Here is a 72089-nt window from a genome sequence, read left to right as displayed (position 1 = left end):
AAAGCCACACCTGCATCTCCAACCTCCTCTGGATTTGTCATTCATCATATGTGGTACCTCATGCAAATCTGTGCCTGAATGTTCTAGAATCCTGAGAAGATAGCATGTGCACAGCAGACCTTGTCCTCCAGCCCCTTGTATTCCTTGTGTAGTTATGAGAACTCATTCAGTTGCCCCCAGCAACCTGTGAATCCTCTCAGAGCCTTTTTGACCTTACTCCTCACATGCAATTTTTATGAGTTAAATTGGATCCTTGAAGACTCAGGTACTGACATCATGAGATCCACGGGAAATGGCCATAAGGGAGAAAGGGAGGGAGAGGGAGCAGGAGTAGACAGGAAGTATTCCAGAGGGTGATGCAGCTCTGGCATCTGTGGAGGTCAGGGGAGATGCTGAAGTCCCCTGGCTGCTCTAACAGGACATATAGACTGGCATCTATGAAAACAGACCTTCTCTTCTCAGTGTCTTGGAGGCTAGGAAATCCAAAGTCAAGGTGCCTGCAGATGGCTTCTCTGGGGTCATGGATGAATAACCATCTTCTTTCCATGTCCTCACATGGCCAAAGGGGCAAGAGATCTTTCTGAAGTCTCTTCTGAGGACTCTATCCTCATGGGCTAACCACCTTCCAAAGGGCCCAAGTAAATGCCCTCATATTGGGGTTTGGGATGTCAAAATATGGATTTGAGGAGGAGCATGAGCATTTCATCTCTTCTGATCCTTCTGAAAGAAGGAACAAGGATTGGGTAGGTAGACAAGAAAGTTTCACACAGGCAAATGGGGAGTTGAAGCCGAGTCTCTGGTTATAGGAGTCCTGTGCCCCATGGGAGTCGGGCATCCTGTAAGAATGGCTGGCTCAGTTCCCACCAGGATCCTCTGCTGACTGAACAGCCCATCAGAGGCATGACCCCATCATGAGTGAAATGATGGAGGCGGAGGAACAGAAACTGCACCCCTGGTCAGATGTGTTCCCCCTCCTGGGGACCTGAAGGCTGTGTTGGGAAACCCTATTGAACCTCTCTACTGGCCAGTGGGACCTTCTTTCTGACCCATGTCCTAAGCTGGACTGGCATCTCTTCTCTGGAACATTAACTGTTCCCCCTGCCCTTGGCTTTGTCTGCCTCTCACTTCAGTTCATTTCCAAATTGTTGCCAAAAAATGTTCCTTTTCACATGCAAATCCAATCCAGTAACTCCCCAGCAACCAGATTCCAGTCTTTCACTGGGGACCCTCAGGATCCAAGCCAAGCTTCTCAGGGTGGCAAGAGTACTAGCCAAATATTCCACTGGGCGGGTCTGTCCCCATGTTCCCCATCCCTCTCCAGAAATGTGTGGAGTTGCCCATCAACTTCAGATACTTCTTCCTTCATCTCATACCTGGTCCTTTGCTCATAATGTCCACACTGTAACTGTCCCCTCCGGCCCCATCATCCAATAACTGCTACACAGACAATGGGATATTTTTTCTAAGTCAGTGGTTTTCATACTGATTGTGCAGGGCTGGGGAGATTAAAAAACAAAACATGGATGCTTGGGTCCTGTGCCCAAAGGTTCAGACTGAGCTAGCCTGGGGTTTGGCAGGACATTAGGATTTCTTAAGGGACTTTACTGTGCATCCACAGCACAACTGAGAAACGCTGATTTCTAGATATTTTTCACCCAGGATCGTCCAACTCCTAGGGAGAGTTTGGAACTCCTGCTCTCAGCAGCGTCTGGCACCCTCTGCCTATGCAAGTATAGGCTCTGAGTGGCCTGGTGCAGACTGGCCTCACCTCGTTGGCAAACAAGAACAATTCCCTTCACCATAGCAAAGAAACAATGCCACGAAAAAAAGAAGGAAAAAGACTCCACACACGAGATTCTTGTGTTAAAAAGACAAACTGCTTCGATCAAATATCCCATCATATAACAGATGCAACCATGCTACTTTTGCCTTGTTTTCCAAGCCTATAAATTTATTCCTTTACTTTTGTTCAAAGTCCTATGATAAAGAAAGACAAAAACAAACTGGGAGATTGTGTGATGTTAAAAAAACAATTGCTTTTTGTCAATATTCCAGGCAAAAATGTGTTAGATCTGCAATTAAAGTCTTTTTTAAAGCAAGATAAATAAATAAAAGCAATTTTCTTGTTTATTATTATATTATTATTTTCAAATCTGACTTGGAAGTCTATCTAGGAAGGAGAAATCAAATACCAGTTATTGTTAGAAGTCTATTCTCATTGCCCCCACTCCAGATCTGGATAACTATAGAAGAGGATTGATAGAATTTGAATAGAAGAATTTGAGGTTTGGGGGCCCTGTGCTCAAAACCTGGTGAAGATGAACAGAACTTTTCAAGTAGGGAGGGAAAATTATTTTCCAATTTTTCAGGAATGAGGAACAAAATAGAAATTAACATTGCAATGTACTGTCCTACCGTGTTTTTATCATTCTATTTACTGGGTTGAGGAATGCAAGGCCGGAGAACTCAGGTTCTAGTGCTGGGTATTTCTGCTCCACCATCCCAAGGGCAGGCACATAGCAGCCTCAGTAAATTGTTCTTTACTGTCCTTTATTTTCCACTCATCATGTTTTTGACATTAATCAACTTTCATTTTCTTTACATTCACAAATAGATTTTATTCTGAATCAGTTAAATTATCACCTTTGCTACTTAGAAATAATTGCAAAAGTCTACAAATCCTATTGTGAAACACAAAGTTGAGTAGCTATGTAATAGCTGTGTTTATGTGACAAATCTGTAAAGTCAAGTGCTCATAATATAACCAATCTAGAAATCATCAACAAGCAAGGGAGAATAAACATTAGGTATAAATTCTTCACTCTTTTGGGGCCATAAGTATTTGCTAGATTAAAAGTTTATTTTCCTAATGAGAATTATCTATGTAGTGTTTTTATTGAAAAAAAAATTATATATACTTTACACTTTGCCTTTATATTTATATCTTTCTTCAGAAACCAGAATGGCAATGTCATGAAGAAAATTATTTCATCCATTTTTTCTATTTGTTTATTCATCTCCTAGGAAAGTGCATAGTAAATAGTAGGTGCTGAATGTTTGCTGAAGAAAGACATATTTTTAAGCAGTGAGACACATTAATAAGTAACATGGCAGACATGGGAATTAATCAAGAAAATGGAAATCAGAATTCTGAACCTAAAGACTTACATGCACTCAATAGAATAAAACAAATTACTTCCATTTTTATTTTTAGAAATCTGATTGTTAAAAACACTAATTTGCAATGTATGATTGTAAAATTTAAGCAAATTATAAATTTAAAATTATAATTTTAAATTATCAATGTAGTTTGAACTCATTTAAGTACACATCTGCACACATATATAACCACATTAAAATTGGACTTAACTAACATATTAACTTATATGAAGTATCATTGGCTGATTAAAATAACACCTTTGATAGTAAGAACCTTTGTCTATAAGTCCAAATTGTGGAAAAAACAAAGTAGTCTTTAATCATGGACTGACAGTACCTAAAGAGATGTTTCTATAGTTTTTTCTATAATTTTGTTTCTATAATTGATGAGAATATATTGAGGTAGGGTAGTTTCTATAGTACTATTACTTAATACTCTATGTTTAAACCATTTGTAAAACAAACAACTGATGAACAAAATTGACAAAACTTGAGCTAGAGTAACTAAGAAATAAGAGAGAAGGCTCAAATCTGAAAGAAAGGGAAGACATTGCAATTGATACCATAGAAATGAAAGAGATTCTAAGAGACGACTATGAACAATTATGTGCCAACAAATTGGATCACCTATAGTAAGTAAATTTCTAGACACATACACACTGCCAACTGAATTGGAAGGATTAGGGGATTGAATCTGTACAAAGCCCAGGGCCTGACGGCTTCACTGCTAACTTCCACCAACATTTAAAGAAGAACCAAGGCCAGTCCTTCTCAAATTCTCTCAAAAAACTTAAGAAGCAGGACCACTTACAAACTTATTTTATGAGGCCACCATTACTCTGACACCAAGCCAGACAAGGACACAAGAAAAAAGAATTACAAGCCAAAATTCCTAATGAACACAGATGCGAAAATCCTCAACAAAATATTAGTGAACCAGATTCAACATCGTACTGAAGGGATCATTCTCTGTGATCAAGGGAGACCACCCCAGGAATGCAAGGTTGTCTCAACACATCAAATCCACAAGAGCCATAAACAGCATCCACAGAACCAAGAGTGAAACCATGGGATCATCAAGAAAGAAAAAGTTAAACATTAGTGAAGATGAGTTGTCTGAACAGGCTGGTGCTGTTTAGTAAGTGAATAAACTTAGTTGTTTGAATTCACCTGATTATTTTAAACAACCGATTATCTTTCTGAACTTTTCAAAAATTTGGACATTTTTGTGAAAAGATATCATGTACACAAAACAACAAAACTTAGTTGTTTGAATTCACCTGATTATTTTAAACAACCAATTATCTTTCTGAACTTTTCAAAAATTTGGACATTTTTGTGAAAAGATATCATGTACACAAAACAACAAAAAGCTCTAAAATATTTTCTATACAACATATAGTATATTACATGTGTTGTATATAATGCAAGTATGCATAATATGAATAATATATTATAACTAATGATGATATATCAATAAAATTGATAATTAATGATGGTCTATTAATAAAATGTGCATAATATGAATAATATATTAATAATTAATGAGGGTCTATTGATAAAATTATAATATATTAATAATTAATGATGGTCTATTAATAAAATTAATGATGGCCTTTTGAAGCACTAAATTCTGGATAGGAAAAATCTGAGGTGGTAAACTTAGTTTTGGACACTAGGAAACCAAGATGAACCCCAACATAATGGGTAAGTGCCACAGTCTAGCTGGGCACAAATCACTGAGCCGCCACAAAGCACTTGTATCTACAAACAGAAAACTTTCTTGCCTGAACTCCAACAGCATTCCATGCACACTCCCCGGGAACTCTCCCGAATGCCACGCCGCTCCTCCCGGAACCGCCAACTGGAAAATCCCTCCTCTGGGACTTCCCCAACCAATGCGAACTCTTCAGGAATCCCCGAGAGACTCAAAAGTAGCACCAGAACTCCAAAGTAGAGGGCCTAGGCGGACACTAAAGGTCTAATATACAATTGAAACAATTCAGCATCATCTTAATGGTTCGCCTCTCAACCACTACTATTGGCAAAATGCCAGGGGCCATTCCGACTCAGCTGTGGCTCTCGGCAGGCAGGCCACCTCAAGCCTAGGTCAGCATGACCCCGTCGGAGAGGAAGAAGGCAGATGGGAGTTTGTGGGTGATCAGAGTGGGAGTCCTCGGAGTGGAGGAGCAAGTCCCGGGTACAGCTTTAAGCCCTTCGTAGACAGTTACTGTCCGTGTGGTAAACTGGAAGGGCTGGACACTGGAAGCTGCTCCTGAGTAGGAAACCAAAACAGCTGACAGAACAACAGGACTGGGAATCATGAGCAAGGGCTGCCTTCAGGATGGAGCAAGAGCACGGCTGGTTTCTTCAGTGACCATTAAAACCTCAGGAAACCTTCTGAGGAATAAAGGGAAACAGTCTTAAAAGCACACAGACATAAAAAACAAGACACCCCTGAAAGAAAAGAAGTTAACTTGGCCTGAGAAATCTACACTAGCAGGAAATAAAGCAGCATCTTTATCATCAGGAAGGAAGGTGGCCGCGCCTGGAACATGGGCTTTTATATATGGTATGAAAAGATACTTTCAAATCTGCAGAGTTTCCAAAAACAGTCTAGTCACTCGCACTAATTAAAAGATAGAAACAAAAACACCAAAGCCAAACTGCTTGATATGTGTAGCCAATTAAAGGGTGAGTAAATCTAAGAATGTGGGAAAGTGAAATATAAAAGATTGCTGGTAAACATCAATGTTAATTAAATATAGAACTAGGCCAACAGAGAGGGGGCCACACAGGAAAAGATAATTTATGCAGATTTCTTTCTGTCTCTATAGTGAGAACAAAACAAAACAAATAGGCATGCATAAAGAGACTCCCTGCAAAGTGTCAGATGTCTGTAAGGATTTGTATGTGTCCTCTAATCTCTTTTTCTAGGCTAAAAAAACCCATCTGAGATATCCATCAGGAGATTCTTCACATCTTCCTCATTATAGTAAAAATCTCAACCTAAATATTAAACAGTTGCAGAATGAAATGAAAGCCCCCTGACATGGTGGACTTTTGTACCATTATTAAGAATATTATTTTAAAAATTTAATGAAAAGTAAGATGTGAGATATCCTGAATAGTGAGAAAACAATGTAGTATATGCACGGGTCTAACACTGAACATTAAGCAGATAACCCAAACTCTTGCACACTAACAAAATTCCATTAGGGATTTAGATAATTTTCATTTTACTCTTTATATTCTGGATCACTTATATTTCCAATAAGGAATGTACATGACTTTTTTAAAACATTTTTTTTAGTTAGTTAGACACAATACCTTTGTTTATTTATTTTTATGTGGTGATGAGGATTGAACTCCGCACCTCACATGTGCTAGGCGAGTGCTCTACCGCTGAGCCCCAACCCCAGCCCCAAGAATGTGCATGATTTTATGAAGAGGAAAATATTAAATTTTAAAATACTGAATGAGATTTTGTTTATTTGCTAAAGTGGATAAATATATAGACCATGTGGTTTATTCCACAAGTTATTTTAACGGAAGATAGATTTTTTTTTTCTTTTTGGAAACAATGCAAAGTTTCATAGAAACTCTAGTACAAATTACAGAAATGCCAAAGAGTAAAGACATTAATATAAATTTCTTGGATTTAAATCTTAATTGTACCTTTAAGCAACTGTTGAATCCCCCACAAAATTAAATTACATCTGCTGACTCAGATTCCTCTGTAATTCAGAAGTCATGAGACCTGCCCTGTAGGTTGTCGAGGACTGAATCATACATGACCTGAGGAGTGCACCTAACTGAAGTGATTTGCTTATAATTTGATTCACAATAACTATTAGCTCCCAGTAAAGATAAACTCTCAGGAGCAGAGAACCTTGGAGCTTTGAGCAGCTTGCCTACACTTAGGTCTAAATAATAGTAACACTACTACTGATAATTACAAAACTAACATTCAATGTTTTATATGCTATCAGGTCCTTATATATTAAGAGATGCATGTGAACTTAAGAATCTTCATTGCAATATTGTTAGGTACTATCAAAACTACTCTTTTTCTATTGAAAACCGAGGCACAGTCCCTTAAATAGGCAAGTGTAAATGGTTCAAACAGGATTTGCACCAGGATGTCTGTATATAGACTGCAATTTGGTATTTATTTATTTGTTTGTTTATTTATTCATTTATTGTTTTAAAAATATTTTATTGCTGCATTTTAATAGTACATGATGGTGGAATTTGTTGTCATGTATTTATTCTTGCACACAACACAATGATGTAATTTGGCCAATATCATTCCCCAGTATTTACCCTTTCCTTCCCCTCCTCCCTCCTTCTGTTCTCTTTTCTCTATTTCACCGATTTCCCTTCAATTTTCATGAGATCCACTCCCACCTTTCTTTTCCTTTTTTCTTCTTTATCTTCCACATGAGAAAACATACAACCCTTGAGATTCAGAGATTAACTTATTTTGTTTAACATAATAATCAGAACTTCCATCCATTTTCTTGCAAATGCTATAATTTCATTTTTCTTTATGGCTGAATAAAACTCCATTGTGCATATACATCACATTTTCTTTGTGCGTTCATCTGCTGACAGACCTGGGCTGGTCCTGACGGGGCTCTCTGTGTGCTTCTCTTTATCTTTTCTGAAGAATAGTCAAGAAAAGAGAAGGGGCTCAGCCAGACAAGGCTGTGGCCACTCCTTGGATTTTACAAAAATACTCACCCCCTCCACTCCCCTGGCATTGGGGATTGAACCCAGGGGCTCTTTACCACTGGCTACATCCCTAACCCTATTTATGTTTTAATTTTGAGACAGGTGTCCCTAAGTGTCTGAGGGTCTCACTGAGTATGCCAGACTAGTGTTGAACTTGTCGTCCTGCCTCAGCCTCCCAAATTGCTGGGATTACAGGCAGGTGCTACCATGCCATGGGGGGTGTTACAAAATCTACTGATTTATACAAAAGTTTATTAAAATCTACACAGTTTAAAGATTCACTTAGCAATACTAACTAATTCTGATAATTTAAAACCCAGATGTCATATTAAAACTTTTGCTTGACATCTCAATTTATTTTATATAATTCTAATTAATAGATTAGAGAGTTTAGAAAAGAAATTGAATTCATCCAGCGATGCTTTGTCTATACTCCTATTCATATTCATAGTATTTCAATAATTCAACTTTATGGCTTTAAGCATAAAACATGATTTTATATCATCATTTTTATACTTGGAATGGAACTACCATTTGACCCAGTTATCCCACTCCTTGGTTTATACCCAAAGGACTTAAAATCAGAACCCAAATTTTTCAACACCATTTATTCCTGTATTATTTTATTGAGTAATGCAAGCTATGAAACGATACAGTTAAATTGTCTTAAGGACCAAGAAGGGAATATTTCAATCAGGAAACCTGGTGGAGACATCCAAGTACATCTAGTTGACCTGGACACTACAGGATGGAGAGAATGTGAAGGATGAAAACAGGATCTAGACCTGTACCTTCCAGTAGCCATCAGCCCCATGTGAAAATTTAGATTAATTAAAATTAAATAAAATAAAGAAGTGAGTTCCTCTGTTGCGCTGGTCACATGTCGATGATCTGACAACGGCATGTGGTTTCTGGCTACCATATTGGTCAGTGCACAACTGTAGAACATTTCCACTTCACAAAGTTCTCCTGGAGAGTGCTCTTCTGGACATCTACAGTGAGAAGACAATGAAGACAGCAAGGGGGTAAAGCAAGGGGGTAAAGTTCAAGTCTGTTCAGAGAAGATTGTGGTGTTTAGCTTGTGAGAGTTTGGGGTCAATGCGCAGTTTTAAAAGAATAACTTCATTGGTTTCACATCATTTCTCAAGAAGGCTACTACCGAAAAAGTCTATAACAGGAAAAAACCTCAGATTGTTGCATAATTTTTTTTTTTGATATTTATGAGAGGCCGACAATACCCTTGGGAGTATGTAGAAAGAGTAATCAGAAACTTTAAGTTAGGATTCCCTTAAGAGTCACTCTACAGTTTTATACATGATCCAAACTGTTGGTAGAAATGATCAGCCCAGCAGGGCATGACGAGCAACCACCAGATATATTCTGAATAGCCTTCAATACCACCAAGCCGAGTTATGTTAACTTGGTCAGCAACGAGAACCATGAATGACTTCTTGTCTGGGAAGTGATGTTATTTGAAATGACTTAGGAAGTGGTTCACAGAGATAGAGTTCATGGTTGAGAAACCGTTATGAGACCTAGAGCTTGGAATTGAAAAATCTGAGAAGTGAGAGTTTTGAAATGGAGCCCACAGGCCTTGACATCATTTAAAGAAAGGGGAAGAGAAGTCTGAGGAAGAGGATTAGTGGTCGTGGCGTGGTCAGAAATGCAGAAGTCCGAGAAGGATGTTTCTTCTGTGGAAGGAAAGAAAGCTCCGTTTTGGACAGATTGATCTTCACGTTTCTTGAAATATTTATCTGAAGATGTCCATGAAGCATGAGGGAAAGTTTCAAAGTCCTCTCCTGTTTTCCCCCAAAATGTCAACTGCTGGCCTGTGAGCCTGGGATTCACTGAGATTAAGGGAGTGGTCACTGGTAGAGGGACCAATATATAAAGGGTGACTGTGCCCAAGTCAGGAGTGACAGCAGCAGATACTAAAATTAATGTGAAAAGCCAAGAGTTGGGGCTCAGGCTGAAACCATGTTATTTATAGCTTACAGCTTTGGGATATTGCGCAGTTTTAAAAGAATAACTTCATTGGTTTCACATCATTTCTCAAGAAGGCTACTACCGAAAAAGTCTATAACAGGAAAAAACCTCAGATTGTTGCATAATTTTTTTTTTGATATTTATGAGAGGCCGACAATACCCTTGGGAGTATGTAGAAAGAGTAATCAGAAACTTTAAGTTAGGATTCCCTTAAGAGTCACTCTACAGTTTTATACATGATCCAAACTGTTGGTAGAAATGATCAGCCCAGCAGGTTCAACCATCGCAGAGAATCACAGTGCTCCTTTACCTGTGGTATCCAAGAAAATTCCAAGATCCCTGAAGTCATTCTCTTTTATGCATTTTTTTTCTCCTGTTCTCCTCCAGTGTCATTGGTAGAGGAGGCACAGAACCAGCAGTGTCATTTAAAAGATAAAGCGAACCCAGATGGTAAGATAGAGTTCTGTGTTTTGGCCTAACTTCATGAGAGGAGACAGGAAAAAACAAAGATTCTATCTTGCAAGAGATATGCTAGTCTTTGACACAAATTAAGACAAGGTACCAGTAGGTCTTCCAGAGAACAAAACAAAGTAAGATGAAAAGATTGGTGCTAACTCAAAATTTTGCGATTTGATACAGAGGTAACCTGAATGTGCAGAAGTACTTCCACCAGGACTCATCCTATATTGAGGAACTACAAATGCTGCTTTTGTGCAGTGATTTAGTTCTTTGAAAGGGTTAAATGTTCGTAATTTATACACTTACCAAGCCTGAAATTACTAAAACCCCTTGAAATGTATTCAGTTCAAGAATTTCTCATGAGTCCATTCAGAAGCCGCCTATAAGATGTCTTAAATTCAAAGGAAACAAAACAGCACAGGGAACAATCCACAGTAGAATCAGGATTGAAATCCACACCTCTCCAATCTCAGTGGCAGTTCACATTACCCACAGAGAACAGGGTGGACTTGACAGAGAATTGATAAACATCCATGCCAAGGGGTGGAGAAGGTGGCCAAAGGCTCCGGCAAATGACCACCACTGCCAGAACTTATATTTGCACAAGCTACCATTACTTAGTAAGAGGTGCTTGCTTGTCTCCAGCAGTTGTGGTGATGTGTCAGGAAAGCCACAGGTCAGCTAAGATACAGGGAAAGTGCGTCGTCCTCTGGCCTCCTGTGCCCCAGGGCACAAGCCTCCCACCACAGTCTCCGCTGGTGCCAACAGCTGCCATTCCACCCCAACATCCCAAGGAAAGTGACGTGGTACACTCTCCTCCACGGGTTTCCAGCCTGGTGTGGAATACCTGGTGCCCAAATGGGTGGTCCCTTTTTCACTTATATGTGGAAACTGGAATTCCTCTCACTGTAAGATCTGTGCCTGAGGAAGGACTTTCCTTTTCTTCCTTTAATTCTGGGAACACAGTTAAGACTGGAAACTAAAGTTTGCAGAATCACTGTGCGGTGAACTGTGCTTTGCCCCTGGCACAGGCTGTAATTGAAAGGTTGTAGTCTTTAAAAAGTTTTATTGGTGCCTCATAATTATACAGAATTGTGGGTGTCGTTGTGGCATATTCACACATGCACAAAACAAAATTCAACCCACCTCCTGCCCTTCCTGACCTCCTTCCTAAACCCTGATGTTTTCCTCCCATTTTCATAAGATCCCAAATGTTGTATTCTTAACTATGAACTCATCATTATATAAATAATAGACAATTATGAATATGTTACAAAAGTAGACCTATATAATTACAATAATAAGGGAACTTTAGTTGAGGGTTGAGAGTTCATGGCATGATAATTCTTACAGGTAATATGTTCTAAGCATTTTATAGAAAAAATAGAAACAATTCTACATTTCATAATTTATTTTATCAGCTATAGGTGAGTAAATGCAATAATTGATACATCTTGAGGTTCTTCTGTTTTTGTCTACTTCAATTAAAGATAATCAGATAATCTACCTTTGAGTTTCTCCAATATATGATTTCAGCTATGTTGACAAATGAAAATTTATTAGGAATTTGGATAAGTTGTTTATTGTGATATCAGATGTAACTACCTGTGTAAGCTGTTGTAATAATGGTCTTGACTTTATAAAAGGATGTTTTTGTGTAGAGGTGGAAAGAGCATTATTGAGAAGGCGGCCTGGTTTGAATTCCGGTCCCTTATCTACTAGAAGTGAAACCATAGACAGGTCACTTAACATTGCATCTGCTTTTCTACTCATAAAATGAGAAAAACTCATAAAGTTTTTGTAGCAGATTATTTAATATTTTTAAAGTCCTTAGGCTGATGCTTATCATAATAACAATAAAAGTCTTATTTTATTATGGGTCTTATATCATTTATAACTAGACTATGTGGGCATCAAATGCAGGAGAAATATTGTGAGAGGTTAAACTTTGAAAATAAAATAATTCCATTAACCATGCATTTTTAAAATATTAACACTTTAAGAATACTCTCCTCTTTTAAAAGGAGCACCATAGCTAATCATTCAAATAACTTATTAAGAAACCAACTCCTTTCTTTAAATGCCTGTTAATTATGCAGCTTTTCTTGTTGTGTTAGAAATTTTCACATTTAAAACCTATGGAGACTAAGCTGACTTACTTGGGAACTTCTCTGATATTATAAAGTCAGTCAAATGAATTATGTAAAAGACTTCTGTAAATAAAGTCCTGAATAATATCCAAACTTTTAATTAGCTGTGAAAATTGGGAAAATGTGCTCTGGATAATTAGTGTTCACAGAAAATAGTGAAAGCTCATTTTATTTAAGTCTCTTCATTTTCGAGTTTTTAATTTATTTTTGGTTGGAACTCCAAACTTAAAAACGAAGAGATTTCTCTGTTAGGCACTTTTCTATATTTCCTTTTCAATGAACACAGAAACAGACAAACTCAGGAAGTAAAGCTACACGAGGTTTCAGTGGTTTATCGCAACAGAATGATCTGCGAAGAGTTCCAGGTTGGTTTCTGAGAACACAAAACACAGGCTGCTACATACTTCAGACTGAGGCTTAGCTATGGCAGCTACCAGCTAGTCCTTTTAAAAAGGTAAATACTTTAAGCCTTAGTTTCCTACAATGTCTAATAAAATTAATACTATTTACTTATTATGATATTTGAAATTTAAATTAGATAATTCATAAAATATCTGGCATGGTTCTTGGAATATAACATTTATTAAATAAATGTGGGAAGCTCTAGTGAGTTGAGATGGTGATGGTGATGATGATGATGGTCATGGTGATAGTGATGATGGTGATACAATGGTGGTGGTGATGGTGATGCTGATGATGGTGTTGATAATGGTTGTGGTGGTGAATAATGATTGTCATGATGGTGTTGATAATGGTTGTGGTGTTGATGATGATGATGGTGATGGTGTTAATAATGGTGGTTCTAGTGATGATGATGGTGGTGATGATGTTGGTATCTATTGGTTTTACCCCATTCATCTTTGTCTTTAATCACTGATAATTTAACCTATTCCAATGTTCTGTGTCTATAGTTCTTTTCTCCCACACAGGGATGCTTTACTGTGCTTTCCAAGTGAATGTTCCTCAAGGATCTAACTGGTTTCAATTTGACTTCTCATATGACTATGTCTCCTAATCTTCACTTCTGTACATTTGACTAGTCCTTGTAACTCACGGTAATAAGGCACTATCTCTGATTCCAAAGTGTCTCCTGACTCCCTGGTATATTGACAAACTTCTCAGAAATGACCCACCCATCTCCTCAACCAGCGATGTACTGGTAATTCTGATAGTGTCCATTCTCTCACTGTGGTCTGTCCCAACCTGACCTCACTGCATGCAGAATTGGGTGGCCATCACACATGCTGATCTGAGCATACTGCTGAACTTCCCACAACTCATAGTGCCCCAAGCAAAACCTCATTATCTTTGCTGCCTTACTAGTTAAGGAGACATTGTTGCCGTATTTCTCCAGGCTAGAAGCATCTCAGTAGTCCTGATGGCCTTGGAGGACTGTTCAAGTGGCCCTTCCCCCATGCCTGTGCCTTGGCTTCGCCAGCTGCTTCTGCCCAGGGGGTCTCCCCCGCATCCTTGCTGTGGGGGTCCCTCAAGCTTCAGCTCCAATGTCGAATCCTTTGATGTGCCCTCCTCGCTCTGCTCTCCAATTAGAAGTAATCACTTTGTACTCGAGCTAGGCATTTGTCTAAAAATAGAAGCATCTGCAGTTGCTACATCAAAAGTAAACCCAGCTTTCTCAAGGTGAGGAGAGAAGGGAAAGTTCCACTGGGGTGTGAACATGGACTGGACAGTTCTGAGGTCTGACCTGCAGTCGCTCTCCCTCCTCTCATGAGCATCTCTTGTGGGTTGCAACCAACAGTATGGGGACCTCGGAGGGACCTTCTCCCTTTGATCTTGTGGTCTGAGGGTGGATTTTTCAAGTCTCCACTAATTCTGGCAACAGTTCAATAAAGGCTGAGATTGTAAAATAAAGCATTCAAAGAAACTCAAGAAAAACAGGAAGGAAATAACAAAGAAGTGCAAACTGATAATGTGAATCACTCTCATATAAGGGTTTAAGTTTGTTATTTACTTTATTTTTATTAAGACCATTGCACATCATAAAATTTACAAAATCAAAAGAGTATCCAATATACTTTCAGGTAGATATCATTCACACCAAGCAAATAAGCATGTATTCTTATTTCTCCTTGTTTAAGACTTTGTTTTTAGAACAGCTCAGGTTCATAGCAACATGGTTAGACAGAGAATTTCCCATATACCTCCAGCTCCTGAACATACCCAGCCTCTCCAGTTATCAGCCTCCTTCAGCAGAGGGGTGCATTTGTCACGGTTGATGAACATACATTGTCAGATCAGAAGCACCCAAAGTCTATCATTAGGGTTCACTCATGTACGCTTTAGGAATGTGGACGAATGTTTAATGACGTGTGATACACAACCCACCATTATGGTCGCATTGTCCTGAAGATCTTCTGTCCCCTACTTATTTTTTCTAACCCACAATGTTTGGCAACCCCGAGTAGAAATTACCTATTTGAGTCCTTGTTGTGCTGTGTTCCTTACCCAAGATTCGAAGCTCCTTGTGTGCAGGGACAGAGTTCTACTGACCTCTAGATTACCCTTTCTGACTGGCACTGTGTCATGTGTTCAGCAAAATTCAACCATCTGTGAACAGAATTATTGACATGAGAACTTTGGCTCCAAGGTTTAGCTTTAGAAGATTATAACAGGCTGCACAATAGTTAAAAAACCATCATAAACATTACAGTGGTTGTGTCACTGTAGTATGCTTATTTTAGGTCTTTTGGATAAATCCTCAAGTGTGGGATATCTGGGTCAAATGGAGATTCCATTCCTAGACTTTTGAGGAATCTCCATACTGCTTTCCTGAGTGGTTGTACAAATTTGTGATCCAACCAACAATGTATGAGTGTTCCTTTTTCCCTGCTAATAAAATAAACATACAGATATTGACATAGAGATCATCATATGTCACCATCACCATATGTGTTCTTTTATATGTGAATCCTTGTGACTTCATTTGACCTTAAATATCACATAATAAATAATGACTTCCTCTTTCTTTCTATATCTCTTCTAAGACAAGAGAAAAGTGCATTATCTGAATCCTGCAGTGCTTCATTACTTGGAGACGTCTTTTAGCTTTTCTTTGTTCTTTAGAAAGAGTAATGGAGAATGGTGCCTTCACAGGCAGTTACTTCTGAAGAGTCCAGCCTCAGAATGACTTTAGAATTGTGGAAGGAATGTCTTATTTCAAAGCATTTGACGGTGCCAGTGGTGTTTGATTTCTTCTTAGTTGTGGAACTTTGAACTTTTGGTAAAAAGAGGAAGAGAGATTGTGGCAAGGACTGTGAGTAAACTTGACCTAGAAGACAACTAGCCAGGCCGGGGTGGATGCGCTCAGCGTGAGCCCTGTTCAGGCTTGCTGGGCATTGCACAATGTTCCCATTCTGGCCACCAGACCTCCATTTCCCTTTGTGGAGTTCAGTGAATCACAAACCTTGAGTCAGCCACCATGATCTTTACACTCTCTTCTGCTTTGTCTTTGATTTCCTTATCCTTGTCCCCTGCTGGTTTTCTCCCAACTCATGTCATCATCTACCAGGTATCTGGATAGGAAAATACATCTTAAAGGAGATTTCAAAGGAAGAGTTATTTTGGAAATAAGTGGGCTAGATTTCAGGAGATCTGGTTGCTTTTAGCTAGCTCTCTGTCCTTGAAAGAATCTCATTAGGATTCCAGACAGCATTTACAAAATTATGAATTGGAATGAATAGCATTCATGACAATTTACTATGCTCATACTTGATGATTCTGTATAGGGGTGCTTATATTTACTGGAAGATAAGCTTTACTAAATATATACAGAATGTACTAAGTCCAGAGTAGGTGTGCAAGGACAATAACGTGACAGTACAGTTCCAAGGAAGTAACAACATCCAAACAACTAATAGGAAAAGAGAAAAACAGGAAAGAAGATACAAATCTGAGTATAGTAATGGGTGGCCTTGACCTCCAGACTCATAATGCAAAATTTATATGGTACAAATTTTAAAGGACAGAATTATTATAATGGGCAATTATTGTGTTGCTTAATCATAGATACTGATTATTATTTTACACTGACAATATCTGCATGGATGTTTTACTAGTTTACTGTTTACTTATGATTTGTTTCTTTATAACTGGAAATTTTTAAAACTTAAAATAAAAAGAATCCAACAATCACATTCATTGCCCAGAATCATTTTAGCACCTTTTAGAAGTTACATTCTTTATTTTCATGTTTGCATTATTTGTACATGTTGTGCATATTGGTTTGAGTTCTTCCAAAAGTTGTTTCTAAGATGAGGGTTTCAATGCAAACAGGTTATTTCAGATGAGTGGGGGACAGAAAGCAGGGTGGTTGGATAAGGGGGCTGGGAAGGAAAGGAATCACAGTATTTAGCCCATTTCTGTAGTGGCTAACTGGAGCTAACATCATGGAGAAAGTCTGGGATGGTACAGAACACAGAATGATCTCACCTGGATTTCCAGGTGAGGGGGTTTGTGTTTCATGCGTCTGAAGGTGGATGTCCATTTCTCATACTCCTGGACAACTTTCAGCATGCAGGGACACAGCAAGCCCCCATGGACAACTGTCAGCATGCAGGGACATAGAAAGCCCCCATGGCCTGGCAAGGAGAGCCCTGGGCAATGTGGTGGGTCAGATGTGAGGTGTTCCTCAGAAGCTGGTGTGGGAGACAATGTGAGGACATTCAGAGGTGAGGTCAGTGGGTTATGAGAGCTGTGACCTGATCTGTGGCTCCATCCTCTGATACAGATTAACTGGGTAGTTACTGTAGGTGGGTAGGATGTGGCTGAGGAGGTGGGACACTGGGGCTGCCTTTGGGGTTCATGTTTTGTCCCCACTGTGTGGAGCCCTCTCTGCCTTGGTGGCACATACTGAGTGCCTTCCTCCACCTCAACCTTCCACCATGGTGCCTCACGCTGGCCCAGGGCCATGGAGTTGGCCGCCCCTGAACCGAGACCTCCAAAACCCTGAGTCAAGTAAACTCTTCCTCCTCTAATTGTTCTTGTTGGGTCTTTTGGTCACAGAGATGGAAAAGCTGACCAAAGAGGTGGACTCTGAACACTGGCTGTCAGGAGTCACATGGAGGCCACAGAGAGGCTGGGGGGGAGGTGGTGGACAGACAATGTCCACTTTAATATTCCACATAGATTTTAGGAAAATCAGTCTTTCTCTTGTAAAACAGAACATGTTTGCCATAAACATTTAAATGTGAGAAAAGTAAATAATGACATCAGTGTGAAAATCCCCCCATATTTGGCCAGGTGGTAGCTGTAAGGGCTTCCTTCAGGGGAACGCCAGTCCCTCGTGTGCATGTCAGCTTTTAGTGGTCTCCTTGATACTTTCCCTTTTAAAATTTATTTCTGCAATTATGTTTATAGCATTATTTTGCTCTCTTCTATCTATAAATGCCCTAGTTTCTTATATTTTTATTGTTTATCGCATTATCGTTGAGCTTGAATGTGTGTGCTTATTAAAGCTCCCTAGGGTACCATGGTGACAAATAGCCTTGCCCTTCCAGAATGCTTTCCTCTCCATTGGGGTCTTCATCTTCCCTCTGATGGGCCATTCTTTCTGGTTTTCTTCCTCTTCCTTAATATTTTGCTTTTAGCCTTTCTCCCTTGCTTTCTTCCTCTTCTTCCCTTCACATCCTGTTTTATTGTTGGGATAGATTTACACATTTCCCATGGAATTCCCACCCATGTTGCTTGTAATTGAAGAGTTCTATCCATTCTTTTTTGATGACATAGTGTGAATACATTCATGAATCTTTCCAGGAAAACATAAGAATAAATTTTGTCTTGGCGTTCTCGTTACTATTAGAGAGATGCTTTGCTTTCTGTCCATTTCCAGTAGATAGAAAGAATGGAAAGGGCCGGATGAGATGCTGTGCACTCTTTGGGTCTATCATCTGAGATTTTGCAAATATCCTATGGAAGAAGTCAGACCCCTTAGTTCAGTGTGTTACATTATCATGGGGCTTTACTTGGGTTTCATCCTATTTCCTCCGTTCGGTATGTTGGCCTTACTTTTGTGGTGTAATAATAACTCAGCTTCCTGTCTTCAAAACAAAAGTAGTCAGTTGTCTACTTTACTATTCCTTAAAACCAAAAAAGACTGTCACTGAAGTTTTCCAAGCTGAATACCCAAGAGTCTGCTGTGATCATCAACTCAGAACAAGGTGAGATTCCAGATATGTGACTTAGGACGACAGATCTTTATTTGTATCTAGCCTTATGATTGAGGAGCACTAATAAATTATATAACTATGGTTTTAAACATCTCTTGCAACTCACAGAAAAGAATTCCCATATTGGAGCAGAAGCTAAGCAACCTAGATATTTTGGTGATTTCCAGTTAATTTTTCTTATATTAAGTCGCTATATTATATACCTAAATAGCTATATATACCTATATAGCTATATTATATCTTATAAATCTTATATACCTAAATAGCTATATTATAATCTTATAAATGTAACTTGGAGGCAGGAAAAATTCAGAGGACCATTGAAAGTACTAACAAATTAGCAAAGCATGTAAGTGAATTGAAGGCATCTGGATTGGTCAGAACCCAAGACAGAAAAACTGTTTCGCGTAGTATTAAATAAAAAGGCCAGGGAGTCAGCCAGGGATTGGGAAGCACCCTGACTCAGGGACGGATACATATGACAGTGTTAGCATCCTGAACCTGGAAGGCAAAGGAGAAAGCAGGCTGCAGAATCAGGAAAGAGCTTCTCCTGAGAGGGGTCACGTCCACGGCCCACAGGAAGGGCAAGAACAAGGCAAGAAGACTGGAGTCCCTTCTCCCCCAGCCTCCTGTCCTCCAGTAGTGCATCCCACAGGCCAAACCCAGCTGAAGCAGAAGGCAAGAGATGCTGTGCAAAGAGCAAGGTCAATGTTCTGGGGCATAGAAGACACGGAAGAGCGGAGAGTGAACCTGGAGGAACAAACGGAGGCCGGCCAGTCCTGCCTCTTACCCAACATTCCTTTCTCATATTATTTCCCCAGCCATTGAGCAAAGTTCAGGGATGAACTCTTTACAGAAATAAAGGGAATATTTTTCTGCATTTAAATAAACTTAGGAGATCAATTATGAATCAAGTGTGTCACAAAGTCACTCTGTGCCCATCACCAACACAAGAGCACCCCATTCACAATAGCCTCAAAAAAAATGCTTGGGAATCAATTCAACAAAAGAGGTGAAAGACGTCTACAATGAAAACTGCAGAACATAAAGAAAGGAATTGAAGAAGACCTTAGAAGAGGAAAGATCTCCCATGTTCTGGTAGGCAGAATTAATATTGTCAAAATGGCCATATTACCCAAAGCGTTATACAGATTTAATGCAGTTCCTATTCAAATCCCAACATCATTCCTTATAGAAATAGAAAAAGCAATTGCGAAATTCATTTGGAAAAATGAGAGACTGAGAATAGCCAAAACAATCCTTATGAAGAAGAATGAAGCAGGTGGCATCACAATACCAGACCTTAAACTATACTATAAAGCTATAGGGACAAAAATGGCATGGTATTGGCAGCAAAATAGACATGTAGATAAATGGTACAGAATAGGAGACACAGAGACAAACCCACATAAATAGTTATCTCATACTAGACAAAGACACCAAAAACACACATTGGAGAAAAGATATCTTCTTCAACAAATGGTGCTGGGAAAACTGGAAATCCATATGCAGCAAAATGAAATTAAACCCCTATCTCTCACCTTACACAAAACTCAACTCAAAGTAGATCAAGGACCAGAGACCTTACACCTAATAGAAGAAAAAGTAGACCCAAATCTCCATCATGTCGGATTAGGCCCCGACTTCCTTAACAAGACCTCTAAAGCACAATAAATAAAATGAATAATTAATAAATGGGATGAATTCAAACTAAAAAGCTTCTTCACAGCAAAAGAAACAATCAGTGAAGTGAAGAGAGAGCCTACAGAATGAGAGCAAATTTTCGCCACATGCACATCAGATAGAGCACTAACCTTCAGGATATATAAAGAAGTAAAAAAATTTAACACCAAAAAAAAAACCAAAACAAACAAACAAAAAACAACCCAATCAATAAATGGGTTAAGGAGCTAAACAGACACTTCTCAGAAAAAGATATATAATCAATCAATTACATGAAAAAATGTTCAACATCTATAGTAATTACAGAAATGCAAATTAAAAGTACTCTAAGATTTCATCTCACTCCAATCAGAATGCCAATTATCAAGAAAACAAACAACAATAAGTATTGGCAAGGATGTGGGAAAAAGGTACACTCATACATTGCTGGTGGGACTGCAAATTGGTGCAGCCAATATGGAAAGAAGTATGGAGATTCCTCAGAAAACTTGGAATGGAATCACCATTTGACCCAGCTGTCCCTCTCCTTGGTCTATACCAAAAGGACTTAAAATCAGCATACTACAGGGACACAGCCATATCAATGTTCATAGCAGCTCAATTCACAATAGCCAAACTGTGGAACCAACCTAGATGCCTTTCAATAGATGAATGGATAAAGAAACTGTGGTATATATATATACAAAGGTGTATTATTCTGTAACAAAAGAGAATAAAATTTTGGCATTTGCAGATAAATGGATGGAGTCAGAGAATATCATGCTAAGTTATGTAAGCGAATCCCCAAAAAATCAAAGGCCAAATGTTTTCTCTGGTAAGTGGGTGCTAATCCATAATAGAAGGGGTGCATGCGATGAGTGGAGGAACTTTGGATGGGGCAAATGGGAGGTGGAGAAGGGTCAAGAGGGTAAGAAAGATGGTTAAATGAGATGAGCATCATTACCCTAGGTACATGTATGATTGCACAAATGTGGGACCCTACTTTGGGTACAACCAGAAAAGCCAAAAATTGTAGTCCACTTGTGTATAATGAATGGAAGAGCATTCTGCTGTCATGTATAACTGATAAGAACACAAAAATAAATTAAAATTAAAAAATAAAAAGAGGCAGAGCTAAGATTCTGGATTCAGTGTCTTGCTGCACAGCATCTACCCCTAGGTTGTCCCATATGAAGTCAAAACTACTAAATACAGGTGTTTCCAGTTGCTTGATTTTGGAGTCCTGCGAATTTCTAGTGCCTCTTTTATTATACCTGAGTGATTATTACCCAATAGGAAAATAAACAAGGTCTTAAACAGAGGAGCCACTTGCAAATTCTGCACATCTGAGAATCATCATCCAAGAGGCCGGGTGCTGGGACCTGGCCAAGTGTCTCTCCAGTTGTAAGTGGGCCAGTCGCACCCCTCTGTAACCTCATTAGCATCTTGCTGATTCACTCACCAGATCAGACGGAACTGTTTTGTAACCTTTAAAACCATCCTTCTGGAATGCAGCACAGCTCCTTGGTTCACCATCTCCCTGCAAAGATATTTTGCGTCAGGTATGATTCTAATAGGAATTTATGGTAGTTCTCTCAAGAGGGAAAAAAAATCTAAGTTTCTTCTTATGCCACAAAACAAACATATTGAGATTTTTGTAACAGAAGTCATGATTTCAGTAGATTTTGAGAATAACACTAGGAAATAAGCACAGTATTATAGAATTGATCTCTAATTTAGTTGAAGATCGATTTGTAAAAGTACTTTTTCCTCTTGACTATTCTGAATTTTAGTATATCCAAGAGCAATTTTATCACCACCATTTAGTGTCTAAAATTAAACCCAAGGATGTTACAAATGTTATGCCCATTCTGTAAACCAAAGTACATGTTAATTTTATAGAATGGGCATAACATTTGTTAGCTATCTTATCATGTCTAAGACAGATTGGAAATGATGCTGTAAGGACAATCAGTGTTTCTCCTAACTGTTGCCCCTTCTGCAGTTGATGCAAATCCAGATGTCTATGGTAACTGAGGTGGTAGAGAGAGGCCAAGGGTATCTTGGGTCTCTTGCTTTGGGGCCTCTGTGCTGTTGGCTGAGGATAGCGAGTCAAGGAGTGACTGACTGAGTGCACTAGTGTCCTCAGCAAGGTACAGAGTCGGGGAGTCCAATCCATTCATGATGCCCACCACCCTCACAGGAGTCACCTACATCACCCCCTGTCCAGGCTTGTGAGGTCCTCTGCTACTTCTTGCCACTCTGAGTTTCTTTGTGGATAAGTTTTTAAGGAGATTTCTCAGAAGCGCTGACGTCTGGGTGGGGAAAGTCATGCTGGTTGAAGGGGACAGGGTTGCTTGGGCCCCAGGAGTTCTTAAGGCAGCTTACCCCCCTAAGATGGCCGGCTGGCAAAGACACTTAGCAGCATGGACAGAGTGCATTTCTACTAGTCAGTGTGCCTTTCACTTATATCTTGTATGATTTTTTTCTAATTCATTAGATTTCAGTGAACTTATTTGTAAAATGATAATATTATCTAATGCAAAATATTGTGTTACATTGTCACAAATATGTGTGTATGCATGACTGCATCTCTCTATAGAAAGAAGTCCTTTTACAGGTGACTACTTAATAAATATTATTATAATAATGTCATTATTAATAATATTAATATTATTATTACCTCCAATTTGAAGTTTCAAATTCCTGTTTAAACATACTTGAATAGGTATTTTCATCAATGGCCCACAGTAGTCAAAGTTCTTTGTATTTTTAAAAGAGCAACACCAAGAAAATATTTGATGGTATAGCAGAAATAGCAAAATTGACTTATATAATTGGATCAGACAGTAAATTTTTCCAGGTTGATATGTGTATGTTTGTGTATACATATGTGTGTGTCTTATCTAACTTCTTTAATGAGAAAAAAATGACTATTTTTTGAACCATGAGAACACATCTGTTATTCTGCTGCTATCTAAAAAAAAATCAAATGATTTGGATTTCAATATTGTAAATACATTCATAAGAATAAAATGGGTAGCATATGTCTATAATCCCCGCAGCTTGGGAGACTAAGGCAGGATTATGAGTTCAAAGCCAGCCTCAGCAAAGTCGAGGTGCTAAGCAACTCAGTGAGACCCTGTCTCAAAAAAGGGGGCTGGGGATGTGGCTCCGTGCTCATGCTCCTGAATTCAATCCCCAGTAGCTCCCCCCCCCCACCAAAAAAAGAACAAAATGGGTCATCCTGTCTCCTGTTTCACATAGCTCCAGGTCACTCTTCTTCACCTGGAGGAAGCTGTGCATTTGAATACTAATGAGACCCCAGTGGCAGCTTGTGCTGTCACCATTTGTCAGTGGATTGGACAATCTGCTTCACAGTGCTACTTGAATCATCTAATTTGACCATGTGACTATCAAAATGACATTTGCAGTAACAGTGCACACGATTGATACTGCAAGATTGTCATTCATTATAAGAACAGATTCAAAATTACAATTTTTAAAACAATTGCAAACAGAAAATTAGGAAGTGATTGAATAATAAACTTCTTTTTTCTGAACCTTACACCAGAATACTGAGGAGTGTATTTCTTACAAACAAGGATATTTTTCTATGCAAGCACAATATAATCATTGAAACCAAGAAATTACAACAAACATGCTACTAACATTTAATCTTCAGAACTATTAAGTTTTCACCAGTTGTTCTAATAATGACCTTGCAACAGAGGACCCTATTGGCCTCTATTCATGGAGCTGTCAGACCTCCTGGGTCTCCTGGGACTGTAAGTCTCCTCAGTCTTTCTTTGACTGCCATGATCTTGGCACCTCAGGAATTTAAAGACCAGCTATTTGGAAGAAAGCTCTGACCTGTGTTTGCCTGACTTCTTTGTGGTTGTGTCTGGGTTGTGCATCTTTGGTCAGCTCTGGAATTGAGGCTGTGTGGCACATCCCCGGCCCCCCATGGTGATAGTCCCATGGCTGAAGAAGCCCATTGGGATCACTGACTAATGCAAAGTCTATGGAACCTCTCAGCTGTAGGGGGAGTTCCCCTTTTCCTTATCAATAAGAACTTGTGGACCTACAGAAAGCTATGTTCCTATCCCAGTTCTCTTCAAACTTTCAATAAATTCATTTAATTGTATCTGAAAGGACCTGTGGTTTCCATGTGACTAAGTGGACCTCAGTTCTTCACCGTCTTATTGCCTATTTGAAGGTCTGTATTGTCCCTGACTGTGTCATATGGGAAGATACCCCTTGGACACTCTTCTTGTCCTGGTCAGGCTCTGACACCCATGCTGCATTGCCCTGGCAGATGCCTCTCAGCTCACCAGGGCTCTGACACCCTGTAGAGGCCACCAAAGCTCCCCAGGCCCACACTGAGGCCTACCTGGACCTGCTCCTCCTGATGGCTTTAGGACTAGAATATTCAGAAAGGGGAAGGGAAAGGGAGGAGTAGATAAAAGAGTGAAGAGAAGGAAAACGACAGGGAAAGGAAGAGAGACATGGAGAGAGAAGAAAAAAGACCCCAATTAGTAAAATATAATGTTGAAATTCTGCAACTTAAAAGATCATTTTTTTCCCATATTTTCTCAATTTCATCTAAGAAAGCCATCCAGGCATTCTTAGGCCACTCACAGCTCTTACAAATCCTTTTCAAATGTTTAGAACGTAAACGGTCTTCATGGTTGCCCGAGTGCCTTCCTCGTCCACAGCACAAAAGCTGAGGGAGGGCCTAGTCATGCCGAGAGAGAACTGGTGATGGATTTCTGAAAGGATTCTTTCAGAAGCCTTACAAGTATGCAATTTCAAATGTCTGCTCACTAAAGATAAAATAATAGAGTATGGAATAAATCAAAGTTCTTTTTTATTATGGAGGAAAAAAAAACATTGCCTTTTAAGGTTATAAAACAAAACTGGTAAAATTGGCTTGGGACTTCTGTATCTTCTACTCTTGGAATATAAACTTTAACCTTGATCTGACCTCAGTGAGCTGCATGCTGTTGAAGAAACCTGTCTGCACTCTTCTTGAAAATGTGCAGACAGGAGGGAGACCATGAAATGAACTCAGCCCCGAGGCTTCAGTGCACGGGATGAACTGCGGTATTCCCCAGCATTCAGACCCCCCACCTTGGACTGCCTTGAGACAGCTCTTCTACCACTACCTATATCAATCCTCGGGTTGGAAACATTTTATGACTCTACTTTGCTTCATTAGCTAGGTTGTAAACAATTGGGTTATCCAGACCAACCTTTTGATGGTGATTTTGCTGTCTTCTTCTTGCTATCATCCCGAATGGCAATAATCACCAAATTGTCAAATGGTTAGATGGATGGGTGGATTAATCAATGAACCAATCAATTATTTCAAGAACCTGGCATTAACCATGCTTTAAAACTCTCTTTCAACCCTAAAACCCTTTGGATTGGCTTTCCAGGAGAGAGAGAGAAAAACAACAACAAAACAAAATTTAAAAAAACTCTTGCTTTTAATGATCACAGTTGTACTTAAGATTCTGTGACTTAAAAAAAAAGAAAAAAAGACCTGTCATATTTATATTGTAATGTAAGAAAACTGTGGGATTCTTAGGCAATTCCTACTTCTATGTACACACACTGTAACTTGCTGGAGCAGATGAGCGATTACTCCTTATTTATAAAAGTCAAGGAATGATTTTAAAATCTAATATTTATGCCCTGCCCCAAAGAAAATGCTTCAGCATCATCAGCAATTTTTCACCATTACTGGGAAATCTTCATTGATGTCTTGAGGCAAATCCACAGCTTCACCAATCATACAATTTTCTGGGCTTCTCCCTTGTTTTAGCTCTCCTAGTTATCTCTCTAACTAGGAGTATAACAAATCTTTACCTGTTGGTACAGAGGTGACACATAAACATCTCTTCAGAACATGAGTTACAAGACAGCATCCAGAGTCAGTTATGCCATTTTGAGACAGTGCTACCTTCTTTCTGAAGGCCAGGTCTTGACACCCTGAGAAAACGCTAATGACACACAGTAGAAAAAATTCTCCAACTTAGAAACAGCCTGATGGTGAGACAGTTACACAAAGCATTGGAAATATAATTGCAAATATTTTGCCCTATTCTTTCTTTCTGAATTACTGTTTTTCTACCCCTGACTACTTACTAATAATAGCAATTGTACCTGAAGATGACTTGTGGGTTTAACATAGGAAGCAGAACACCTCTCCCCTCAGCCCTCTGTCTAGACCCCTTCCCCTCCCGCTGTGCACAGTGGCTGTAGCATCCTGTCCATGGCTCATATCTTACTGAACCCTCCATCTCTTGGTGTCCAGCCACTATGACCTTCTGGCTTCCCCTGCAAGAGCCAAGCCAGTTCCTGACTTTGTGTCTTTGTTTCTGTTATTCTCCCCACCTGAGGGACTGGCAGTCCAATGACATGTGGCTTGGTGGATAAGGGGCTGCACTCGGCCACCATTTTGTATCTGCCTTTCTCACCTCAAGTAAATATACAGTGTAAGTCAACAGAGTATGTTTTCTATGTAAATGTTCACCAAATAAAGCACCCCCAACTTCCTCCCACCAGACTGCTATCCTACACAGGAAGTCTGGGGTCCACTGTCTGAAGGTCTCCCTCAGATCTCCACATGGTATTCTCCTCCTTCTGCAAGACTCCACCCACAGGCCGGCCCTTTGGATGGGTGGAGTGTCACAGGGTTCTCACTTTCTTGGATTAGTTTATCTTCATCATTTACACTCTTTTCACCATTCATATTCCCCCAGGAGATTGTAAGCACTTTGAGAAAAGGAACTGTGTCTGTCTTGACTCCAACTGTACCCCAACTTTTGACCCCCACCATATCCCAAGTCTATCTGTCAGGTACATAAAATAGGATTTCTTTGCTTAACAAAATTGGATATGTGGCCCAATTTTAAAACACATGACTTCAGAAATCATATTTAGCCGTCTTAAGATGATTTTGGCTGCCCTCTAAAAACAGTATTTCTTCAGTATATTTAAATGCTGCTCTTCATACATGTTGGCATTTCTAAATATAAGCAAATGAAATAGGTCAAAAATACAAAATTATATTATTAGAGCTCCAATATGAGGCCCAATGAAGCAAAAGAGAAAGTCATGAATTCTCCCATTTTCCCAGACCTAGCAAATGGACCCACCAGTCACCCGGTCCATTGCTCAAGCAGGAATGTGGAAATTGTTGGAGACTGGACGGCTCCCTCTACCTTGTCCCCTCCCCATTCAATGAATCCAATTGACCTTGTTCCCTACGTATCTTTAATTGGCATTCACAATGGTGCTAATTCAAATTTCCATCCCATTAGGTCTCAACTAACATGCACAAAATACATTTTGTTAGGTTTGGACTATTCCCTATATTTTCTTTAAAAATCAAAATTTTCTTACTTTGACATGTAACTTAAATCTCTCATTTTTTTTCAATATTTTAAAGAAAGAACCTTTTTAAAAAAATCACAAATATTCTAGATGTCATTGTTGAAAATGTCCAGGTCTTTAGGCAAATAGATGTCAAGTGTAATTTTCGATTTTTTAGGGAATATATTTTATTTTTCCTCAAGGTCAATGGGATCTTTGAGATACATTAATGTTCAGACCATTTGATGGAATTTTTCTAACTAGTGTCAAATATAATTGTGATAAAATTAAAAATATAACTTGAGCTTTCTTATTTGTTATAGATTTGGAAACTGAAGTTGTTTCCTTGATTGATACAGTTTGTTCTGAAGAAAATGTTCTGGTGCTGTTGGGTTGCAATGTAATATTTTAAGGATAATTTTTCTTTATAAAACAATTTAAGAGAGAAAATTACATGAGAGTACTTTTCATGACAAGGGCAGACTAAATTTTAAACAACATTAAAAGACAAAGTAGCAGTAATTTTGAGTTAAATGTATTGTGAGAAACTCATTATTCAAATGGCATAATAAGGCATTTTAATAGTGCTCTCCCTTGTATACAATTGTGACCAACTGAAGTTTTACCCCAAATTATTTATTTTCATGCAAAGAAAGCAGTTTTGTGACTTCTGGATATTTGTTGAATTACAATTATTATCATTTTTTATTTATTTGCACTTTTGGCAGATCCCAAAAAGGGCTTGATATTTCCATTGTGACTATATAGCAAGGAACAGATTATCTAATAAACTTCATAAATTTACTTTCAAAGAAGTCGAACAACCCATTATTATTTCAGTTGCTTGTGAAGCATGGAAGAAAGGTTTTGAAATAATTAAACATCCAGGGAAGTGATAATATTTTCATTATATTAAAAAAAAAACTCTTAATCTAAGTGTAAAAAAAAAAAAGTTGGTTTCCAGCAGTTGATTTTAAAACCAAGTTGAGATGAAAAGAAACTCTAGAGTCCTGAAGTGAAGATTTGTTGTGCCACATAATGGGATTTGACAAGGCTGAGAAGGCTTGAGTCCTAATGAGCGCTGTGGAGGCTAACAGGAATACCGTGGGGACGGCCGCGCAGGCCAGAATTGGATTTGGAAGCAGCAGGAGGGATACATCCTGGCAACCAGGGGCTGCTTGTTCTCTCGGAGTTGGAGACTTCAACAACAACGACGACGACATAAACACAGGCGCACACGTCAGCATGCTTTAGAGTCAACGCATGTTGTCACCGCAGAACAGCCAGTTCCTTCCATCTGGCCTGAGAAAAAAGGGCTCCCTTCTCCTTCACTCCATCTCGCTGAGCGCAGGGTGACAGGTCACAGGCTCATTGTCTTGCCTCATTTGGTTCTGCCCAGCACTGACCACTACTCCTTCTGGAGTTCTGACACTGCCCATGTTCCTTCATCCTTCTTTGTTTTCCTGGTCATTCTGTCCTGGTTTCCTCAGCTGAGACTTTACTTTGACTCCAACCCTCTTAAATTTCCTGCTTCCTCTAGTTGATGCCACTGACCTCCCTCAACAGCTGCCCGACCCCTCGTTTTGGCCTCCCACACTGGCGTTCACCCTCAACAACCTCCTTTAATTGAGCACTAGTTAGTGCCAGGAAGTTTATAAAGAGCGTCACTTAAGTCCTCTCATTTACACCTCATGAGGACCTCATGGGGCAGGGATTGTTGAGCCCAGTTTTGAGGACTGAGAAAACTGCAGCCCAGAAAGGTCAGCTGTCTTTCCTAATTTCTCCTGGGTTTGAATCCAGCTCATCGGAGTCTTGAACACTGCAGAATGTTACCCTTCCGCTCTGCTATGCCACATGACAAGACCCACTCTGACCTTGTAGTAGGATTCTCTGTTTCCGCTCCCTTCACAGACGGTCTCCATTTAGTGCTGCCCATTTGGGGCCGGGCGCTCTGTCTGAGTTCACATGTGGTCATGCACTGACTCCTCTTCCTATTGGCATAGTAGAGGGAGATCAGGGCAAGTCAGGCAGGAGAAGAATAGCAAATTCTCATCTTTGTTTGCAATTATAAGAAAGACTACAGAGAGCTCCTATGCACCTTTTATTCTGTTTTGCCTAATAACAGCTTGTAAAACTATAATACAACATGACAAACAGGATTCCCCACATTGATAGAGTCAAGGTAGTCTCCTGACTCTCATCACAAGATTCCCTGAGGTTGTCCTTGCTTAGATATATCCACCTCCCACCCTCCTGCACCACCCCCAATGCCTAGCTGGTCCACTCACCTGGTATTCATTTCTGTGATGTGCTCATGGCTAGAGCATCATGTGAGAGGATGCTAGAGTGGCTGCGTCCTTTGGGATCTCCCTTACCCCAACTTAGCATGGTCCTCTGGAGATTTGTCCAGGTTATTGGCTGTATCAATAGTGTGTTTCTTTTTATTGCTGAGTATTATTCCATGATATAATTGCACCACTTATTGAACCAACCTTCTACTGGCAGATATCTGGGTTACTTCCAATTTTTGCCCATTACAACTAAAGATTGGAAACATTTTGCACAGGTTTTATGTGAATACAGATTTTCATTTCTCTGTAATAAGTGTTCAGAGCACAATTTATGGGCCGTATTGTAGTTGCATGCTTAAAGGGAAGAAAAAAAAAAAAAAACCTGCCAAACTGTTTTCCAGAGTAACTGTGCCATTTTACATTCCTACCATCAATGTCATGAGCCAATGTGATGATCCAGTTTCCCATCCCATCACTAGTATTTGGTCTTGTGACTATTTTTGTTTTAGCTATTTTGATGGGTGTGTAGTAATGTCTCATGGGAACTTGCAGTTCCTTAGCTGATGATGCTGAACATCTTTGTTTTTTGCCACCTATATACACCCATGCCTTGCGCCCACTGTCAACATGGACTATTTGTGATTTTACTAATGAATTTTGAGAGTTTTTAATATATTCTAAATATAAGTCCTTTTTCAGATATGACATTTGTAAATATTTTCTTCCAAACTACAGCATATCTTTTCCTCCTCTTAGCAGGATCTTTCCCAGAGAAAATATTTTAACATTAGTGAAATCCAATTTGTCAATTTTCCTTTTGGATGACATGCTTTTGGTATTTCCTAGAAGTTTCTCCTGGTCCTACATTCTGAATATAACCTGTGATTTTTCTATGGTTCTGTGGTTTTACATTTAAGTGCATGCTTCATTGTTAATTAAATTTTTCCATAACGTATGAGGTTTAGATCAATGATTTTAGAGTTTGTTTTGTGGTTTGTTTAAGGATATTTAATTGCTTTGGCACCGCTTGTTGAAAAGGCTCTCTTCTGTTTAATTGCTTTTGTACCTTTGTCAAAAATCAGTTGGGTATTTTTCTGTAGGTCTAGTTCAGGGTTCTCTAATATGCCGCATCCATATATGTGTATATTCCCCTGTCAATATCACACAATCTTGGTTACTATAGCTACATAATTGAGCAGTTTTGATTACTTTCAAAACTGTTTAGTTATTTTAGCTTTTGCTTTTATTTGTAAATTTTAGAATAATCATATTTATATCTACAAAAAATCTTACAGGAATTTTAATAGTTACAATAAATCTATGTATCAATTTGGGAAACATTAGCACCTTTTCTGGGGTGGGGGGGCTGCCAGGGATTGAACTCATGGGCACATCCCCAGCCCTATTTTGTATCTTTATTTATGGACAAGATCTCGCTGAGTTACTTAGTGCCTCACCATTGCTGAAGCTGGCTTTGAATTCACAATCCTCCTGCCTCAGCCTCCTGAGCCACTGGGATTACAGGTGAAAAATTAGAATCTGTATTTTATTGAGTCTTCTAATCCACTAATATGGTATGCCTAACCAGCTTGATTTATTTCATCAGCATTATATAATTTAAACCTATAAGTCCTGTATGTGTCCTGATAGATTTACAACTAATTACTATACTTCATTTTAGAGTTTATGTAAATGGTGTTGCATTTTTGATTTCAGCATCCATGTGTTCATTGTTAGTGTATAAAAAATCCAGTTGATACTTGTATGTTTAACTTGTATCCTGTGACCTTGTTGAACTCAGTAGTTTTAGAACTTTTATTTTGATGATTCCTTGGGATTTTTTCCTACCAGCACTATTACTCTTTAAATGACCTGCTTAGAGTCACAATGTCCGGTCAGGTCTCACTGCCCAGGCTCCCACCAAATCCCATATAATGCTCTTTCCTGATTTGAACTTTCCGTGGCTCTCTGCTGCCTACTGCAATGAGCACAAGCCTCTTTGCTTGTTCCTTAGAGTGTGTTTTTATTCTGCCCAAATTACTTTCTTTCACACACTAAGCTGCAGTGAATCTATTTTCTTCCTTCTTCTATACAAGTCCATTCTCTTTCCATTAATTTGCTCTTTATTTCTTCTCTTAGCCAAATAAAAAGAAAGGCTATAGTGCCTTTCATTCTTATCCCCCAATATTAAATCCTGTCTTACCTTTACAGCCAACTGAATAACAATTCCCTCCATGGATACACTTTCACAGTCTATTCAAGTCCAACCAAAATCACCTCCTCTGTGGAATTCTTTTGCCATTACATATTGATACAGTTCACTCTGAACTTTTCTACATTTTTGAATAACTTTGTACTAATTGAAATGCCTACTACATCTCTGGCACTCTTGAAGGCAGGGGTTATAATTGAAATATTTAGCAATGGTTAGGCGCTACCTTTAATCAATCTGTATATAGTTGAATGTTAGCCCTGGTTGGGGACTTAGACTATATAGTTCTTAACTCAACCCCATCCTTGGCGTCAGCCTTACCCCCTCACATCTGCATGAGAACAAAAGAAAGCAATAACATTGACAGTATCACCATATCTTCAGCCTCAATTACAGTCTGCTTAGGCTGCTCCAGTTGTTTATCGTCCTGTAATAAACTACCCCAAAACTCAGTGGCATGAAATAGCCACAATGTTATTTTTCTCATAGGTTTCTTGGGTTTGACATTTACACAAATCTCTGCAAGGCGGGTTTGTCTTTGTTCCATGGTTTGTAAGGCTCAGCTGAGAAGACTCATGCAGCTGTGGGTGACAAGTCTGGATCACTTTTCTTCACTCATGTCTGATGCCTGGCTGGTATGATCTGAATGATCCTTGGTATTCTCTCCCCCCTCCCCCTCTCTCTCCCTTTCCTTCTTCCTCTCCCCCTCCCTCTCCCTCTCCCTCTCTCATGCACACAGGTTTCCAGGCCCTCTATAGATAATTCATCTCTCTCTGTGACTTTTGCAGCATGTAGGATCAGAGTGGTCAGCTTCTTGTGTGGTAGTTCAGGGCTCCAAAGACAAAATTCCAAACAAGCTAGGCTGCATGACCTTTGACGACTTAGTCTCATAGTCACAATACACCCCTTCTGCCACAATCTGTTATTCAATTTAGTCACAGGCCCTCTCAGATTCAAGAGGAGGTAACATAGTCTCCAAGTCTTCCTGGGGAGAAGGCCAGTGAATTTAAAGTCATGTCTTAGAACTACTGCAAAAGCCTCAAGCCCTGCCTGAGGATGATCGTTCCTATCCCTGACTCCATCCATCAGAAGGCACCATCTGCCTGCATTAGGGGAAGTCTTAATTCCAAAGTTCTTGTGAAATATCAATGATTTCCGCCCTGGGATCTTTCTAAACCTGCCTCTTTTCTCCCCGTGATTTAGTGAGGCATTCTTGCTACAAGTTTGCTTCTAACCAGCTATCGCTTCTTCTCTGTCCAGTCCATTTCTTCTCTTCCGACTTCCTGATTTGTATCTGTCTCCTGACAGCATGTCTTGCCCTTTCTTTATATATGTTCTGGAGACATAACTCCCCAAAGGAGATTTCTGTTTTCTTCACTTCTTCTTCTTTTTTTTTTTTAAAAAAAAAAACCCAAAACCTGCCCAAAATGCCCCAGTGAAGTGTTCCCCTCCCTGTTTTTCCCAGAAAACAGCACTTTGCTATCTGGTAACCCAGGCTTGCCAGGAAAGGGATAGCCATCCCGGCTCTCCACTACTCCTTGTAATTCTCCACCCACCAACTGTCCCTTTACTCAGTGTTCTCAGTCACCAAACTTGAAATCAATCTTCTCATACAACTTCCATGATCTTCCTGCCTCAAAGCAATACCCTAGACTCACAGTGGTTGGCCCTCCTCTGCTCGGTGGCCTTTCCTGCCCTTCATCCTCAATAGCCACAGTTGTCCTAGATGAGCCCTTCCCCTATGTCCTGGTGGTACCCTCCACCCACCTGCTTTCACCTGGAGCTTGATTCCTCTAGCGTCTTTAAGAAATCCCTCTGTTTACCACCTCTTCTCTTTCTGATGTCTTTGCTTCAAGCTGTAAGTGATACAGAATTACCTCTTGGTCAAAATTCTCTTCTAAAGCTAATGTCCTCATGGGCTGCCTTAGAACTTCTGTAACTCCATTACCCCCCACACCCACCTCCAGTGTCCTCCTCTGTCCATCTTTGCTAGTGATGCTCCCCTCCTCCCCTGCTGCCTCTCTGCTCCTGTCTGCATATACTCCCTGGTGACTCCACCTACTTGATTGGTTACAGCTACCGTTCCCACCTAGATAACTCTCACATCTCTTGCTATGACCCTGCCATAAACTCTGGAGTGGCATTTGCAATGACAGATTGCACCTTTGCAACCAGATGTCCCATATGTATCTCCAGCCTCAGGAGCACCGCAGCCCTTCCTATCATCCCCCTCCTCCCATCCTCCCCAGGTAGAGCACATTTTTAAAACTTAGCTTCCATGCCAAGAAGTAATGATGGTGATAACTAATTTTTAAAAAATAATCAAATGTGAAATTTCACTCCATGTGCTGCTTAGCTGTCTGCAGCAGGCAGAGTGCAGGACACACTGATGGTCAAGTAAAGACAGATGCTGATTAGCATAACCAGTATCTCAGGGATGGGCAATTCTTTTAGCTGTCCTTACTGGAAATGCTTTTCAAGAATATCTCCAATTTTGTTCTTATTTTAAGCTCTGCAGGCATCTTTCTGATAACATAATTAGATCTACCTTGAACAAAAGGCAGATGTCTGTTATTGTGACTGGGATATAGCCACTGTATACTTGAAATTGGCAATCTAGCTGGTAAATGATTCTCTTGTCAGTTTGCTTGGTGTGAGTCAGTCCCTCAGCATTGGTGAACTCTAGATGAACTGTTGAGATCAAGTTTCTGGATCTGCAAAACCAGAGACCAGACTGTGGGACTGAAAATAAACCATGAACCTGAGAGGTGAGGCCCAGCAAAGGAGGTCGGCAAAAACTTCTTGTTCATATAGTTTAGCTGGATTCACTTTGTCTCCTGCATCTTTGTTCCCCTGGGCATGTGCCCTAGTGCAAATCAACAAAAAGTCGAACGCTTGACTATGTGAAGTTCAGTGGGGCACCCCAAGGAATAATATTAAATGCACCCAAGAGACCACTTAGTTCCACAACATGAATCTCTAGGAGACCAGCAAAGCCTCCACAGCATGAAAGAAGATGACAGAAGTCTAGAACAAGCACAAATAGCACAAGAAGTGGCAGAATTCTCAGTGGCCACAAAAAGTGCATGCCTGCCCCTCCTGAGTGGGAGCTGCACAGAGTACCATGTGCTCTATTTCACTTAACTCCTCCAACACCCTGTGTGTGGTGTACCCTTGTGCCCATTTTGTAGCAGGGGAACTCACAGCCAAGAGGGTTTAAATAATTTCCCAGGGCACACAAGTTGCAAGTGGTAAAGTGGGTTCAAGCCCAAGGATTCTTATCGTAAAGCTGATGTTATTAAGCCCAAGTGGAGATTTACTGTGTTGCTGTTAATTGTTCAAACATACTAAGAAACAGTATGAAGTGGTAAGTCATCGGCATTTACATAAATCCGAATTTCAATTAAAACATCTTTTAACTGCCAACAACCATCCTGAAAGGTAGGCTATGCTGCTTCAATAATTTCTGTGGGAATTCTAAATGGAACGTTTAGAAGCAAATGGCACTAAAAGAAAGAATGGGACAAGTACATGTACAAAATTAGCAATTACCATTGTACTTACTTAAGAACAGTTTTGAAAAACAACTTCTCTTCTCCTATTCCTTTAACTTCATGCCACCTGTTACTAAATGAGTAATGGAGAATTTTCAAAATTTTTTTAACCATGATAAGATAAAAAATAAAGTGTCCACTGAAACCTAGGACACAAGTGTGTGTATATAGATTTATATGCATATATATGTATATGTATCTGTAAAGTTGTGTGTCTGTCTGAAATTAAAATGGCAAAGCATTTCCAGGTTACAGCCTCTGGACTATTCCATTTTGTTTTGGTTAGGAGCATTAATCACAACCCAATGCACTGATAGACATTCTTTGCTAGATCCACCTTTGAATGAAAGCTTTGTTCTATCTGCAAACCAAGGTGACAGAATTAACTGGATCATTTCCAAGGTCTCTATTGCTTTAGTCCATCATCAAGGACTTCCCACCTCCACAGAGGTGATTTTCTCTCCCCACAGGTCATCTAGAAACACAGTGCTTTTCTATCTTTGCAGTGCCAATGACCCCCATGAGCCTCTCTTGCCACTGCCCCTACCCAGTTCTCCCAGCTGCTCAGACCGGGGGCCTGGCTCCATCCACAGCTGCTGTTCTGGACTGTCCATCCCAGTGGCCATGCTGGCTGGAGATGGCAGTCCCTAGGGGCCAGCCCAAAGCGTTCTAACCCTGCAGGCTTCAGCAAGCATGGCATTAACATTAGCATGGACTTCCAGTGACATCCGCTGTGTCTATAATGCCCCATCCCATCCGATCTCTGGACCATAAGACTCTACTTTGAATTTAGGAAAAGCATTTTACATCTGGCAATGGAAGCTCTGGTCATATTGGGGGCAAAATTCTAAATCTCCCAAAAAGAATCTAAACTCTCCAGTTCTTTATGGCAAGAGAGGGGGAATCAAAAGCACATTGACTTCTGGAGAGACAGAGCTCTCCAACTCTAGCCCCAAAGTGATTTAGAAGATCAAAAGTTGTTCAAAGCTTTAGAGTAAATTCTTCTTCAATCAGAAAGATAATTGCATAATTTCTATTTATGTACCACACACACACTACTACCCTCACACACTACACTTGATGTTAATAAGTAAGGCTTCCCAAATAGTGAACTCTGGACAGCACATCTAATGGAGGAGCTGGCAGCGACTGACATGCATCCTAAGGGCGGCAAGGGTGCTAGGTTTTCCACACACAGGCTTTTGTTACAGGGCCCCCTATTTCAGCAGACACCAGGAAACCTAACGCAGGACCATCGTTCACCTACCTTCTCCACTGAGATAGAAAGAGGGGATGTTTTAAGATGCTTCATTCCATCATCTGCATTACCTCTGCAGCACAGTGAACACATCTGCGAGATGCAAGCAAAGTAGGTGAACAGACAGCAACCACAATGGACTATCATTAGCATGATGACGTCCATGGATCACAAGTCAGATGCAGGAAGATGAGAGTCAGTGCTTTAAACCCACATGGGAAGTACGTATTAGGGCAATGCTGTCTTTTGCTTTAAATAATTAAATCACACCCTTGTTGACAATGAAAGATCCAATAATGATGATATTAGGAATCACCTTGCATCTGGATGCTTCCCTTAGCATGTAGTTTCACAGCCCAGTTTTCACCTTGAGAAATACCCAAGTTAGTTCAACACACCCACAGGACTTGTCTGTATGTAGTGTATCAATTCAGGAAAACTTGTGCATGATAATACTGTAATAACATAGAAGCCAGAAGCCACGTTTTATGGTTTTATTGAGTCTTTTTCAGTTTTAATTGTCTATGGTGAGTACAATTCTAGTGACTCTCATTATGAACCTCTGCTGCTGCTATAAATAGTGGGTACAAAGTTGGCTGTCATGCCTTAGCCACACACACACACACACACACACACACACACAGATTCTGCATACTCCTGCATGCAACAGTACTATGCTATTATAGGAAATATATACTCCTTTTATTAAAAACACAATTATACACAATTAGTCTGGATATCGTTAAGCTACCGCCTATTGAGATAAACCTGAGAAGGCTCAAAATGTCAAGTAACACTGTTTCATACCACCCATTCAATGGCACTATTAATCACAAAGAAATCTTGTTCAATTCTCTATATTAAAATCACAGATAATATAAAAATAAACATTTTTGCAAAAACACTAAAACATAATTCAAATTCACAAAGCTTGATATGTAACATATATTCACCTTCATGTTAATGTGTGATGTGTACACGACAAGGTACATGAGAATTTGAAACTGTCACAGAAATCAGCAGCCCAATAAGAGAATGAGTCTCCAAATCCTGCTGTTAAAGCTACCCACCGAACAATGAAGACATTAAAATCAATAGCAATGTTGAACTTGCTGATAGTGTTACTTAAAAATTCCATCTCAAAGAAATTAAGATTATACAATTTCACTTTAAGAAGAAACACAATGCAGAATCTTCAGTACTAAGCAATAACAGGTGATAATATCAGCTGATTTTTTTTTCCCATCTCCCTGAGGCCTGTCAATAAAGTCAAATGTTGGTCCTATAATGCACATTCCAAAAGACAAACACAGAAGTGACCAACTTGATGTAAGAGAAGCATTTTGCCTTTGGGAGTGGATACTCTGATCACAGTGGGGAGCAAAATTCTAAATCTCCTGAAAAGACAACATGTATTTTTCTATAATATATATAAAATGTAGATAGACAGAGCCAGTCTGGCTAAAGTACTTCCTATTTTGACTATTGATTTTATGATAATCTGACACCAGATTGTGTCTACACAGAAGAACTCTGAAAAGGCTAACACGCAAATCCATTTAAAGGGAAAATTAGTCACTTGCATTGCGAAACAGATTTTCATATTTTAGACACACAGAAAACCAAAGACGAACATTTCAAGAAACTGCTATTCGAAAAGAGCATCGTGATATATAATTGTCATTGTGTCTATGCATCATATATTATGTTAAGTACACCAGTGTGACATAATAATATACATTGTAATAAATACCATTTACATCATGATATTGGATCTTTCAAGAAAGTTTTTCAGTCTGTACAAATGAAGGACTGTGAGCTTCCTCAATAAATACTATTACGATAGGTACAATTTAACCAGCAATGCTGAAGCTTCAGTAGATCTAACTAGGATCACCTTTAAGTACTGTCACTAGTTGAAGCGCAGCTGCTGTAAGCACTGATATCTGATGTATCCAAAGGTTATCAATCAGTGTCCTGTCTGAGGAGACAGAGAAGACTTGCAGGGTATGACCTGCCCATCACAACCTCTGGACCTTGTAAACTTGTGAGTCCAGCACTGGACTGCAGAGTCCTAGAAAACACAGTAGCAGATTTCTTGCACAGTCCAGTTTTCAAGCTTTGCCAAATCCCTTACAGCATCAGCAAATGATGTCAGAAAATCCTTTCTAATCCACGAAGAATGGTCTTCAAAGGGTCAAGAGTCCCACAGCTGGCCCAGCGGCAACTTTATGGGCTTAACTCTGAATTCTGACTTGCAGGCTACATTTCTTCTTAGCTTATCTTTCTATTTCAATGTAAATACAAATTGATGTTCAAAGAGTCAAAGATATCCATTTATACAATCAATAAGAATACTTGAACGTGGCATTAAAATATTTTTGTAAAACTTAGTTAACTGCTAAGTTCTATAATTGTAGCAGCTTTTTCATCCAAATGCCAACAGATTGCTGCCTCTACTATTCAAATACTTACTCATTTCCTCATGTGGCATGAATCAGCTTTTCAGCCAATAGATCACTATTTCATCCTGACCCTCTGTTATGTTTTTCACCATTAGGACGGATCTTCCCAGAGACTTCTGTTGGCCTGGAAGGAGTTGGCAAGATCATTCTTGTTACTAGGTGGCATGCATTCACATGTCATTGTTGGCATGAAGCAAAGAAGAAACACTTTGGAAAAAAAACATGCCAATTAGTAAAAGGACATTTCTAGCCACTGTCCACCTTCTGGCTGGATCTGCTCTTACAGAAAGTTCTCTGGAACCTGAAACAATGTATTTAACACATCCCCCCAAGGAGTCTGGGTATCCTGAGACCTGAAAGGAAGAAAACCTAATTAAAAAAGAGAGAAAAATATTACAGAAATGTGTACCAGTGGGCTGCAAGTTCAAGTATAATACAGGCAGTGGAACTGTGGTCAGTTTAATAATGTTGATATTGTTTGAAAGGGTCAATACCCTAAAAAAAAAATTAAGTAGATTTTGTCTTAGGATTTTAAAACTGACAATGTTGTATGAGCCTCATGAAGTGAAAATGCTGCAAACCCTCATTGCTCAAAAGGAGGAAGTACAATAGGTTTCTTCTTGACTTCATTTCCATAATCCTATGCATTAAGATGCACTTGTGAACAAAAGCACTACCCAGAACGGCTAAACACAGCTTTTCTTCATTGATCTTAATGGCTGGAGTTGGGTAAACTGAAGCAACTCCGAAAGTCTCACAATTCTCAATCCATCTGGGCATTGCAAGTACTGACACCAATTTCTGAATTCCCTGTCACACTGTTTCATAGGGCACTGAGCTTCCTTCCTGATTTAACATACAGCCCTACATGACTCCACTTATGAGGTGCTTCTAAATGTGTCCTCCACCCTCAGCCTGCACTCTGTGCTGTCAGCTGGATGGGGTCAAGTTTTACAGCTGGAAACTCCTTGGATGTTGGGTTTATTTGTGGTTGTTATATTTTCTCATCATTCCCACGATACAACATTTGAGCATTTCAAGGGCTAGAAATGTAGTAATTCAGTATTCACTGAAAATTATTATTTAAGTTGTTGAACTATTTTACAAAATTTTCATTAAAGCCTGGCAGAATAAGAAAACACTGCCAGGCCCTCTTCATTCTATAGTTTGCTTTGGATTTTTTTTTTCTTTCTTTTTTTTGGTACCAGGGATTGAACCCAGGCACTTAACCACTGGGCATATCATATCCCAGTCCTTCATTCTACAGTTTGATTAGTACTTTCTACAGTTTGCTTTTCAGTGCAATGATACCTTAGATGCTTCAATTTAATTTCCCATACTTCTCTTTCCACATGTTTCATTTTCCTTTAAATGTTAGGATGTAAGATTCAGGAAGACTTTAGCTTCCTATTCCATCAATACAACCCATACAAATTCTGCCTACTTCTCCTTTTCATATTGCATTTAAAGTTTTCAAACACTCTGAAGAAGCAAAAAGAACCTTTCCACCATGGTTTTATAGTCCTTGTTCTAGAAGTTCTTTTCCCACCCTCACTTGCCTCCTGTTTAAGAGTATAATTGTAGCCTCTGCATTGTGGGCGACCCTCAACCACCCACTTCTGAAAACACTGCCCCCATCCCTCAATTTGCTAACCATTCTTCAATTGCACTCAAACTTTACTCTGTAATTTTACTGTGATTTTTGTAAACTTGTTTTCACAGATGTGAGTGAGCACTTGTCCTGGAACACAAACAAAGTCCTAAGACACTGCCCAGCAGTGTGCAAGTAAACTCATTATCTCAGGAAGTCTAGCAGGGCTCATGGTGTTTACAAGGAAAATACATGCACTTTGATTACTTCAAATGCATTTTTCCAGTAAGATAATATATGCAGACCTCTACCATCAGACATTTAGTATCCAGGGTGTCTTAAGCAGTTTTCCAGAAATAACTGAAAAATAAACACTTTTCAGGTTTTTATGTTCATTGACTTTACTTTTCTATTCAATTCCCCAAAGAAATTCAGTCAGCTGTGTTCATTCTTTACTGGACGAACTCAGTTAAGGACTCTTAAACTATTCTAAGTATGTTTGAGGATATGGATTTTCAATTTGTTCATGCCATGGGTTATTAAAAACAATAAACCAGGATAAGTCACAAACTCAAGTTTCAGGTGGCTAGTTTTCCTGGAGAAATTATTAATATTAAATAGCTCTACTTCTCATGTGCACACACACTTTAACTAGAAAAGCTTGTAAATTTTAAAGGCAGACAAGAAAGTAAAAGTTTAACTAGGTAGTGTTGTTTTATTATATAGACTACTAGTCGGTAAGAAGGGGGACTGAAAAGAAACCTGAATGAGCTAAGCGCAGAGGAGGGCATTTCAATCCCCCTCCCCCTTTAACTCACTACATTCTTTGAATTTTCTCTTAACTAGAAACTTAAAGGGGAGAAAGCAGTTGGCTGTGTTAAGCATCCTACCATGTTACAAAAGTGAGGTGTTTGGGGATTCTGGTGCCTTCACAGGCTCCTATCTCCATTTTGCTTGAACTCCGATAAAATATTGAGGGTCATGTCCTCGCTCTTGGATTGCAAATTTGCCTCACTTCTTCTGGAAGCTTTCCTGGTCGCTCGGGAGAGCCTCCTTCTGAAAGTATCTCCAGCCAAGAAATAGAGGATGGGGTCCACACAGCTGTTGAGACTGGCTAGACCTCTTGTCACCTGATAAGTGGCATACACCCTGTCATTGAAAGCACACATTTCTGGGGTTTGAAAATCCAGCCGGGCCCTCAAGTTCATCGTCTTCATCACATGGAAAGGGATGTAAGACACAGCAAAAACGGTGAGCACGATAATCACCAGGTAAATCGATTTCCTCCTCAGAGGCGAGTTGTCCAGGTCATTGTAAATCAAAGCTCTCACGATTAATCCGTAACAGCCCAGGATCAGCACCAACGGGACACAGAACATGGCCACGGTCGTGCACATGCTGTAAATGAAGTAACTTCGTAGGTACTCATCGGAGGTGGTGTCATAGCAGGTGACGGTTTTGTTCTTCCGGACCCCGGTGCCGGAGTAGAAGAGGATGGGCGAGATGGCGGCCACCACGATGAGCCACACCAGCACGCTGATGTAGACGGCGTTCTTCTTCTTGAGCCTGCCCAGGGACTTGAGCGGGTACACCACGCCGCTGTACCTGTGCGCGCTGATGCACGTCAGGAACAGGATGCTGCCATAAAGGTTCACGTGGAAAATGAACCTCTGCAGTTTGCACATGGCATCCCCGAAGATCCAGTCGGTCTTGTTGAAGTAGTAGAAGATGAGCGCGGGCAGAGTCAGCACGTACAGAAAGTCGGCTAGCGCCAAGTTGAACATGTACACGGAGATGCCACTCCACGGCTTCATGTGGAACACGAACATCCAGATGGCCCCGCTGTTGCCCAGGAAGCCGGTGATGAACACCAAGATGTAGACGGCCGGCAGGTAGTAGAACTGGAAGCCCGTCTTGGTCAGGGCACATTTAAAGGAGGTGGTGACGGCGGCGACGGAGGCGACCGTGCTGTTTCCCCAAGGCGAGCCCGGGTCGGTCAGAAAGGCAGCGTCCGTCCCGTTGGGGACAGCCGGCCACAGCACCTCTGTCATTCTCTTCTCCCCGACTTAGGCGGCAGCTTCGAGGGGGAAGCGGCGGCGAGAGGGCGGAGGTGGCAAAGGGCGCAGGGAGCATCGGCAAAGCCCGCGAGCGGAAGGGATCGCGCGCGCGGGGTCCCCGCAGAAGGGTGCGCGCGGGGGCTCGCCCACGCCGGCTGCAGCCGCGCGTCCCCCCGGGGCCATGAAATCGGCCCGGGGCAGCGCCTGAACCCGGCGGCTGGGCGGGCCGACAACTTCCCCGTCCGGCTGGCGGCGCCGAGGTTACACAACAGGGCGCACAGGGCACCGCCGCCGCCAACTTTCCAACTGCGCTTTCCCGAGGGTCCGCGGGTCCGCGCTGCCGAGCACGCCTGGTGCGCAGGCACGTCAGGCCGAACTCGCTCGGCTGAGGTCCGGCGTAGGGAGGGCGCACCCCAGCCTCCTTCTCCCAGGGATCAACTTCGCTCGGGCATCTTCCTCCTCCCTACCTTGGAGGCGAGGAGCTAGGCTTCAGGGCGCCGCGCCGCTCCGTCCGGCCCCCCTCACCCTGCGCACGGCCGCTGGGGTCATCGGTGCACGCGAGGCCGCCGACCCGTGCCCTTCTGGGTCGCGTCCTGTTCGCGGTCCGTGCAGGTCGGGGCCCTTCCCGAGGCCCGGCTCAGTCCCGAGTGCAGAGGGCAGGCGGGAGAGCCGAGCTCCCGGCGCGGTGGGCGGAGTCCGCGCTCGCGGGGAGGCGAGGGGCGTGCCTGCGCCCGGCCGCCCGCGCTCTCGGGGGCGCCGCCGGGGCGGTCGTCTAGGGCGAGAGGGTCTCTGCAGCGCCCGGGTGCGTTCAGTCCCCGCCCGGCCGCCGCCACCCGAGTCGGCCGCGAGAGCGAGGGGCGCACTGGGTCAGAGGCGGCTGCTGGCCAGCGACTACCCGCGCGCGCTCCTCCGCGAAGTGAAGTTGCTGACACACAGGAAACCCTCCGGACCGCCGAGCCCCGCGCCGCTGGCGCCCGAGCTGGCGTCCTGGAGCACAAGTGTCCGGGGCCCAGCCCAGGTGCTCGCAGGCTCCCGCAGCTCGCGGTCCCCAACCGGGAACGCCCCGGCTGAGCCTGGCACGTGTAGGAACCTGCTGCTGGGACGGCGTGAGCCTCCGCGGAAGCAGAGGGGGCTGGGAGGGGCGTGCCAGCCTCCAGGCGTTCTCGGGGGTTTGTTTTTGTTTTTCCCCTTTTTATTACAGTACTTTTTTTCTCCTCTTAATTAAGCAAATAAACCGACGTCACGAGTCACGTCAGTGTGAGAAGTCAAAAGGAGCCTGGTGAAAATTCCCGGAGTTGATTTACACGCTGCTTCAGTTAACACCCCCTAGACAAGCCAGCTCGCCAAATCCTCCCTGGAGCACGTCTAACCAAAAGATCAGAAACTCCAGTGAAAGAAAGAAAAAAAAAATCAAAATTAAACCTTTTGGAAGTAATTTGAATATTAAATCAGCTTTATGTAAATAAATGTAAAGAACAAAGTGATTCAGGTAAGGTTTGGGGCTTTATTACCGATCATATTTTTCTTTAACTTTTCTTTAACGGGATTACTTATAAATACCTCTAGTAAGTATCTTAAAAATTAAGGACATCCTTAATCACTGCATCTGTTGAGAAACTAATTTTTTAATTTTATTTGAAAGTATCCAAATTTTCGACAATGCATTTCAAAAATGTGCGTAAGCTCAATTGAAATGTAAATGGACCCATACAGGAACGGAATCAAACAGCACTTCTTGACAATTTACTAATTAATAATGCGTTATTTTTGTGACTTATTATCAAAGGCTATTTATTCTCTAAGAGGAATAAAGTCCAAGAATAAAATGCATTTCTCGCCCCTAATGTTATATGGTGGTGCCCCTTAAAAAATACTCAAGAGGAAAACCACAAACTCCTGGCTTCAGTACCAGAAAGGATAATCCACAGAGCCCGGGATGGTCCTTTAGAGGAACATGTGAAAGCTCCACTCCCCCGCACAGGGGAAGGGACTAGCTGGTATGGTGAGTTGCCCTGAAAGGAATAGCATGAAAATAACTTGACAAAAACAGAGTCATATCCCAAGTAAAGTGTCAAAATGTTGCTGTTCTGATGGCTATCTTGGTTATCTTGTATGTTTCCTTCCGGTCTTCAAATTAAATGATCCCATAATTCTGAGCTTTGATGTGAAACATCTTTCTGTTGTTTGATGAGCACAGTACTAGCTGGGATGGATGGAGAGTCTATTAAGAGGGAAACGGAGAAGCTCAGCTGCTCTGAAGGCTGAGGCAAGAGGATCCTAAGTTCCAGGCCAGCCTCAACAACTTAAGGAAACCCTATCTTGAAATTTAAATTTTTTTCAAAAAAGGGCTGAGGATGCAGCTTAGTGGCAGGGCACTTCTCTTACCTATGTGAGGCCTTGAGTTCAATCCCCAGCACCACAAAAGAAGGAAAAGGAAGCAAAGAAAACCATTAAGAGTGCTCCATAGGTATTAACTCCCCACTCTTTCTCATTTTTCATTTGCAAACTAAGCAATATGTAAGCTCACTCAGAAGCCTGTTGCAAGTGCATTAAGTCATAATGTGAGTGCTCTGAAATGTACACTTTAGTCCAAGCACCATTAAGTACTTTCAGAAAACGTATATCTTAGTATGAATATGGGGGAGGTAGTTATCCCTAACTACACTGTGGACTTTTTAAAACTCTTTTTTAAAATATTAAAGTATTTTAAATATTTAAAATTTAAAATATTAAATCTTTTAAAAAATATTTTAAAAGATTAGATTATTGTAAATACTGCTTTTTACCTTCAGCATATTCAACTTCATGTTTATAATGCAGAAGTTCAATTTAATTCAAAATTGTGCTTTATGAGAATAAGTTATGTGTAACTTCAATAATCATTTGTTCATAACTTTCTATTGGTAAAACATTGAGCAAGATTTAATGAAGGAAAAATAATAAAATGTCATCCAAGACCTAACAACAACCTATCAGTATTCATATTGAGTACCAATTAGAGATACCTTAAGGTATCTATAAAGATCTAACAAATGTGCTCTGTGTCTTTGGATATTTATCTCCAACATTCCGTGTTAATTTGCTTTTTATTTGAATAGCAATGTGTTGGGGCTCAGATACCCTAACGTGTGACCCTCTGCTGGGCTGAATACTCTGAGCTGGAGGAGACTGGAAGGTTTCAGATGCAGTCAGTCTCTCTCTGACCCTCTCCTGCCTATCTGTCTCTCCCTCTTCTTTCTCTCCTAAAACCAGAAATTCTCTTCCCCAAGGTTGGTCTAGATTCTAGAGCTCTTCTCCCCCAAAGCCAGCCCTAAGACCCAGAAAGTGACTGTCTCCCTTCTCCCTGAAGACTCTCGATGCCCCACAGCTGGGAGAAAGAAGTGCTGCAGGCCAAGGCAAGAATCATCCCCAGGAGACCTGCGGGGTTTCCCTCCTCCAGTTACCCCTAGATAATGCCTCTTTAATCCAGTCACCTTTCTGTGGACTGTCAACGGTCTCCATCAAACCTAAGCATAAAAACAGTTTTCCCTGGGTCCTTGGGTCTTCATGTCTGAAGGCTCCCATGACGTATAAAACTTTGTTTAAAAAATTATGTTCTTCTCATGTTAACCTGCCTTTGTTATAGGTGGCTGGACCCTGACCCTTATGATGGCAGAGGAAGGTCGTCCTACCTTTCCATCTCTACAGATGTAAGTTTCCTGCCTTCGAGGTATTTATAATTTAGCTGGAAATGCAGACGGTACACAGTTAACCACAGTAACAGTGTGGAAGACCGCAACAACAAAAGACCTCGCCTTCATATTCAGTACTATGCACACCCAAGGAACGCCATCTGCTTTATTCTTTAAACTATCCTGTGACAGTAGTTGGCTGTTGTAGCCCTATTTTATAAGTGACGAAACTCAGGGACAGAGAGGTTCCTGAGCAACCCATGAACACACGGCAACCTAAACAAACTTAGGCCACCTCTCTCTAAAAACCCATGCTCTTATTCACTATCCTGGGATGAGATGCAGACAAATGAAGGACACCGTTGGGGGGCTGAACTTTCAGTGGCCAGGACAGGCAGGGTCTAGAGAGGCTGCTCACAGAATCCTTGTACCAAGAGGGAACACTCAGAGCCAGATCTTGAAGGCAAAGAGTGATTAAGATGCTTCCCAAATATTCTAGTTTTCCATATAGGTTTTATAAAACTAGCCAATAATTTATATATAATCCAAAAAAAGATTGACAATTATTAGAAGTCAACAGTCGCTCTCTTCAGCCTTAGACTCATGAACAGAAAGGCTGCCTTCTGGGGTCTATGCAAATTTTTAATACATCTTTAGCAAATCTCTTCTTTTTCCTTCTTCAACGTCACAAGAAGTCCACTGATCACTGGTGATGAAAACATTGAAAAATTATGACTGAGGGCTTGGACTACATCTATTTTAATTAAGACCCCCCCCCCCATACGTCTCCTTCCCCTTCCCTCTCCCCATCTCCTGCTCCCTTTCCTCTGTTGATCTTTCTGCCATTTACCAATAGTATTTTTTTTCTTTTTCTTTCTTTTTTTTTTTTTTCCGTATTGGAGATTAAACACTCAGGGGCACTGGACCACTGAGCCACACCCCCAGCCCTATTTTGTATTTTGTTTAGAGACAGGGTCTCACTGAGTTGCTTAGAGGCTCACTTTTTGCTGAAGCTGACTTTGAACTTGTGGTCCTCCTGTCTCAGCCTCCCAAGCTGCTGGGATTATAGACATGCACCACCCACCTGGCCTCTAATAGTTATTTTTATTTATTATTTTTTCAATTAATTTCTGTGGATGTACACAATGGTGATATTCACTGTGGTGAATTCATATATACACATAGGAAAGTTAAGTCAGATTCATTCTACTTCTCTCCCTTTCCTATCCCCTTCCCTTCCCTTCATTCCCCTTTATCAAATCCAGTGAACTTCTATTCTTCCCTCCCTTCACTTATTGTGGATTAGCATTCACATGTCGAAGAAAACATTGGTCCTTTGGTTTGGGGGATTGGCTTTTTCACTTAATCTGATTGTCCCCAGATCCATCCATTTACTGGCAATAGTCATAAAGTCATTCTTCTTTATAGCTGAATAATATTCCATTGTGTATATATATACCACATTTTCTTTATCTATTCATCTATGCCATTTATTGATCAGCATCTAGGTTGGCTCCATAGCTCAGCTATTATGAATGGTGTTGCCTTAAACATTGATGTGGTTGTCACTGTAATGTGCTGATTTTAAGTCCTTTGGGTATATATCAAGGAGTGGAATAACTGGATCAAATGGTGGTTACTTTCTTAGTTGTTTGAGGAGCTCCATTATGCTTTCAGAATGGTTGCACAAATTTGTAGGTCCACCAACAATGTGTGGGTGTACCCTTTTCACCACACCCTTGCCGACACTTATTATTGCTTGTATTCTTGATATTACATTTTTGGCTGGAATGAGGTGAAATCTCAGTATATTTTCAATTTGCATTTCCCTAACTACTAGTGATGCTGAACATTTTTTTTCATATATTTGTTGACTGATTGTGTTTCTTCTTTTAAGAAGTGTCTGTTCCGTTCCTTTGCCCATTTATTGTTTGGATTCATTTTTTAAATTTTATTTATTTATTTATTTATTTATTGTGTGTGTGTGTGTGTGTGTGTGTGTGTGTTAAGCTTTATGAGTTCTTTTTATATCCTGGAAATTGACACCCTATATGAGGTGCAGGTGGCAAAGATTTTCTCCCATTCTGTAGGCTGTCTCTTCATGCCCTTGATTATTTCCTTTGCTGTGAAAAAGCTTTTTAGTTTGATGCTATGCCATTTATTGATTTTTGATTTTACTTCTTGCACTTTAGGAGTCTTAAGAAAGTCTGTTCCTGAGCTGACATGTTGGAGTGTTGGGCCTACATTTTCTTCAAGCGGGTGCAGGGTTTCTGGCTTAATTTCTAGGTCTTTGGTCCACTTTGAGTTAAGCTTTGTGCAGGTGAGAGGGGGGGGGGTTAAAATTCACTCTGATGCATAAGGATTTCCAGTTGAAGAGGCTGCTGTCTTTTCTGTAGTGTATGTTTATGGCGCCTCTGACTAGTAGGAGATAACTCTTATCTATGTGGGTTCATCTCTCTCTTCTGTTCTGTCCTGTTGGTCTTCATGCCCATTTCAGTGCCAATACGATGCTGTTCTAGTTATGATATCTCTGTAGAACTTCTGTGAATATAAAATTTCCTGACCTTAAGGCTGAGACCAACAAGCATGGAACTTGACTAAATAAATACCACAAATACTAACCCCAATGCTGGTGGCAATATGAACAAGGGAGAGCCCATGGACAGGAAGGTTATTGTGATTTTGCAGGTGAGAGACAAGGACACCCTGATTTAAGAGACAGGAGATACTTAGGGGATTCCTTTAAATATAAGGTATGATAACATTTTAGGGTCCATCTTAGGAAAAATAGACCCTTCCCTTTCCCAAGAAGAAAACAGGAAAAAGAAGTCTAGGGAATTCCCAGGATGTCCTCTAATGAAGGAGGAGGAGAGGTGGCTAACGCAGAGAGGACTGGAGACAGGACCTCCTGAGCCAGAAGGAGAGGCCTGTCCTCTGCCAGGAGGGCCCAGCTGCTCCAATAAATCACCCCCTCGTCATGCTTCCCATCAGAAGCCTTCCTGAAATTTATTTCATTAGGAAATGCATCAGGGTGTAGGACACGGAATACAGATGGGAAGGTGGATCCAAGGTCAGAATGAAGGGAAGAAGGGAAAAGAGCAAGAGATCAGGGGTAAGAAGGATCAGAGAAAGGAAGGAGAGGGGGAGATGATGGAGGTGGAGGAGAGGGAGTGCTGGAGGGAGCAGTGCCCTGCTCAGAGGAGGGGAGAGCCAGGATTGCACGGGGGAGAGGGAGGAGACCCCTAGAGGTCCCAGGGAGCAAGCCCTGTCCAGTATTGAGGGCTCTGTCCAGGTGATGTGCAGAGAGGCGGGGTCTACCAGGTGGTGAGAGGACACAGGCTATGTGATCCTGTGGTCAGTCATGTCCCTGTTGAGTATCTGACCCTCAGCAGATAACCCCAAGCCAGGTTTCCTATCTGTGCCCTGTCACTGTACAGAACTGGAAAATGCCAGGCCACGTAAACCTTTGACTCTCAGGAACCTTCTTGGCCCCCAAAATTAAAGAAGTACTGGAGGGGACTGCTTTTTAAGTTCCCCTTTAAAGGACATGCTCCCCTTTCTTTGTAGACGTCAGCTCTAGTATTTCCAGTTCCGGGCCTTTCCTAGGACCTTCAAAACCATTCTGTTAAATCAAGAATAGAAGACTCCAGCCCTGGCTTGAGTACCAGCTTTTGTCTAGTCAAGCTTGTCTGATAAATATTTCCTTTGCTTTTTGTCTCTGACCTCCTGTTTACACAAAGGCCTGTCTTAGAAAATTTATGATGAAAAGATTAGAAATTCCATGTTATATGCCAGTTCTCCTCCGTTTCTTCATATGCTTTGTTTAAGAAATATTCATAAAGCCTGTGGGTACACAAACATCTCTAAAGCCAGATATTCAAAATCGGAGATCACACGCTATAATCATGACCCATGGGTTTTCCATGAAGAATGAGAGTTATTTGTCATCAATATCATATCCATAATAAGTAATTAGTGACTTTGGATACACCTATATTCTGAGTACATGAGCTAAATTCCAATTAAGCAAATGAAAATTATGTGTAAAAGTAAATACCCCCACTTTCCTTATGTAAGTCTCCTCTTCCACCGGCTTAATTCCTGGTGTGTTAATCTCAATTATATCCTGAGTTTTTCACACTTACCAAGATGAAAGCGAAAAGCAGTTGGAGTCACATTTCCGGTTCTGAAATTTGGCTCTCTGAAGAGCTGGTACCCAGGTTTTCCCAGTAGCACCAAAAGTGTGAAACAACTTTAAATAGATGAATATTGTATCAGTTGTTATAAATGATTCTGATGCTCCCTTTAGTTTGATGTTCAGGAAGTCTGGCAGGAGGAGTCTCCTGTGACACGCAGACTGTAGGCACCCTCCTGAAACCCATCTGGGTAGCCAAGAAGAGTTCCCACAGGCTCTGCCTGGTAAAGGGAAACAGTGCTTTCATTTGTCTATAGAGTCAAATAAAATAAAAATCAGTATACAAACAGTTACTTTTAGTTGGAAAAGAACCAAAATAGAGACTAAGTAATTTCAGGCTGAGAAATCATCAGCTTCTTCTTGACACATTCTCATGGTTTCAGCCATAAAGCTCAGCAAAACCTTGGTCTCAAATTGGTTTTGCTTTTCTTTGTCTTTCATCCTTACTTCTAGATACTGGATACTCTAGCTAGATAGTTCACTGAGAGGTGTGTCACGGTGATAATAACTATATAAATAAAACAGCATCTTACCCTGCAGTACCAATTTTGGATTTCTTAGCACAGATTCTTAAACTGGAGTATTCTTACAGATCATCAGGTGGAATCTCCCTACCCTATAATTGTAAGCATGGTGCAACCTGCCCAAAGCTTTGCATTTCTATCAAATCCCCTGTGACGTCCAAGCTCCCCAATCCACCACTACCCTCTGAGTAGTGGGGATTTCTGTGAACCCGCTTGACACTGTTTAGCTATGTCAATTTAGAGACGCTGTAGCTGCTCCTGTCCAAAAACTGATGCAACTTAATGATGTAAGAATCTTGAACTGTGACATAAACGTGCCATGAACTGTTTAGAATGCTTTTCCTGTAAGGCTCATGGCACATACGTGAGAACAAGGGCTTGGGGAAGAAGACAGAACTGGCTCCACTCAGAAGCCGTGTAACTGGACACATTGCCAAATCTGTTGTGTGTCAACGTGCCTATCAAATAACTCTTGTATCACAAGATAGCTCTGAGAAGGGGCTTAGGCATAAGTATGTTAGACTGTGCTTGGCACATAATAAGTGCAGAATAAACTATTGCTCTTATGATGACGGATATGATTGCTAGTTGTAATATGCTTGCTTTGCTTTGAGAGATATATCTTGATAAGGGGGCATTTGGATGAAAGAAATAACAAAATTCATCAAACCCAGTTTGTGCAAATAACATGACTTCATTGGAGTATGAGTTTCACAAGAAAATGGGCAGAGGAACTTAAAATCTGGGGTTTTGCCTATCTCTCTACTTCTCCATAGACAAAGGATCTTTGTTCTGCCCTTCTCTGTTCAGCTGCTTGCTTTTCTCCTTCCTCCCTTCCCTTTCCCCTTCTGCTTATCAGTTTTCTCCTCTTCTGCAGGAACATAACTCTACGTGGCTACTGAAAGCCCGGCATCATCTCCCCTGATAAATCCCTGAGGGAAGAAAAGGGGAGGGCCAAGCAATCAGAGCCTCCTCCAGGGCCAAGAAAAGAGGAGTGAGCTGTTTCTCCTGGAAGGGGTACCCAGGCAGAGGGGATGCACCCAGCTAGTGGTGGTTATCATCCAAGGCACAGAAGGCCAAGGATGGGGCTGGAAGGGAGGAGAGGAGGACAGGAAGAGAGTCAAGGAATTCCACAGGACAAACCCACCCCAAGGTCTGGAGACAGAGGATTGTCCTATGGCCACAGAGAGAAGAGTGTTCCTGGAGAGACGGAAGCAGGCCAGGCGCCCAGGGCATTCGGCTGCCTCACCCTGGTTCAGAGGCTGGTGGGAATTCCCTGCCAGCGAATGCACCCAAGCAGAGATCTACAGAGCAAATGAAAGAACTGAGCAAAACGAAGGAACACAGGCAGAACAATAGTATTGTCTACTCATCTGTTTTGTCTTTGCTCAGGATGAGAGGTGCAAAATATGAAAGAAAGGGAGAAAAGAATCTTTGCTTTCCCTCTAGGTAAATGGAAGATTCCCTTCAATCAAAGATAAGTTACGAGGTTTTGCTTCCGTCACAGAAACCAGTGCTGGGGCATGTAATGCTATTGGGACCCTAATTATTAATTTGGTTGGGTGGAACCCCAGGGACATATTTACAGTAATTTTAGTCCCTGGAAATACGGAGTTTGACATGAGTTTTAGATCAGCAGAGTAATTGAATTTGGTTTAGAGAATGAATGACTCAGGAGAAAGTGGGAAGCGAGACTGGAAAACTGTGTGATTGCATTACCCAAGGTCTGCTCCTCCTGCTCAGGAACAAAACGTGGCTGTGAGAGACACTGTGTGCCACAAGAAGGTACCATGGGAGATTAGCATTGCTAACAACCAGGCCAGCACTTGGAATTCTGTGCGGGAAGGATGGCAGTGGCCAGGGGAAGCTAGCTTACTATTGGCCAAATCGTTTCTGTTTAGAGATAGGCAAAGGCTGTCACCAACACAGGGACCTCAGAGATGTGCGAAGACAAACTGGTTTACAAGGAAAGCAAAAATTATGCATAATTGTGCTGAAAGAAGGTCACCATTATCATATCCACCAAGAGCAAATTATAATCAATGAAGTGGGAAATGAAAGAAGCAAGCTGGTGAGGTCTGCTCCAGATGAGCTCAGGAAAAAGATGCAGGCTCGGAGGGGAAGGGAAAGGTCCAGAGCAGGTGGGCTGGAGCGGTGGGGACTTAGACACGGAAGGGAAAGGCCAGTGGAGGGCTGGAGGGAGACACAGTGCAGGACGGGCCTGTAGGTTAGCTGGGCACCAGGAGAGGAAGGAGCTCCCCTACCTCAGAAAAGGTCATTTTGGCCAGAAGCATGTGAGGGACGAGAAGAGAAGGAAAAAATGCATGAGAAGAGAAGGAAAGCCATTTCTTGTTTCTCATGGGAGAAGACAGGAGAGAATTCTATGGCATCCTGAAGACGTAAAACAGCAGTATTTAATAAATGAAGTGGAAAAGGCTATCCGAGGAGATTGGTATGAGCAGACTACAGTGCAGTTTCAGATGAAGAGGTGCATGAGGAAATGGGGGGTAATGTTGGGCAATGAGGGGGGGCCAAGAAAAAAAGGGAGGTGGCAGGAGTGGGTGGTACAAGGGAAGTCTGTGATCCAAGGACCCTTTAAGGACCGTTAAACCTCCTACAGGTGTGGACAAAGCAGAACGGAAAGGCTCAGGATGACATTGATTCTGTGTGATTGCAGTACCCAAGGTCTGTTCCTCAGGTAATGATTGATTTATGCCTCTTGATTCATGCCTTTGAAGACTGACTCTAGCACCCTGAAATGAAAACCACACACATCATGTGTGCACGTGTGTGTGTGTGTGTGTGTGTGTGTTATAAAAAGAAGCAGGATCAAGAAGGAAGGGGGCTGACTCTTCACTAAGAGGAATATCGCCAGCTGACTTCACCCTGCAGGAACGATGGTGTTTTCAGGGAGGAGAGTGTTCCCAGCAAATGGCATCAACTCCACATGAGCTCAGGAAAAAGGTGCAGGCTCGAATTGGAAGGGAAACAAAGAATCCCTGGGTCCTTTGTAGACTATCCTGACTGACTTCTTTTCTTTATTGTTAGCTGATAGGAAACTGCTATGGGATCAGTAGGATGAAAATAAGTTCACCCATCATGTCAGAAGTGAATCTCATTCCTAATAACAGTGACTCAGCTGGTTACTCAAGAACAGGGTTAGGGTGGGAAGATCATAACCACTGCAGGTAAGTCACACCTGCATGCACACAGGCACCCATACCTGTGCATGCACTTAAATACAGGAAGACACAAACAAGACCCCAGACCCTGCCACAGCCAGACCTCCACTCATCCGGAGAGTGCCTTCTAGACAATTACTGTGCACTCATGCTTATGTGTCTGTTATGGATTGGGCACACATATGGCTTCACCCTACCTTCTTGCCGATTTATGTACAGATCTTACATTTTCTTAATACCAGTAGGACAAAGGAAAACCAGAGTCTAATGGCCTTACTGCTAGGAAGGAATGACAGCTTGATTTGAAATGTACACAAAAAAGACACATAAAGGGATAAGGGGGCTAGATTTCTGTAAGACATACCACAGTGTATCAGTGAAGTTTACATTATGAATTTGAATCAGATAAGCCATGATTTTCTTTCTAATACATAGACTAAGTTCTTACCTTTTAAGTTACTCCAAAAACTTTATATCTTAACCTTCCCTGCTCAGAAGTTATTAGAAACGAATAGACATGGCAGATAGCATGCATACGTAGCATTTAAATGTGGAACTAGGTTAAGTTTAGAAAAATCAAAAGAATTAGTATGTAAGTTATAAAAGCAAAAGATATTTATTCTGAATTATTTAAAAACACAAATGATAATGGGGGGAAGGAACAGGTATTTAAAAAAGAATCACTAACCTATGCAAGAAATGGTAAGAAGAGCCATTAAATCAAAAAGAAGAGCAAAAATCTTATTTATATGGAAAGTGCAAAGAAGATCAAAAGACAAATTAGAAATCAGATACAGGAAAGTGAGCATGATGAGAAATTATAAATAGTTGTTCTTGAAAATAACCAAAGCTAAATGATTAAGGGTGTAGCAGTTATTACAAAATATAAGAGCAAATATTTAGTGCATTTTACTGAATGAAGTCCACAGCACTTTACATTTTTTATAATTTAACCTTTAGGAATAATGAAAAGGTACTTTTCTGCTGAATATTTGGGGTTTATAGAAATGGAAAGCAGAGACTATAAGGTAAAATAAAGGCATTTAGACAAAGGAAGATAAAACAAGTACAAGGAAATGTGGAAGTAAATCAATATCTACAAGTTAGAAGCTGTTAAGTTTGAGGAGGAGGATATGAAAAAAACTCATCAAGGGACTGCAAGAAATAAAACTAGAGCAAAATGAAGACGTTGTGCAGCAAGTTCTGCAAGCACCCCCAAAGTCCTAATTGAAACCAGGGTAGGAAAACATGGCGTCTCTCCAAAAGAAGCATCTGAGGATGAAGTACCTCCTAATAATGGGATGCATTGTAGCCAGAGGTTTGGGCCCAGATGGTTGAGATTAGCTGGAAGAGGCTCAGGAAGGGCCCTGGGAGGGGCAGACAAGATGGAGATTTAAAGGAGAACTCATCGGGTATCGTTAAAAAGGAAAGAAAGAATCCCAAAGTCCTGATCGTGGGGATAGGTCCTCCTGGGAGAGCAGAAATGGGGAAATCTATAAGTGAGTGAGGGAGGAAGGAGGACGTGCCAAGTGGGGGAACCACATTACAGAAAAGGCGGGGAAACCACATCATAGGCGAGGAGGGAGAGGGAGTGGAGGGCAAAGAAAATGTAAGACATTGATTTTCAAAGCCATGCAAATTGTTGGTTAGGGGCGGAGTAGAAAATGCGTAAGTAGTATTTCCAAGTGCCATTTATGACAGTGAATACATAAGGACAAAATATTACATATGGAAAATAAACCTTAAGACACAAATTGGACTCCCTTTGCTAAATTCTAGATTTAACATGAAGGGGATCCATCAGGCTCAAGAGACAGAAGGGGTGAGGGTCACTCATGTGGCTTCCTTAAGGAGACTAGGAGGGGATGCTCAGCTGGTTGGGCCCTTGTCCTTCCTGGGGAGCACAGAGCCACCTCAGATGCAGTGACCATGTCTGTTCCAGCTGGGGTCAGCACCTCAGCACTCTGCATGTGAAGCTTGCTCCTTCTCAGTAGTGGAATGTCTATAGTAAGTATTTTTGTGATTTATGGTGGTTAAAAAAATCAGGACTTCCTAGTTAATGTAAAACTCTGAAAATGATTAAAGCCTCCCTTTATCCACAGTGGAAGAGAGTATGCCAAAGATGACCTAATAATTCCCGTTCTTACCCAGCGACCCTTAAACTTTGCTTCTCTAAACTCAGCAATTTAATTTCTCAGTATAGTTCATAACTCTCAGATCTTTTCTCCTATGAAATTATTATGTTAAATAGAGGGAGTTAACAAGATAAGGTATTTTAATATAAATTTAGATTATTTTTCAGGAATGATAGAATAGATATTATCTAGAACTCAAAACCCTTGGCACACCAATACCATAAGGTTACAGAAGGTAGACTCAGGCCTAGATTCCAGTATGGCTTCCATCAGCCTAGCAAAGAGCACTCAGCCTCCTGATGCAGGCTCCTTTGGCTGTAAATGGAGAGTATTAATTTCTATATCTATTTCGTCTCTTGAAGAATTCTGAGAATGGTATAATGGACTTCCACCTTCAGCTAATTGGAAAAACAAGACTACACAAATTTAAGGGAGTGTTGTTTTAAAATCTCTGCTTTGCAACAAAGCTGTGGAGATTATTTGAGACTCTGTGGTCAGTCAGTTTTGAACTTTTATGTCACGTCTGTGATGAAAGTGTTCCCTGAGTTCTTGTTACGACTATTCACTGCATAAATACTTAATAACGTGGAATCTAGATTGTTCTGTTACAGACTATTTCTTTCAATAAAAATAAGAAAACAGATAATATGAACCTGTATACAACAGATACATTTTTAATTCTTTCTTTTTTCCGATAAAGGGACTGTCATCATGTTTTCTGTGCTAAGAAAACTTAGATTTTGTTCCTATTTCATTAAAATGTTTTCAAGGCTCTTTCTAACAGCCCCAAGACTCCCTTTCCACACCTTACCCTTCTGTCAAGATATCATAATCTCTTCCCCACGTATCCTGTGGTCTTCTGGCCTCTCCATCTTTCTTCATGCTATTTATCATCATCGTTATACTTTTTTGTCTTTTCAGCTTAATTCATCCTCCAAAATAAAATATATGACACATTGAAAGAATTTATATATGCTTATTCACAGCTGATATTCTATATTCAAGTATACTAAGATCTTCATTTATATGTTTTGACTTCCCCGTAATATTCAAAGCTCTCACTTTCCTGAGATTGCTTCTTTTTAAGTGCTCAAATGCTTCTCCAGCCTTGTCTGATATGAAACGCTCTGCTTAACAGTCCGCATGTCTGGGAACCCTCCAGCGTGAGGAAGAAGAGGAGGCAGTGGGCGCAGCATCAGCTGCCTTGCATTCCTTCACATGCTACATGGCAACCTTCTCAATGCCCCCATCACCATGGGAATGAGTGGAAAAAAGGCTCTGAGGGTGGAACTGCAGCTTCTGCATAGACTTATTCTACTGCTTCCCCGATAATCTATGGAATTTACATGTGTGACGGATCGTGGACTCTACTTCCTGTCCAACCAGAGCAGTAAAAAACTGTGCTCCATTTGTGTACCGTGAATCATTCTGCATTCTGCTATCCTGTGTTAGAACAAATAAATAAATAAATAAATAGAATTTATGGAGTTTTCAATGCCAATAAGAAAAGTTTATGATAAGGAAAATTCAAAATGAGATGTTTATCATAGGCACACATCTTCATTTGGTTTCCATTGATGTATCCAACAGATATTTATGAATACAGTATTATGTAAGAAATTAAGTAGGAACTGGGGTTGTGGCTCAGTGGTAAAACACTTGCCTTGCACATGTGAGGTCCTGGGTTCAATCCTCAGCACCACATATAAATAAACAAATAAGATAAAGGCATTGTGTCCATTTACACCTAAAAAAATTTTTTTAGAAAGAAATTAAGTAGACCATGCATACATATTTTGGACTTTAATGAATTGTTAAAATACTAATGCCCATTTTTAAATGAAAATAAAATCTTCAAATAACTTATTTTTAAATAATTTCATAAAGATAATGAAAGCAGCATAATAATATATTCAGAAGAATATTATAAAAATTAGATTACACAATTTGAAAGTCTATAGAAATTAGCAATTGAATCAATAATTAAAAATCTCCCAAAACAGAAAGCGTCAGACTCAGACACATTTACTAATGAAAAATACCAAATATTATACCAGTTCTCTACAATCTCCTTTAGAACCTAGAAGCAGAAAGAATTCTTTCTTACCTATCTATGAAGCCAGCATTACTAAATATGAAAACAAGACAAAGATATTATAAGAGAAGAAAAATACTGATAAATATTTCTCATGAATCTACATGCAAAATATTAGCAAGTAATATGCAACAATGTGTAAAAAAATATATGCCACAATACTGGGATTTATTCAGGCATGCTAAACTAGATCAGCATACAAAAAAATCAATAATCCTAATCCATCACAGCCAACCAGCTAAAGAAGAAAGGACACATGATTATATGAACAGGTGCAGAAACGGCATTTGACAAAATCCTCTACCCATTCGGGATTAAAAATTCAGCCAACCAGGAATAGGTTAAATAAATTTGATTACCTGTGAACAAAGACAGTTTTACCTCTTCTTTCCTAATATGTGCACTGTTTGTTTCCTTTTCTTGGCTAATTGCATTACCAATGCAGTAATACAACATCTTTGTTCAGAGATGACATGATCATCTATATAGAAAAAAAATACCCTCCTGGAACAAGTATGTGTTTAGTACGAGGTTACAGGATATAAAGTTCACACGCAAAAGTCAACTGGTTACCAGTATACAAGAAAGAACAAGTGAAATTTGAAATTAAAAGCGTAAGACCTTTTAACTTAGCCCCTCCCCCAAATGAAATACTTAGGTACAAATCTGACAAAATAAGTGCAAAACCTCTATGAGGAAAACTGATGAAATTCTGATGAAAGAAATAAAAGGATTCAGTACAAATAGACAGTCCTCGTTCATGAATAAGAAGATGCAATGTTGTCAATGTGTCTGTCAGTTGTTCCCAACTTGATCTATTGATGGAATGCAATCCTAATCAAAATCCTAGCAGAGAATATTAATGACACCAATAGATTAAATCCTTGTGAGGAAGCAGAGATTCCAGAATATGTTAACACGTGAGACAAAGTGCTACAACTTCAGCGCTTCCTTTAAGTCCTGATATTGAAAACAGCCTGGCCCTGGTGGAAAGAGCAACAGGTGGATGAAAAGCCCGTGGAACCAGCCGGTTATGAGATGAGTGAAGGTTTGAAAGAAGGATCCCCAGGTCCTTGGTGCTGATGTCACAGGAGTTAGAAAGCACTTTCCACAATCGCTGCCATGCTCGCATAATGACGTGTAGGTTGAGGAGGGACCCGGGCCTGCGTGGTCCCCGAGAGCTGTACTCTGTCACACTGCAGCATCGCCACCTTGGTTTGTTAAGTGTGCTCTGTGGTGTCCACACCCAGACTTGCCTCATGATTCATTTCTCAAAGGGCCTACCACCAGTGAGTATGCCTGGTTGAAAGTAGGAATCAAGCACGTTTTTTCAGTCTATTGATGCCAAGGGGAAGATTTGGACACAGCAGAACTGGAGACACAGGGAAGGAGGATTGCTTGCACAATATAAAGAAAGAGATGAGGAATTGATTTTAAACCATGCTATACCTTGTTTGTGAGGAGAAGAACATGGATGTGGCACAGGGTGGTACTAAAAGGTAAATCTTCAACAAATGAAAATAATTTTAATTACAGTTTAAAAATCAGCTCCATGAGCATAACTAAATATTGAAAAAAATTAAAGAGCTAAACAAATTGGATGTTGTTCCCCCTGGGGAGGACTTAGGGTTTGATAGATTTGATGGAGGATGGCTGTTTGGCTCAAGTCTCTTAGTGCTGGGTTTGATGTCCTAGCTTTCATAAGTGGCTCTGGTAAAAAGGAAAAAAGTAAGATCAATTTTTTTTTAAATTGAAATCTTTAGTTAATTTTTTCAGGCAACGTCATTATACAACTTAGAGAATATAATTTTGTTTCTGATGATTCAATACTCAACAGTGATCCAGGGTCAGTCTTTGTGAATGTCAACCTTGGTTTTATAAATAGAAACTGGATAAGAGAGTATAATGGATATGTATCTAAACTAGGGCATAAGTTAAGAAAAAAAAAGGCCATAGTTTTTTTATTAGTTGGTCATCTATTTTTACATTTTCATATTGCAAAAAAGGTAAAATTAGTGGAAATAGTTTTGAATTAATTTAGCTATAGAGCATCTAAGTTAAGAGACTCATTTTGATATTTCTAAGAATAGAATCAGTTTTTTTATTATAAATTATTATATTGCTACTGACTCTTACTAATTATTTGCATAAAGTGTTTTGAAGATTGTGTCTGTAGCCATCGATACATGGTTGACTCCTATTTTAATCAGACACTGTTTTGTTTTTTTACTCTTCTATTTAATACACAAAGTTTTGTACTTAATTGTGAGTCGAGGGGGAATTAAATTCTGTAGATTATGTCTGCATGAGTATTTCTTGGGTGATTAGTGATTTTTCATTTATCATTTGAAGTCTTTTCTTATATAAGCTTTCATCTTTCATCAGAGAAAAATGGGTAATTAAACTGGGTCTCTAAGTCCCAAGTGAAACAAGCCAGGAAATGCAGCAGAGATCTCCAAGAACACCCAAGTTCATGTTTCAAGAAGCCACCTGGTAGCAAAGCTGGTAAGTTATAGCTGCAGTGTTCAATTGTCCAGTGGTCACCATACACAGAATTGAGAATTGATGCATTATTTCTCAGCATTTAATAAAAGCAATAATTTCTGCCAGCTAATGAGAGAATAAGAAATCACAGTCATATGGGGACTAAGCTGAGTTAGGTTTAGTTCCATTAGGATATAAAATAATCTTCAGTTAAGCAATTGATAAGCAATCACTATTTCTAACTACTTTGGGTCTCCTATTTCCTGACAAAGTGATTATAAATTAGTAAAAATATACTCTTTTATCTTTACAAGAGTGGAGCCCATTCAATTATACCAAGGGCTCTCTCACTGTTGCTGTTGTTGCTGTACTGGGATCAAACCCAGGGCCTCACGCAAGCAAAGGATGTGTCCTGCCACTAAGCTGCATCCTCAGCCCTTTTTTTAAAAAAATAAATTTTGAGACAGGGTCTCACTAAGTTGTTGAGGCTGGCCTTGAACTTGGTATCCTCCTGCCTCCACCTCCCCAGTTGCTGGGATTACAGGTGTGAGCCACTGCACCAGGACTGTACCAAACACAGCTGAGTCATTGATTGGCCTGGTTCTGTGCTTTTGAGCTTTCTCCCTTTCTTTAGACAATGGCTTCTCGTAACCACCGATGTACTTAGATAATAAATCAGATCAATATGCAATCATATTTTGACAGAAAAAAATGGATTTTTATATTATTTACTGTTACCAACAGGAATAACCTCAAATGGAAGACAGAGCACAAGACTTGGGAGGAGCAGGAGTTGCTATTTGCTGGTCCTGGCTATCCGATATATTCTGCAAAGCAGCTACTACATCAGAAAATCAAATTATCTGGGGAGATTAAGAGCTGCCTGTGAGTGACTGGTTATAACTCACAATTTCAAGCAAATTTTAAGACCATCATATTTATATCTTGGACATTTCTACCACTCCATTATTTCCACTTGGAACAATCATCTCTTTAAAGTCATGAGGAAATAATGCCTAACAAGACTGTCCTACCAAACCTGCAGGTCCATCTCTGAATTCTTTCTCCTGCTCTTTGCTAATGTGGAACACACACAACCCTTCCCCTTCACTTCATCCTAATAACATCACAGAAACCAAAGCCTGCATCAAACTGTGGACTTAATTTTTTAATGCAGTATCAGTTCTTCGCACAGATGATGGCTGCTCTGGGCTGCTGGTAAGCGCAGATGCAGGGCTGGTGGCGGGGGGAGGTGATTTTCTCTGCTTACTCTGGGATTTGAAGACAGTGATAGGGAAGCATTCCCTAAAGGAATTCTTAAACAGTTGTTTAAGGTCAGAGAAAAGATAGGACCAGTTAAAGCAATATTTTATTCATAAGAAAACACAGCTCAGGGCTGAATAACATGTCTGAATACTTGGGTTATGAAAAATCCATAACAAAATTTGGCAAAGGGGCCCCTAGCTGAATAGGGCCGAAATCCTGCTCGCCTAGATTCATCCTCTCCCTTCAGATTTGTCTTTCCAGTTTTCTGCCTAATAATTTTTTGGCCATTTATAATATTTACTGGTTGTAATCTTATCTCTCCAGTGTATGAGGTGTGGTGGTGGATGTGGTCTCTAATAGTGCTGACTTAGTGAAGTCCACATTACCAGTTACACCACTACTGGCCTGTGCTACTTTAAAAAAAATATATCTAATATCTCAAATCTAAAATTGGTGTCCAAATGGAGCACTTTCAAATGATAAAAGTCATGTCCAGCCTGGTTTCAGAGGAGCTGCTCCTGTCATTAGACTGGAAAGACAGGGCAAAGGGTGGCTTGTGGTCTGTGCAGAGGGCATGAGATGCCCCAGAGCAGCTACCCCTGGCACCCCCTCTTTTGCCCTGTTGTTCTCTTCCCCGTTTTCTCTCCTCCTTTCTCTGCTTCTGCATCACATCTGCATCTCTATATGGCTTCTGGCTTTCTTACTTCCTCAGGTTTTCCCTTTGCAGATGGTAGATGGCTCCAGACCCACATCCTGTAAGGTCCATCCTTGTGGGAAGACGTCTGGCTCTTCCCAGGATTCCTGGTGAGTGCTGACTTTTGCTGCTGTTTGGGTGACGTAAGCCACTGCGTAACTGTCCATGATGGTGGGTGGAAGAGTGGGGGTACACTCTTCAGCTCAGAGCCGGGTCTCTAGTTCATCCCTGGACCCACCTGTATTCGTTTTCCTGTGGCTGCCTTAAAGCATTACCTTCGTGGCTAAAAGAACACACATTCATTCTCTGAAAGTTCTGGAAGTCTGAAGTGTGAAATCAGTTTCCTGGGACATAATGCAGGTGTCAGAAAGACTCTGCTCTCTTTAGAGGTTCTGGGGAGAATCTGTGGCTTGCAAAGCTTTCCTACTTTTCAAGGGGCATTCCTGGCTCTTGCTTCCTTTCTCCAGCTCCGAGTCCAGCAACATAACCTCTGGCATTGAGGTTTGCATTATACAAAAAAATGCCAAAAAAAAAGTTCCCTCATAGAAGGAACTTTGTATTGCCCTTAGGGACCACCCAGATATGGCGGGGTAGTCTACCCATAACAAGAGCCTTAAGCACAACTGAAACCACTTTCTCCACATAAAATAACATTTGCGATTCCAGGGATTGGGATCTGGATATCCTGGAAGATCATTTTTCAGCCTACCACACCCCAGCCAAGCATAAAAACCGAGATGAGGAGGGAGAGAAGCCAGCCTATGTGGGGAGAAAGAATAACAAACACCCACGCGATGCGAGATGCATCTTGGAGGGTACTTTTGTTCTTGGTTGTTGGTCTCCTGTATTATATTTCTAAAGCAAGGGTCCTCTTTATGCTTCTGCTTATAACTAACCTTTGAAGGTCAAATGATGAAGTGTTGTATAGAAAATAGGAGTGAGTCATGGGGAGATGAAGATCCAATTATTACCTGAACTTGGCATGGCATAAAACAATCCGTTTCAAGGACAGTTTGGACGTTAGAAGTTAGTTCAAATTATGGTATTGGTATCTTTCTGTGTCTTGAAGATAGAATTCTGCATTACTCATCTCTTAAGAAAGTAAACCAAACAAGATGTCTGGTCCCTGTGCAATAAAATAGTTGTGAAATAGATCAGCTGAAAATGAGCATGTTTTCTACTCTAATAGAAACAGGAGAGGTGAAATTAGCCTTAATCACATCCTGATATTAATTAATGCATAGTTTATAAAATAACTCACATTGCCCAAATGCTGTGCTTTTCAGCCTCAACATGCATGGAAAATTCTTACACTGGGTTGTTCAGTCTACCTCCTTTTCTGGGTGATGGTATTAATTGCTTTACCCCTGTTTCCCAAAGTACAATGGAATGATAACATTCTCTCCTCAATTTCAGGATCTCAGAGGAAGTTGGGACAGGTTCCATTGGGTTGGGATGAAAACTGTCTTCCTTTATGCTCCCATGGTCTCTGAGTGCTCTGCTTGAACAAATGAATCAAGTAAATTATGAAGAGATGAATTATATTGTGGATGAGAATCAAAATATCTGGGTTTAAGTCTTGAATTGAGATAATATGAGCTGCAAGAACTTAACCAAGTCTCTACACTTCTCTGACCCTCTGCTTCCTTATCCACAAAATGGTTAGATAATAGTTAACTCTTTGGGGGTTACTGTCACGATTGAATGTGCAGTGCCCATAGGCAGTTCTAAAAATAGTTTCTCTTTCATTCTATCACTTGGAAAATTTTTAATATGTCATTTTAGTCAATGCTTTGAAGGAACTAATGTGTCAGTTAATAACAACTTAGTGATCAATTCCACCCTGCACATCCCCGAAGCAGGGCTGTAGGTCTCTGAGAAGACAGTACTGCATCAAAGTCTGTTTACCAGTCCTTACCACAGCACATGTAAATATGTTTGAAATAGGGTCAGCCACTATCTTAAACAAGTGAATATATTTAAAATGATTTATTAAAGTACCATTAGATGCTTCTCAGTGACTAAAAAGGCCTCTCAATTTTGACATGTTTGACAACTTTTAGTTCAGAAGCGAGATGGTACTGTCTTACAGAGGGGCAGGCAGGTGAACTTATCGGTGTAGCAGAGGCTCATACAGGTACCACTTCAAAGACTTCTACATCCCTGTGACTCTCATTTTTGTATGCAAAGATTGGTCTTGGGCTCATCTTCAGACACCAGGAATCACATGAAAATGGCTACACAAGGAGAAATTGTGCTGATGAAGCAAGCCATGGCCTCGTCACAATACCAGCTGTGGCCTGGGTCTGTGCCCTGGCTTGGTAGGTGTGACTCACTGATGCTTAGAGTTAGAATGTACGATTTTTTAAAAGTTAACTTTAAGACATAGGTTCTTATTTATATTTTTTTCTCTTTCTCTTCCAACTTTGACTCTATAAATAAAAAAGAAAAGGTGAAAATCTCAACGCTGGAAATCAAAATAGTTTTGACTATCAAATAAACATCAAAAAACTTACCTTTATCTTAAACTAGCACATACACCTAGCACATACACCAAAATGTTTTAATAGAATAATGAAAAAAAAATATGTGATTAATACTTCAGTCCCTGTTTTATTATCCTTTCGTGAAAAGACTGTGAAGAGACCAATTTTGATTAATAATCCTAAAATATACAAAAGTTATTCAAATTTCAGAGTTACTTGAATTACAGTGACGTAATATAGCATTCAGAGACCCCCTATGACAGCCCCCAATAGCCCTTCTTCTATTACTTTATAACATGCCCTAAGCCTTTAATGAATAAAGATGTGACTTTCTAAAATAACTAATGCTTTTAATTTAAAAATAAAAATGAAAACATCTCGCTGGCATTTTTCCATAACGATTACAGTATTCTAAAATTATATAAAAGAAGACAAGCTCAAATTAAATTATTAGTCCCAGGTGGAAGTTGAATGATACCTACATAGGTAACTCTTTTTTTAGAAGCACAATTTTCTACTTAATAATTTGTTATTCCTAAGATCCGTAATTATTTGAACAGTTTTTGTAAAAGAGCCACTTGTATGGGAATAGGCTGACACTTAGACAAAGAGATTAATGCTTCTTGTCCACAGGGGAGGGATTTTTGCCATTTCAAAGAGAAGGAAAAGAGTCCAACAAGACCATCCATCTTCCATAACAATGCCCCTCTGCAGTTATTAACAGCCACGGGAGATTGGGCCACAGTCTGAATTTTCTCTTGAATTTTGTGTATGTAATTCAGGGTGTGAAAAGGGTAAATCAGGGATCTAGTTAGGTTAATTTTAGCCCATTAAGTCTTTTAAAGCAGCTCAGTGAGAGCTAAGCAACATGGGTATCGATTTTTCCTGACCCAAACTGGGAGGATAAATCAGAGGCAGCCCAAGTTCGTCCTGAAGTCAACAGTGGTCTTCCTATGAGGCTATCTGTGGTTCAATATTTTTATGACTAAGGTGGAAATATAGATGCCAGATCAAATTGAGACAGGGTAGGAAGAGATGAACATTTTTCTAATGGAAATCCTGGTTGGCTCAAGTTTGTTCAGCTACTGGATCAGGAAAGTGTCTCATGCCACATTCACTGTAGCATCTGACACTCAGCTGCTGCCCCAGCTGCAGAGATGGATGAACACAGGAGGGTAGGAGGTAGATATTCTGATAGAAGAACTGAGATTTAATTAATCTCATTTGTAAATACAATACAATTGCTTTGAACATGCATTATCTCATTTAGATCTATCTGTATTGCCAGCATTAAATGTTTTTCTATTATTTTGGCCTGATTATTATACTTTCTTTCAGTTGTGTATCGATAGCTTGGGTCAGGCATTATTGTACGTGCTGAGCACACAGGGGCAAAGAAGACAGGAGAGGTTCTTGTCCACTTCAAGATAGCAAGTGTATTAACAATTTAATGAATTAATGCAGGTTGGCATCAGTTCTACCAGGAAAATAATGAGGTCCCTAAGACAGGGAGGAGTTGGGAGGATTCCTGTGGGAAGGATGGTCAGGGAAGGCCTCTGAAATCACGGCCCCATTATGAGAGGAGAAATTAAAAGAGGGTGGGCCCAAGTGAAGACCTAAACTCTTTCCTTCCTGGATCAGGGAGCAGGAATGTCCTGAAGTGGAAAGCCTCTGGGTAAGAATGAGGAAGAGGCAAGATGGAGAGAAGATGGAGGTTGGGGGGAACTGGCATTAACATGAAGAGGCATCCAGGGGTGAAAGCCTTGTTGGCCCGAGTTATTCCAAGAATGTTTATTATGGAACCAATATTTTAGGACATATATATTTTAGGACAATATTCTGCTTAGAGTCCATAGTAAAACGTTTTAAAAATCTGCTTCAGAATTTATCAAGTAGGTGATGATAGGCCTATTTTTTGACCTATTTTATTTTTTACTTTAAGAACTTTAAAAATGAAATTACTCAGCAATAGCGTTTGTGAGGAAAACTCAGGAGAACATTGGACTTCCCGGGGCACACACCCCACATGGAGAGGGTAGTTATTGGAGGAAAGGGAAGAGAGAGGAGATGGATAGAGCCTTAGGATTGACAAACCCCGGGTTCTCCTCTCCATCTCTTCACCGTCACGACTCACAGACAGAGAGAGCAGCTTAGCTGGACGCAGAGCTTTCAAAACCCAGCTTCTGTGTAAGAAGCGGGACCTCGTTCACTTCTCAGCATGCACAGGCAGGGACGGTGGCACCCCACAGCCTGACACACAAACAGGGCTCATGGGTTTTCCACCAGAGCCTAAGGTACCTGAGCCCCGAGGTTCTCAGAACTCAGTGGACAGGCTGCCAGCTTCACATCCACACAGGCAGGGAGATGCTTCCTCCCTGGGATTAATGTGCAGAAGCACAGGGAGCAGGCCCAGGAGTTTTCAAACAGGGAATGCAGAGTTAGTGGAGATGGGTGCTTATATTTCCCTACAGTTACTAAAGAAAATGATGCTGACTGAAGATCGAATAAGATATCTTAGGGGAATAAGGTGTTGGCATGACTTATCAGCTGGGGCGTCTCAAAGTGGTTTTACACAGGTTTCTACATAGGCTGGGCATTGTTATTTAAGCTAAGGCAGAACTACAGAATGAAGCATTGTCTACATTTGAGGTCTAATCAATTTCTGTTTTCAATTTTTCAATATTTTGTTTTTCTATTAAAACAGCTCATCTTCTTTTATATTTTTATTACTTAAATTTTGGTGAATATAATTGCTCTAAATGAATGTCTTCTACTTTTATAATTGCATTAAAATGTAGTAATATGTTAAAGCGAGTTAAATATTTGAGGTAAAATGTGCAATCTTATCTATTAATAGGTTTCTGGAATAATATACATTCGATTTTAGGATTGAAAATTTGTTCACATTGGTAGCACAATTTTCAGTGTAATTTCCTAGAAAGGTTGGTCAATAGGTAACATGAATTTATTGATACTTGGCTGATCTTTTCCTTTATCCCTGCCAATAAAGATACTTGGCTGATCTTTTCCTTTATCCCTGCCACTTTCCTACATGTTCCCTATCACCGTATGATGAAATGTTCATCCCTCCTGGAATAATCATGTGGACATCACAGGCATGGTGCTCTCACCTTAGTGGACAGGGGAGGGAGGATCCACAGCACTGGTCTGCATGTAGCATGTCCATGGCCCCAGAGGTACAGCACGATTCCCTGGGCACTATGCAGGCCTTCAGAGAGCTCAAGGAGTTGGAATTCCAGATCCTCAGTGTCCACATGAGCTGATCCTCAGTCTGATTGTGTTGGAAACATCCCTGATGTTGTGGGAGACTGCCTTACAACTCCTGTAACATCAGCACCAAGGACCTGGTGATCCCTCTTCCAGACCTCCGCTCCTCTCATAACCCGCTGATACCACAGGCTTTTCATCCACAGGTCTGTCTTTCCCCCAGGGCCACGCTGTTTTCAATACCAGGGCTTTAGGGGAGCGGTTGAAGTTGGGCGGTGTCAGTCCTCTGACTTGGTCTTGCATGTTAATATATTCTGAGATCTCTGCTTCCTCATGGGGACTTTAATGTATTGGTGCCAAAAATCTCTGCTAGGATTTTGATTAGGATCACATTCCATCAATAGATCAAGCTGGGAACAACTGACAGACTCATTGACAACATTGCATCTTCTTACTCATGAACGAGGGCTGTCCATTTGTACTTAATCCTTTTATTTCTTTTGTCAGTTTTCCTCATAGAGGTTTTGCACTTGTTTTGTTAGATCTGTACCTAAGTAATTCATTGTGGGAAGAGGCTCAGGTGAAGGTCTCATGCTATTGATTTCAAATTTGGTTTGTACACTGAAAACCAACTGACTTTTGCATTTGGACTTAGGACTTCCCTCCACTTGAGTCTATGCCTCTCTCATGGACCTTTGCATACACCTTAAGCCATATGGTGAACGTCACCCAAGGAAACAAACCTCTGACTGGCCAAAGGGATATTGTTCTGTTTTACCTTTTGTGCCGAGATGGTGAATTTCTCTGAAAGACAGTTTTGAAAATCCATTTGTAATGGGAGTTTTTTACCAGTTGAGTTTTCCAACAAACTTGAGGGAAAATCAAATAAACCACCCACTGCCAGATCATGAGAAATGTTTATGACATACCACTATGTGATTTTTGGCATATAATTCCAAAAGAATTCAAAGATTTGAGAAACACTGACCTAACAAAGTCTTTGCATTCTATTGTGCTCAATGTATACAAGTGAATTTCTCTTAATTTGTCTCCTTTCCCTCAAAAAAATTGAAAAAAAAAAAAAGGAATTCAACTGATTCTGAAAGTGGCACATTTAAGAAGCAATTTATTTATCTCAAAATATTTGCAATAAAATTGTACTTTATGTTGAATATCAGACTATCAAAATGTATTTCCCACTTGTGTTGTTTTCATTATATAGTTTTACAATAAATTGAAATTATTTCAAAGTAATAATTTAATAGTTTTGTAAACAAACTCATTCTGAACATACATTTTAATACTTGGGGCATTATGGTAAGGAGTGACAATAGCAATGAGATGGTGAAAGTTAATGATGATGATAAACTCCTATATTCATTAAAGTATCTATAATATTTAATGTATTGAAATCTACTAAGATGAGATCAGTAGAATATTTTAATGCACACATTTTTACTACCTAAAGATGAAATCCTCCAGGGTATGTGGAATGACACAGCAATTCCAGAAGATTAAGAAGTCATGTATAATTTTTGACTGTTAGCTTATTCATGTATCATTTATGGGGACGATGATGGTCACAAATTGCCAAGGCATTAGGCATCCACTACCTTTGAAAGAGTAATGTAATAGCAGGTTTTAAATATTTACCATATCCCAGAAGTCATATCCTTGAAACTATTTAAAATAATTATGAAAAAGTTTAGAAGTCAAGTTAAATATATGTATAGCAGTATAAAGTGTTTCAAAATTCTCTTTAAAAGAACGTGAGCGAACTTTTTTTTTTTTGAGAAAATAAACATCTAGTGGGCAAAAACTATGAAACTCCCTTCAGAAGAGTGAAGAGCAGTTCTCAGTGCAGGCACGTGCAGCCCAGGAGCTGAAAGCCATGTCCTCACACTGCTGGCAGTGTCCTCCACCCTGTCCCTGTCCTTCCTGTCCAACTGTCCTTCCTCTGACCCAGTCCCGTAGTTGCACGGTGCTCTTGCTTGCTCCTGAGACAGGGAGGAAGGCCCTGCCTCTGCCTTTGGCAAGCTCCCTCCTCTACCTGGAAGAGCCTTCCCCCATCGTCCTCAGGTCACACTCTGTCACCTCCTTCAAGTCCTTGTCACCCCTCAGTGAGACCTGTCCCTGTCATCCACATGGAATCTCACTGCTTTTCTGCCCCTGTCCCACGGCCTGCATGGTGGCATTCTCTGGGGTGCGCCTGGTCTCCCCCTCTGGCCCGCAGTCCCATGAAGGCAGATGCTTTGGTTTATGTTGCTCGTTGCTGTGTCCCCACGACCGAGTAGAGAACCTGGAGATCGGGAGGTTCTCATCAAAGACAGACCATTGCTTAGAAGAATAGGAAAGTCACTTCTAGATTCACGCCTTGCATTTCAAAAGTTTCTTCACAAGAAAATGATAAAAGTCTCCTAGGTATTAAATTTTCCACCTTTTTTTCTCTTCACTGTCTGAAGGGAAAATGGAGCCTACCATGGATTGAGGCAATGAAACTTCCTGTTCTTGGAAGGCCACTTATTAAAGATACACCTAGTCTTACTACAAGCAGGACTGTGGAGATGGGTGTGGCCACCTCTCTACTGTTCTGTAACCAGTCACAGCACATTCATTCAATGCCTGTGGTTACTGGATTCCTGGTGCTAAGATAAGTAGCAACCGCCCCTGTCCCCGTGGCACAAAAGAGAAATATAGGCACTTTTCTCTCAAGCTCATATTTCTTCAAAAGAGTTTTAATTAAATAAACAATATAGTTCTACACACATTCCTTAGTTAATCCAATGTATCTGCCCACAGGAATTTAATGAGGCATAATGTAATAGAATGGCATGAAAAAACAAAAGCCCTAGAATAACCACTTTTTTTTTTGAAGAGAGAGAAGAATCCGTTGATGAACCCTGTATATAATTTCTAAAGCTATCGTAATTGAAAGTATGTATTGAAAAAGGAAACAAATATAATGAAACATAATGGAAATCCT

General features: G+C 40.5%; 1 protein-coding gene across 2 annotated transcripts; it reads right to left on the bottom strand.

Moving 5' to 3' along the window:
• Positions 1-37513: 37513 nt before the first annotated feature.
• On the bottom strand, positions 37514-43577 carry P2ry1 (purinergic receptor P2Y1). Of its 2 annotated transcripts, none has more exons than XM_046431647.2 (2): positions 41980-43577; positions 37514-39851 (listed from the first exon to the last, which is right to left on the bottom strand). In XM_046431647.2, exon 1 carries the CDS (start codon positions 43138-43140, stop codon positions 42019-42021), a length of 1122 nt encoding a protein of 373 aa, XP_046287603.1. In that variant the 5' UTR covers positions 43141-43577; the 3' UTR covers positions 37514-39851; positions 41980-42018. The 2 variants fall into 2 exon arrangements, with proteins under 2 accessions (XP_046287603.1, XP_046287604.1); XM_046431648.2 differs by having other exon boundaries at positions 37514-39622.
• Positions 43578-72089: the final 28512 nt, after the last annotated feature.

This window comes from Marmota monax, unplaced genomic scaffold (assembly GCF_021218885.2).
Source record: "Marmota monax isolate L192 unplaced genomic scaffold, Marmota_monax_Labrador192_F-V1.1 WCK01_AAM20220418_F8-fsc00022, whole genome shotgun sequence".
NCBI lineage: Eukaryota > Metazoa > Chordata > Mammalia > Rodentia > Sciuridae > Marmota > Marmota monax.
This window is presented reverse-complemented; position numbering and strand designations above follow the sequence as displayed.

Bases quoted from the DNA above. Each gene is read 5' to 3' on its own strand.
- P2ry1 (XM_046431647.2), bottom strand. From the start codon at position 43,140: ATGACAGAGGTGCTGTGGCCGGCTGTCCCCAACGGGACGGACGCTGCC.